General features: G+C 36.8%; 4 protein-coding genes across 5 annotated transcripts; 1 reads left to right on the top strand and 3 right to left on the bottom strand.

The window, feature by feature from the left end:
* Positions 1-5,623: 5,623 nt before the first annotated feature.
* On the bottom strand, positions 5,624-9,220 carry LOC110694412 (nudix hydrolase 25-like). The gene is made up of 6 exons (XM_021871584.1): positions 8,945-9,220; positions 7,926-7,976; positions 7,370-7,462; positions 7,126-7,220; positions 6,169-6,280; positions 5,624-6,082 (listed from the first exon to the last, which is right to left on the bottom strand). Exons 1-6 carry the CDS (start codon positions 9,008-9,010, stop codon positions 5,978-5,980), a joined length of 522 nt encoding a protein of 173 aa, XP_021727276.1. The 5' UTR covers positions 9,011-9,220; the 3' UTR covers positions 5,624-5,977.
* A 37,996-nt stretch (positions 9,221-47,216) lies between these two features.
* Positions 47,217-48,771, bottom strand: LOC110694339 (protein FAR1-RELATED SEQUENCE 6-like). The gene is made up of 2 exons (XM_021871513.1): positions 48,623-48,771; positions 47,217-48,168 (listed from the first exon to the last, which is right to left on the bottom strand). The coding sequence occupies exons 1-2, from the start codon at positions 48,769-48,771 to the stop codon at positions 47,217-47,219; spliced, it is 1,101 nt and encodes a 366-aa protein (XP_021727205.1).
* Positions 48,772-48,817: 46 nt separating this feature from the next.
* On the bottom strand, positions 48,818-49,507 carry LOC110694338 (protein FAR-RED ELONGATED HYPOCOTYL 3-like). The gene has a single exon (XM_021871512.1). The coding sequence runs from the start codon at positions 49,505-49,507 to the stop codon at positions 48,818-48,820; it is 690 nt and encodes a 229-aa protein (XP_021727204.1).
* Positions 49,508-51,227: 1,720 nt separating this feature from the next.
* Positions 51,228-67,029, top strand: LOC110694411. 2 transcript variants are annotated; one of them, XM_021871582.1, is made up of 9 exons: positions 51,228-51,716; positions 53,915-54,265; positions 54,355-54,570; positions 55,962-56,611; positions 57,528-57,624; positions 57,692-57,745; positions 57,832-57,920; positions 65,045-65,235; positions 66,097-67,029. In XM_021871582.1, exons 1-9 carry the CDS (start codon positions 51,480-51,482, stop codon positions 66,717-66,719), a joined length of 2,508 nt encoding a protein of 835 aa, XP_021727274.1. In that variant the 5' UTR covers positions 51,228-51,479; the 3' UTR covers positions 66,720-67,029. The 2 variants fall into 2 exon arrangements, with proteins under 2 accessions (XP_021727274.1, XP_021727275.1); XM_021871583.1 differs by having other exon boundaries at positions 51,627-51,716; positions 53,976-54,265.
* The last annotated feature ends 685 nt before the right edge of the window (positions 67,030-67,714 follow it).

The raw sequence follows: 67,714 nt of genomic DNA, 5'->3' as shown, positions 1-67,714 counted from the left end.
ACGTCCCTAGGAAAGTAGTAATGCCTTGCTTTGGCATGCCCATTACTATTCTCATTAGTTTGGTAAGTGTCATTTTGGAATGGCAAATTTTAACTCAATATTATAGGGACTTAGGGTTTCTATGTTGGTTGATTTAAGTGAACTAAACTATTCATTCAACATTCGAAATCCTAAACATGCATCTAATATCGCAATTATATATAAGCAAAATATATATAGGGCATAAATAGAGATGCATTTGGCAACTAGCATGACCCCTTGAATTTTCAAATCTTCAAGGGCCTTCGTTGCATCTTCTTGGCTTCATTTTCTTAGAAACACCGTTTTCGAGACATCACCACCAAATATGCAACTACGACTAGAAAAGCTAGGGCTAATCTAAATAATTTAAGTACAAAAATACTTAACGGCACGTAGTTCGTATTTAGATTTACAAAAATACAAAATGGAACACAGTCCGTATTTACTATCCTAGTCGAACCTCACTAGTTGCCATTTTGTAAAACCTACATTTAGAATATCTATTCCATTCATCCATTCACTAAAGTGAATGGCCCATGCAATTTACAAAATAAATCAAACAACAATTCAAAACAAGTGCAAACTAGTAATTAACTTAGGTGGTTACTCCAATTAACATGCCTAATTAAAACTAGTCAAAGTTGTTATCCGATTATGTGAATTAACGCAATAATAGCTCAAGCGATTAATGAAGCTCCCACTAAATTCCACATCCAACTTAATTAAAATTAATCCAATTAAAATTAATTAAGCCGGTTAACCCAAAATTTTGCTAAATAATTTTGCAAGTGCCGGAAAAACCGAGGCCTAACATCGTTTTAATTAAAACAAAACCGCAAAATAGTATCCCCTCAATGGCCGAGTGCCTAGCATCCAAGCCATGAGGCTAGGCTTGCTAGGCACCCATGCCTTGCTACCATACGTGGGTGTTGCTCGCACAACCACAGCAGCGTGCTAGCACAGGCAACGTCGCAGCAGGCTCAGCATGCTTGCGTCTCGCTAGCGCTAGCAGCGTGCTTGCATGCATGCTTGCATTGTGCTGGCCCCGCAGGCGCTGCTATGCGAGCTAGGCACTGCCTAGCAGTCCTACTCCACACACCACACGCACGCTCCCTCGCACACACTCGCACATGCTTTGGCTCTGTAACAACTTGTGGGCTGCCGCAAGGAGCCCTGCTGGCCGAGCCTAGGAACTCGAAGCTTCAGCTTCGATTTTGTGCTTGTTGTGCCTCTGGATTTTATTCTGAATTTTTCTTTTTTTTGTGTGACATAAAAAAAAATTAATTCTAAATTTATTTTAGAACTAATATTGAGCAATATTGAAAATAAAATAAGTCCAACTTAATTAAATTCAATTTAAGTGCAAAAACCAAAATTAATTCAAGAACCATTTTTTAAATTATTTTTCGCTCAACTTGATGCAACAAAACTGAGGGCTATTCTCACAATTAATTTAAATAACATAAATTAACAATGAGATTTGACAAAAAAAGGTTGGAAAAATAAATAATCATCGAATGAAAAATTTATCCAACACTTACTTATGCACATTTGAATATTGTAATCTTCCAATATGAAGAACAATAATATTTCAAGCACAAGTATGAACATTTAAGATTTTAATCAACTTAAAAATAATTAAAACCAAAAATTAGTTCATTATGGATTTTAGCAAGTTAAGATCCAACCAATAAACAATTAAAGATTGAATCTTTAACATTTTAGGGGCTTAAAAAATACATATTCACTATAAACATTCACACTCCAAGCAATTATTTGCAAAAATGTGAAATTGCAAGTTTATGTGAAATTAAAATCACCAAATTAAGAACCAATAAGACTTCATAAACATGCTTGATAAGGGTTAAAAATGCAGAAGATTAATAGTATAATCAAACACATAATCCAACAATTGCTGCCATAATTAATCAAGGTTTAAAGATTTAAAATTTTTTGTCAAAAACGAAAAATCCTTCGAAAAACCACTTTTTGGGTGGATTTTGTCTTCTGAAAGGCCATTTTTAAATACTATGTGAGTAAAGAATGATTTAGAATATCGATTCCACCCAAAATTCACTAATATTGAGTCAAAATCAGAGTTCGTAATCCAAAATTAGCATAAATACGATTTTAATCTAATTAAAAATAGCTCCTAATCTAATTAGGATGCTAAATCTGAAATTTAAATCCATTTTAAATCACCTTAATTAATTTTTAGTTGTAAAATTTAATGCAAGAGGCTCTTATACCGCTATGGGTTTTGCGACGTCCAACACCGCGCGGAAACAAAACCCGATAACCGGATCACGTGCATAATAATTACAACATAAACAAAAGCATGCAAATAAACAAAACACAAGAGAAGAGAGAGAAAGAATACTCACCCTAGAAGCATGCTTCGCTCAACTGATGAGCTCGAACTTGAAAGCTTCAAGCTCCGCAAGTGCAAAACCTCCGACGGTTCACACCCTCACTTGTCGAATCGGAACCGGTCCCTACCCTGTAGCTTAGACGGGGCTAGCCCAAAAATAACTTAGAGTTTACGAATTAAGGTTTTCTCGCTTTTGGAGAGCCCTTAGAGTTCACCAACTCAAGTGAATTTCTCAATACCCAATGATTGCTATTTATAAGGAATTGTTCCCAAGAATTCCCATCATCTTTCAATGTGGGATAGTTGGTAAAATGCCAAAAGAAAGAATTAATTTAATTCCAAATTAAATTAAAATGGCAAGATAATCATCAAACAACAAGTGGCATAAGGTGAGCAAGGGAGTAGATGAGGACCACAAGGGAGGACCACAATCCCTTGCTCCCCAAGCCACCCCTTCACAAAACCGGGTGCAATGGGATGGCGCCAAATGGGAGCCCGCCTTAGGGACCAAGGCAGTCATGCAGGTGCCCGGTCCCTCAGCTGGGCTTGGCAACTGGGCCTTTCTGCACCAGCCCGCAACAGCAAGCCTCACAAATGTGGGCTGCTTTGATGTTGGGCACTGCTGCTACGCACCAAGCTCGGTGCTAGTAGCTTGTGCCTAGCGCGCCTTGCTGCTAGCTCTCGCATGCTGGCCGGCTACTGCTTGCTTGCGGCACGACCTGCAAGCCCAGCCACGCATGGTTTGCTCGGCCATGCTGGTGAGCCTTGCCCGCATGGCTGCTCGACCAGCTCGCCTAGCCAGTGCATGCGATGCATGCTGGGCTTGTGGCCAAGCCTTGCCTTGCGGCAAGGAGCCCGGCTAGCCATGCTAGCCTACCTAGCCCTCGATTGGCTAGGCTATATCGAAGCTAGGATTTTCACGCGCGTTGACTTGTTGTTTGATTGATTTTTCCGTCTCGTCGATTCCTAAATTTGACTCGAATTTCGACGCTCTAAGTTCGGAATCCGACGTCTTAGTTCATAAAATCTCTATCGACTCATTGAACCCTTCGGATTAATTCGTCGCTTTGGTTCGCTTACACGATTGGGTGTGACCTGAAGGATTTAGTCAAGAGCAAGCTGTAATATTAATTATACATTAACATTACTGATCGGAAGTGGCCTCCAACTAGGCATTCCGATCACTTGACCTCACTAAATAATTAGCTTTCCTAATTAATTCCGAACCCTCTATTGGAATAATACACTTGTTCAAAAGACACCATTCCTTTCAAAAGAGTGAGCTACAGCTGGGTGGTCGCCGGCGGTCTGACAGCGACGGCGGGAGGTGGGTGGGCCGGAGGTGGCTGGCGGCAAAAGTGGTTAGCAGTGAGCTTGGGGAAACTCACGTAGGAAAGGAAAAAAAAAGAAAGAAAAAAAAACAAGAAAAAGGAAAAAGACAAGAAAAGAAAAATTAAGGAAAAAAGGAAAAGAAAATAAAATAAAGAGAAAAGAAATCAACTAACCTTTTGTGAGGGGAAAATTTTGGGGATTCATGGGGTATTTATAGGAGAGAGTTGTAGGATAAAATTGGCCTCATGAAAATAGTGGGCCAATTAAATAAATAACAACGGACTAGGCTTTGTTTTTATGAGCATAAATTATAGTATGAAGGTTCATAAAATAATTTGTGCTAAAATAACTTTTGACCCAAATTAATAATTTAAAACTTTTGAAATTAAATTCCGGAAAAATACAAATAAATATTATAAATAAGATAAAATTTCATTTATAAAATATTTAAAAATACGGGGGATTACAGATTTGACCCGACTTGAACTCAACGAGAACCCGATATGACTCGACTTGAACTCAAACTGAACCGATTTGAGCTGACTTGAACTCAACTCGATCCGAAGATGACCCGATAAATAACCAATTTAATCCAATCTGTTTTAGCCCAAACTGATATTAACCCGAACCTATTTTAACTCGATCTGATATTAACCCGACCATAATTTTAAACCTAACCTATTATTGACCTTTTTTTTTCAAGTTCGTATACTACTATATATTTACAAATTTATTAATTATTAATAAGTTAAAAAGTCTAAAACTCTAACAAATATCTTATACAAATTGAATTAGTAATAAAGCAAACTAATAGTACTCGTAGCCTCATGAGATTAAACAATTGAAGAGTAGTACCTTAAAAAGAGGACATTCTTTTTTGTATATCACCATATGTAACTATCAATCTATCATTCTATGACTAGTTCATTACTAATGGTCTCACTCATGTATGTAGGTATGAAAACTCGTCGATAATTATTCAATTTAAATTTGGCTCCAAGATAGATATTACACAAGAATTGATTGAATGAGAAAACTAATTCTTCGTATTTCATAATAATTAACCACGCAATATGAGAAATGACACATAAATGACTTGATTTCAACCCAATAATAAGGTAAAAATTCAATAATTACTCTAGTTTAAAAATGACCTTATTTGGATATTGAATTTGGTCAACTCGACCAAAATCTAGACAAATATGGAAAGGATTTGAATCGGAATTGACCAAATACTGAATCAACCTTATCTTAATCAAACCGAACTTGATGAAACCGAAATCATCCGAACCGAAATCAACCCGACCCAAATTCATCCGACCCGAAATTAACCCGGTCAAACCCGTTTTGAACCTGGTTTAAATTTAACCGAACCGAACATGAACCGATCTGGAGTTGACCCGACCCATATCCGTCCCGGACTCGATAGAACATAATCCGAATATGACCCTACCCGACACGAGTTAAAAGAATAATTTTGACCCAAACAGATACGATTCAAACTCTATCCGGTTATCCGAATTGACACCTCTAGTCATATTACATTATTATTACATGATTAATAAGGACGAACAAAGCTTCATCTTTCTATATATTTGTATGGTATATCCCTTGAATATTTAAGGGTATTTTGGTAAATTCATTAAAAGAGCTTTCAGGATAAATGATGCAATGATGTATGTTCTAATCCAAATGTTGTCTATCCAACCATAAATATTGCATATAAAATCATATTTGTGTTGTATCAAAAATAACTAGATAACTAGATAAACGTCGCGATTATTTACAAGTTCTGTCATTGATATATGCAACGACGTATATGTCCGCGACAAATGACAAGTGATAGATAGCTGAATAGGATTAGGAATCAATCAAACTAAAATTTTCAACAATTGCGACTCAATCAAATGCCTAATTGAATACTTGTTTGGTGTTCTCTCTTACATTATTGAAAGCTAGTAGATCAAATTTTTGTTAAATTCTTACTCCTTTCATTTCTGGTAATATTACTAGCAGAATCAAATGACTGAAAACTGAGAACAGATCCTCAATTACCCTTTCGAGCTGCGCTAACATTAGCAGTCTAGGAATCCCTCAAACATTAAGTTTTACACAATGTCAATTCTCAAATGAAAAAAATAAAAAAAAGAGCTTCTATATTAATTTACAGAAGACTGACATAAGATTTACATAAAGATTTAGTAAGGTAAATTAAGAAGGCTTGGTGAATTACAGCCTTTTAGGCTGTATAGTTTACCACTTAGCTGACTTGCATTTAGCCGATTTCGGGTTGGTGTCGATATATGACCTGAAGTTGTTCATAATTTCCTCATATACTGGCCTCTTATAGTCTACTGCCTGTTGAAATGTAAAGTCAATATCCTATTAGAAGTTCAACAAATACGGCTAAATTGAAGCAACGAAGATCATTGTTTTTACAGTACCTGATCAATGACCTCATCAAGGGTCGCCCATTTCCACTCTGAAAATTCTGTTTCTGCTTCTCCAGTTGCTAAATTGATCTCATATTCATCTGCTGTAAACTTCATAAGGAACCTGTCCATGTTGAAATTCGCGTGTCATCAATTCTGATCAATACTAACCAATTCACATAAGCCTAAACTAACTACTAGAAAGATGTGCAGAAGTACATCCAACAGTGACAGCATGTTCTAAAACCGACAGAAGTGATGCTAGACAAACTATGCTATAGAATTACTTTACTAGTTAGTACGAAATATAATTAGTAGTCCAAGTATGAGACCTCTTAGAAAAGTATGCGGCTATAGAAACATAAGAATGAAGAATATTATACTATAATATCAGTCTGTTGTTATTCATCTGTTCCATTAAACAGTAGGTAATTTAATCACGAATACAGTTATACAGATTTACTTTTGAGCAAATTCTTCGAGGATCATTCTTTCGTTTCCCCTTTTATAACAACATTCATTCACAGACAGCTTATTAATGTAACTAAGAATCTTACTTTTCATGTATACGTGCATGTTCCTCCTCTTTCTCTAAAATAAATGATAATAAAAAAAAAAAAAAAAAAAAACGTGTTTCACCAACATAAAGTTCCATAGACTGTGAGCGACCACAGAATATATTTTCTCTTGCAAAAGCCTCAAGAGTAATAAAGACAGGGCACAGGAAAATATTCTTTTATCTAAAAGTGATATGAAAGATGTGTTTTCATAGTCTTAAAAACATTTTAGTACAATAATGTAACCAAAATAGCGTATCTATAAGCTCGCAGTCTAAAGATGTAGTCACGAAGTCGTTGGGTAGAACTCAATAAATTCTGTGATAATATGTTTCCTTGAGACTCGTCATATTACAACTAATAAAAGAGAGGTAAGACTAAGACAAATAACAATGAACAAGATAAAGTTTACCACTTCTGTGCCTGGCCATGCCATTCTCCACCCCACAAGCGATTCACTTTGGCCTTTACAGGAGGAGGGAAGTCATAAGTCAGCCAAGTTGGGGCCTGCAAATTGATAAGCAACAGTTAAGAAATATATACTTCGTAATTTCATGTAGAATAAGAACAGAGTGAAAAAAGAGCAAGCCTATCTGCACTATACTTAATAAGATGATTCCAACATGATAGATTTTAAAAATATTCATGAAACTAACCTCAGCAATAATATCAACAGATGTGATCCCAGTTTCCTCGCGTAATTCTCTGATGGCTGCAGACTTAGGATCTTCACCATCTTCAATACCTCCCTACAGTAAAACAAGAAGTTATTAAAAGATCAATACAAAACTTTCTAGATATATTTCAGTATAGCAAGCTACTTATGCCAAAAGGAAGAGCAAGAAACAAAAGTAAATAAATTATTGTGGTTACTGTTCTGGTGTCTGTGAAGAGGTGTGCTAAATAGCGGTTTGAATATTCATTCGATGGAACATAAGTCACTGACTCGATTCATAAGGTATAACAACACTTACAATCACACGAAAATCATTTGTCAGCCAGAAGCTAAAGCATATTACATCATCTGGCCAAAGTTAGAATTGAAACTGGTTGCAGCCTCACAGACATGATATTAAAACTGTCTAAAAGGAGCTTCTAGGATAGCTTGTGACAAAACAGATATGCAGTGCCAATAGAACATTGATGTGCCGTATTCAATACAATTAACGATCTACCAAAAAACTTACAAGAAATGTGTTAAAGTATATTTACCTGAGGCATCTGCCATGCTCCAGGGACATTTAACCTTGATGCCACAAAAATCTGCATCACATATTAACCATGATGTTAAACTCAAACAGAGCTAAACTAAAGAGCAGCAATTGAGCAAGGCAAAAACACTTAGAAACAACTTTGATAAATATATATATTCTCCAATCTCCAATAATATGTTTGATTGCCACAAACTTCGAATCTTCTCTTTTCCCTCTTTTCTTTGTCCTTGTCACTCATCATTAGTACAAAAATTAAATCTACATATGAAAGTTAAACATGGAATAGCGGTAGCACAAATGCAGTTATGATTTTCTCTAAGAGACTGATCAAATCACCACTATATCCATTACTAATTCTTGGGTCACATCATCACAAAGTAATGCTTAAGGTACTAATCTTTTTAACCCTGTGGAGAGTGCAGTACAGTACTGCAGTGTATAATAAGCGCAGACTGTTAGGTGTTGTGGATGACACTTGATCAACATGATGTGACATATATATGACATATATCATATGATTTTAAAAAACAAAAAAAACCAAAAAAAAACAGAAAACCACAGCGGATGTTAAACGAAGATTTCGGTTTTAGAAGCTACAAAAAAATTGAAACATGATTAATCATTCTATTTAGGATTTTATGATCCAAGAAAATATATAGGTGCCGAATAAAAAGCCACAAATAATACAGACAGGATTTGATCCCGTGTCTTGGTAACACCGCCTAAGACTTTGACAAACTACCGTAGCGGTTATTCACAATATAATCCAAAATTTTATACATAGACAAACTGATCTTTCACGGGAACAGTTTTAGCAAAACCATAAAAAATAACATTGAACAACCAACATCAAAAGAATAGATATAACAATCTTAGCTAATTACTTATAAAATTGCAGATGAATCTCGTAAAAATATGTAAACAGCATATATAAATTTTACCAAAAATAGATTGCATAAATTTTGCAATTTACATTAAGGTTGATGCAAAATAAATCCTAGTTTATTGGAAAAGTACCTGATTATCGTCGTTTATAAGACATATTCCGACGTTAGGACGGTAGCCTGAGGGAAGACCATCCATTTTTGAAAACGAAGAAAAAAAGAGAGGAGAGAGAGTCAGAGAGAAGTGAGAAATATGATGATGGGATGATAAAAGCAGCTCTTACTTGAAAAAAAAAGTCTTAACAGTACTGGAAGTATTATAGAATTCAGAGAGACAAATGCCAGGACAAACAACCTTTCAGTACTCACTGATGTGTCCTTTTTTCGGAATTTATAGTCACATATATTTTAAAAAGAGTTTGTGGATTGTATTGTATTGTATGAGTGGGTATGAGAGGTTTAGACAATGCGATTAATGATCTCAAGAATAAGTTTTACTATTAGGTGGAGTAATAAAATGAAAAGTAGATGCAGGAAAAAAGGAGTAAATAAAAATATAAATTTAGAAAGAAGGTCCTTATCCTGCGCATGTGTACATGATATGGACGTTTTGGTATCTGAAGACTGATAAAATTTTGCTGAAATTCAGAGAAAAGTAATGCTGAGAAAAAAAAAGGGATAAAATAATGGGTAGTGGTGGTGGGCTTTTAGTGAAAAAGAGTTGACTTTGAGGAAGCCTTTTGGAAGTGTCTTCTTTTATGTCAAATGATGTAATTATGACTTTGCCAGAGTAGACCCCATCCACACAGGTTGACGGGTTTGCTACTTGCCTGCTTATGCCCGCAATTTTAGGACTGTATACACAATACACGCGTTCTTAAAGATTGTTTCAGTTGAATTTTTTGCGGTTGGTTTCATAAGGCTTTAACTAAAATTCTCTATAAAATCGATTTGGTATTCGATATGAGAAGTAGAGTGCCTGATCGGCTGATCCGGTAACTCGTTATTTGATATAATAAACGGTTAAATGTCTTCGTTTTCCTACGTGTAAATGTTAATGGTAAAAAATACATTTGTTTTTATTTAAGTGTCTTACTCTATATGATTGGGCATGTATGTCAATATAGATTTTTGACTAATAACATCTTTAATTATCAATAATTATAAATAATAGAAAATTGATATTCAAAAACTATACATTATAACGAATCCAATAAGTACTTACATGACTATAATTCTCTTATATAAACATTGATCAAAGAGGATTATGTGAATAGTACAAAAAGTCAACATGGGACACTTGAATAAAAACGAAGGATTACATCTACACTAATTCATTAAGATTGACATCAGACCAACAAATTGCTGACTCACTTCATTCGTAAGGTTTCTTACTTCAAATTATAGAGGTTTGGGGTTCAAATCCTGTCAAGTAAGGGTGTTTATATGTAGGAATTATTTTTTTATTTCTTCCCTCTACACTCAAAACTTGGCCCGTAAAAAAGTAAACCAAAAAGATCCGTGACAATTAAGGTCTGGTCAAGACTCCAATATGATCACAAGTGATTAGGGGATTTTTATCCACCAAGCGCCGTTTGACAAGTGGACCAACCAGGTTCCGCCACGCGTCCTCCACGGACCACTTAAGACACGCCACGTGTCCACCCATGCCAAATGGGACAACCGGCCATCAAGGCCCATTTCAGTCTAGAAGCCCGATCGGCCCTAGGTTTACCTTAAACCTAGAGAGTTGCACGCTTCCCAAGGCTATAAATACTCGATTAATCCTCATTAATCAAGGGACCGAATAATTAACGGAACGGAGGAGAAACATTACGGAACACACTAATAACCGGCTGATCTCGCTAGCAAAGCAGATTACCTACATTAAATACTCTCACCTAGAGAGACCTTATTACTTTAATTTCTGTATTAATTACTCCTTAATCAGGTACTAACTTGACCGTTGGAGGCGGAGCTCTCAGGAGTCTCCGTTATTTTGCAGGTACAGGCGTCCGGTTCCAGTCTCGGAATTGTAGCTCTCCCGCAGGACATCAGAAAACCCCAAAACATTTGGCGCCGTCTGTGGGGAGAGTACTTCAGAGATGGCATCCAAGTCTGTACCGACCCCAGAAGAGAGGCGTCCCCTAGACGACCCTCAAGTTCAGTCGGACCATGATACCGAAAGTGAATTTGAAGTTGAAACTCATACAGCTCCAGACGGGACCCTAAGGGCCCGCCGTACCCGTCATACTGAAATAAGGGAACGGGAGTATCTTCAAACAGGAAGCGAGCCAGCAGGCGCACCGCTTGCTCGGCAACAGCCGACTGATGGGTCTGCTCCCATCACAAGGAACGAACTCATGACCTTCATGAGGGGATTCAAGGGAGAGATCCAAGAGTTGATCGACAAAAAACCGCCTGCTTCAGTCAAAGAGCAGGCGGCCAAAAAACCTTCCACTTCACTGAAGAGGAAGCCAGTTCAAGGGCGAGAGGCGACTCCCCATCCTAAATCTAAGAAGCGGGAGCCGTCTGCTCTTGATTTCACAAAACTCCGTTATCCTACGGGAAATAGGAAACCGGTTCGTCATATTCAGGCGGACGGGTCAAAGCAAACGTTCACAGATGCTCGGCACCTGCTAGAGCAGAAGAAGAGTGACCGATTATCAGAGTCGGCTTCTACTTCAAATTTTCAGGACAGTTTGCGAAATGCCTCGATGAGGCCAACTCAGTCGTACCATGAGAGTCAGTCAGGCGGCACCTCCCGTCAGTCTGGCTTTCATAGTGCGCAGGCGGTACCAAATATGCCATTTGTGCCGCAACAACAATATTTTATGCAGCCACCTCCATTTGGTGGACCTGCAGCAAAAAACGTCCAACCTATGGACTGGCAGCTACGGCTGCTTAGACTTGGTGAACAGCCGTCGGCCTTCTCCAAGGAAATTACTGAAGCCGCTCAGCCGGCCAAAGTAAAAAATGTTTTAGTAGGCGCCTATGATGGCACTACTAACCCGGAAGACCATCTGATGGCATTCACCAACCTGATGTACCTTCAAGGGTTGGATGATCCCACTTGGTGCAAGTGTTTCCCAGCAACTCTCAAGGGAATTGCACAGCAATGGTTCGGCAACCTGCCGACTGGTTGTGTAAACAGTTTCAGGACGCTTGCTTACTTATTTGCCTCCAACTTTGCAATGAACATCCCTGCGAAGAAAACGACCCTTGATTTGGGAACAATTCAGCAGGGTGAAAAGGAGGGGCTTCGTTCCTACATCAGGCGGTTCAACCTGATGAGAATACAGATTCAAGGGTTACCGGATGAGGTAGCTTATACTGACTTTTTTAGAGGTCTCAAAGACGGGTCTACCTTCAAATTTGATTTAGTTCGAAAAAGGGTGGCGACTCTTCAAGAGGCCTTGATTGAAGCAGAAGCCTATATACAGGCGACTGATCTGTGTACAATGAAACAGTCGGACGGGAAGAGGTTCGACAATAGAGAAGGACGACAGAAACAGTCGTCCAACAAAGATGAAAAAAGAAAAGGGGTCTGGGCGGCTGATTCCTCTAAACAGCCGGCCAAGAAGAAAAAGGAATTCAAACCATACTCCCCAAAGTATGTGTTTAACAAGGATAACCAGTTTATCCTAAAAGAAATAAAGGGACGGCTCTCAATTGAGAAACCGCTCCCCATGAAGGGTTCTGCGAGCAACCGGAACCAAGACAAAATCTGTGCTTATCATGATGACATTGGTCATCACACCAACGACTGCATTAGTCTCATGCGGTACCTAGACCGCTTGGCTGATCAAGGTGATCTTGACACTTATGTCAAGAAATCTACGGGGAATACTTCCTCAAAAAAGCAGTCGGCCAAAAAGAATCAACAGGCCGACAGTTCCGATACAGATGATGCAGTCGTCTACACCATTGCAGGCGGCTTCTCAGGAGGCGGCCCCACTATTAGGGGCAACAAAGATAATATAAGGCGGTTAGATGTAAATTCCGTTCACCAAGAACGACCGTCCAAATATACATTTCCTGAGATTGTCATCACTGAAGAGGATCTAGGAGGAATAAGGGGGCCGCATGACGACCCTCTCGTTATTGAATGTAAAGTGGCCAACCAGAGAGTTGGTCGAATCCTCATAGATACTGGGAGCTCTTCAGATCTCATCAGCAGCAAATGTCTGTCAAAACTGAAATATCAGACGGACTGCATACATCCGGCCTCCCACCCTTTAATAGGGTTTGGAGGAGGAGTCGTCCACCCACTGGGACGAGTTGATCTACCCGTCCGCCTGGGCGAAAAAGGGGAAGGACGACACATGGTAGTCCGATTCCTAGTTGTAGAGGAACTCTCTGCCTACAACATGATTCTGGGTCGCCCAACCCTGAATAGTGCCAAGGCTGTTATAATCCCGTCACTTATGCTGCTTAAGTTTGAAAGGGACAATGGAACAGTCGGCTCCCTAAGGGGAGATCAGAGGATGGCCCGAGAGTGCTATCTCTCGGATGTCAAACCCACTGCTAAGGCCACTGGGTCAAGTGGAGAAAAAACAGACCTTGACAATGTCAAGGAAAGTGCGCCTGTTCAAGAAACAGGCGACAGAAAAAGAAAGGCGTCCCAGACAGAGTCCGCCAGAAAGGCAAGAAAATAGCAATCATTGGCAGAGGACCGGCCGGATGAGTTCCGCCCTCAGCCGGCTGGTGAGCATACGGACCTGATATTAGACGACTCCCGCCCTGACCGAACAGTCAAAGTTGGGACGACTGCTCTGAGAAACCTTGGTGATGACTTTCACAACCTGTTGAAAGAATACAAGGACATCTTTGCATTTGAAGTCCATGAAATGCCAGGCATTAGTCCTGATCTGGCAGTACACAAACTCGCTGTGGATCCGAAAAAGAAGCCGGTACGGCAAAAGAAGCGGAACCATGGTGAAGAAAGAGGTCAGGCGGCCGCCGCTGAAGTCAAAAAATTACTTGATGCAGGGTTCATTCGGCAATGTTACTTCCCAGATTGGGTTGCAAATGTGGTACTTGTTAAAAAGCCGAATGGCACCTGGCGAATGTGTGTAGACTACACAGACTTGAACAAGGCGTGCCCCAAAGACAGTTACCCTCTGCCCAAAATTGATAACCTGGTCGACTCAACAGCCGGCCATGCCTTGATGAGTTTTATGGACGCCTATTCTGGTTTTCATCAAATTCCTTTGTGGAAGAAAGATCAGGAGAAGACGGCCTTCGTCACTGATCAGGGATTATACTGTTATACGGTCATGCCGTTTGGTCTTAAGAATGCCCCGGCTACATTCCAACGAATGATAAACACAGTGTTCTTTGATCAGATTGGGAGAAACGTCGAGGCATACATTGATGATATGATTGTTAAGACTAAACTTCAGAAAGATCATCTGACGGACCTCCGAGAAACTTTCGCCACACTCAGGCGGCACCATGTCATGCTCAATCCCAAGAAATGTGTATTTGGAGTTGAGTCTGGGAAATTTCTCGGATTCCTTATCAACCAGAGAGGAATAGAGGCGAACCCTGAGAAGGTACAGGCGGTCATTGACATGCAGTCGCCTCGTACCGTCCGAGAGGTTCAGAAGTTAACAGGTTGTCTGGCGGCCTTGGGAAGATTTCTAAGCCGATCAGGCGACAAATGCCTATACTTTTTCCAGGCAATTAAGAAAAAGGCAAGGTTTGAATGGGGGCCGGATGCTGAGGCCGCCTTCCAGAAATTAAAGGTTCACTTGCATTCCTTGCCAAGGCTGGTCAGCCCTTTGCCCAAAGAAAATCTCTACATGTACCTGGCCGTCTCTGATCATGCGTTAAGCGCGGTGCTCCTTGCTGAAAGGGACGGCTGTCAACTTCCGGTCTACTTTGTCAGTCACGTACTGAAAAATGCCGAGTTGAGGTATCCCCTAGTGGAGAAATTTGGTCTTGCACTCTTCATGGCTGTTAAAAAATTGAAGCCCTACTTTCTGGCACATGCAGTCGTCGTGTATACCGACCAACCGATCAAACGGCCCCTTACCACCATGGAGTCCTCCGGACGAATGATCAAATGGGCCATAGAAATGCAGAGTCTCGAAGTTACTTTCGAGCCTAGAAAAGCAGTGAAGGGGCAAGCCTTTGCTGACTTTATTGTAGAGATGACTCGTCCTCCTGACTCTCAAGTTCCAGACCAAGTCTGGAAGGTATATGTGGACGGAAGCTCTACTTCAAACGGTTGTGGAGCAGGCGTCGTATGTCAATCTCCAGAGGGCGACAGGTTCGAGTATGCTCTACGCTTCAGTTTCCAGGCTTCAAACAATGAGGCAGAATATGAAGCTTTACTAGCCGGGATCCGCATGTGTAAGGCGGCCGGGGCAAGGAAAATAGACGCCTGTTCTGATTCACAACTGATAGTGAGTCAGTACAATGGCGAATACGAAGCAACACATCCGGCCATGATCAAATATTTACAGGCGGTCCGACAAGCAGTCGGCTCCCTTGAGGATTTCCATCTGATCCAAGTACCGAGATCAGAAAACAACCAGGCAGATGCACTCTCGAAATTAGCATCATCCGCCTCCTCCGATACTCCTCGAACTGTGTTTTGGGAAGTAATGGAGAAGAGAAGCATCGAGGAAAATCCTATTGGAATTCTAGACAGAAGCTCAACCTGGATGGATTCAATCAGGGCATATCTGACAAACGGTACACTGCCGGATGATCCTCAACAGGCGGCATCACTGAAAAAACGAGCCTCCTGTTTTGAAATGATACAGGGGGAACTGCACAAGAGGGGCACCTTCAACCCTTCTTAAAGTGTGTTACTCCTGAAAAGGGACGAGAGATACTAGATGATCTTCACTCTGGTTTCTGTGCTTCCCATATAGGTGGTAGGATGCTTGCTCAAAGGGCAAGGCGGCAGGGCTACTTTTGGCCTACTTTGGAAGCAGATGCAATGGAGATGGTGAAAAAATGTGACAAGTGCCAAAGGTTTGGCAAATTAATTCACCGTCCGGCTACTGACCTCACTACCATTCACAGCCCACTACCGTTTGCTAAGTGGGGCATGGACATTCTGGGTCCATATACGCCTGCTACAGGCGGCAGAAGGTATATACTTGTTGCCGTTGACTACTTCACTAAATGGGTAGAGGCGGAGGCTGTAAAGGGAATCAAGACGAAAGATGTAATTTCATTCATTTGGAAAAACGTCATCACTCGGTTCGGGGTTCCCATGTCTATGGTTTTTGATAATGGTCCCCAATTTGAGACGCCTGTTCTCAAAAGCTGGTTGGGAGACCAAGGAATTGGACATTACTTTGCATCTGTCGGCCGTCCACAAGCAAACGGCCAGGTAGAAGCCTTTAATAAAATCATCTCAGACGGTCTCAAGAAAAAAATTGAACGAGCAGGCGGCCTATGGGCAGATGAACTACCACATGTTCTTTGGGCCATTAGGACGACTGAAAAAGGGGCGACTGGAGAAACTCCATTCCTCCTAACTTATGGTGCAGAAGCTGTTCTTCCAATAGAACACTACGAGCCGACTCTTCGAGTAATGCTATATGACGAAGAGGCAAACTGGGAAGCTATGCGCCTGGCATTAGACTCACTTCCTGAAAAGAGGGGCAATGCTGTTTTGCGCCATGAAATCTACCGCCTGAGAATGACTAGATCATACAACAAAAAAGTGCACAGGCGTCCACTCAAAGTAGGGGACTTTGTACTTAGAAAAATGGAAGCAGTTGGTAGGGCTAACGAGTCTGGCAAACTAACTCCCAACTGGGAAGGACCCTACCGAATCTATGCGGAAGTCAGGGACGGTACCTACCGTCTGGAAACACCAGACGGACAACCGTTGCCTCGAACTTGGAATGTAGATAACCTTAAGAAATATTTCTTTTGAATGATGTAAAGTAAAGAGCTACTTAATAAAGTTGGCACTTACTATTCAATTTTGTATTACGAGGGGCATGCCGTCTGTACCTTTACAGTCGGCTACTCTCCATTGAGTTTCACTCTTTATCTTTACAGGGGCATGCCGTCTGTTCCATTACAGTCGGCTACTCTCCCTCGAGTATTTTACTCACAATACTTAGCTAAAAAGTTTAGGGCCTGGCCGATCCTGTAACTAACAGGCGGCTACCCTTTCTTTTACTTAGCACATACGTTCACCAAAAACATACCAAGGCCACTGGCCGAATGATCAGACCAGGCGCCTAGTCAACTGATCTAACTTTTAAAAACTAATCCGACCTGTCCCAACATTATAGCAGGCGTCCGGCGGCATCCATTCGGATGAAATTCGTCGCAGAGAGCAGCTCCCTTTTGGGTGGAACATTGTTCTATAAACTAATTACACGGCACCTATACGACTGTCCCAAAGGGCAACCACGTAGCCGTTTTTGAGACAAGGATAACTCTATCACTAACCAAACCAGTGGTAGCAGTTGACATCTGAGTCAGATGACCGCCTGTATTACTTGGGATAAATGCAGGGGGTACCTATTGAGTTAATAGCCAACAAACATTGGCGAATCAAGGGGTCTAGCCGGCCTACGCCGCCTGGTACCTCTACTTCTCAAACAAAAGTGACGGCGACTGAGTAACTCCAAAGTTAACTCATAGTCACTCCTTCAAATTTGGTATGGAACCTAAAAAGTTTGAGTCGTCCGCCTGTTTTATACAAACAAGGGCACTCGAACCCCTATTCCTACTGGATAACCTATTGAGTAAATAGCCAACAAACATTGGTGAATCAAGGGGTCTAGCCGGCCTACGCCGCCTGATACCTTTACTACTCAATCAAGATTGTGACGAAGACTAAGTAACTCCTATGTTAACTTAATAGTCACTCAAACTTAGCACTGAGCCTAAAAGGTACGAGTCGTCCACTTGTTTTTAATAAACAAAGGCTCTCAACCAATACTCTTGCTAGGTTAACAAATAACAAATTAGAGGCCAACATTGGCAATAAAGGGAAACAACCGGTACCCGCCGCTTGTTTTCCTACTTAAATTCCTTGGCTACTTGGTAATTCTATTTACTTGGTCAAATTGAATAAAGAGTTCGAATACCGATTGATTAAATGGCCGACTGATCATCTATCCTGGAAACAGACAACCAGTCGTCCAGGGGCATAGGCGGCATACTTACTATTTGTACCTGTCTTAACGTTCGGCCATACACAACAGTCTGTCTAGTGAGCAAATTTCAAATACTTAGACAAATTTGAACAAAAACAAAAAATTTGATTAAAATGAGCCGGCCATAAAAGACCAGCAGAATATTCAAAACCCCGGCCCCCTGGCCGGGTAATTACAAAGCAAACGGCACGCAGGCCGTGAAAAGAAAAAATATACTTAAAGCTTAAGAAGGGGGCAGTTCAGTATCAGCAGCAGCCGCCTGGTCAGCACTCTTCTTGCTGGACTCGGCCTTCGCTGCATCATCTTTTGATGCCTTTCCCCCAAGTGGCACAAGCGCCACAACAGGCTCTTCCTCCTCCAACGCAACGTCCATCGCCTCTTCTTCAGCAGCCGCCAGGATCTGTTGATTATATATTTCCGAACACTGGCGGTACGTTCTTTCCCATGAGGCAAAGTCGGCACTGGGGAACAGTCGTTCCCAGGTCATGCGTTGGATTTGGGCGGAGTCTTCCACCATCTCCCGGACGAGCTCTTGTTTTTCTTGCTCGGCCTTGTCCGAGAGCTCTTGGGTAAGACTCTTCTCCTGGTTCACCAGGCGTTCTTTTACGTTAGCCAAAGATTTCTCCATGGCTTCGTAAGAGTGCATTTTCTGGCGAAGGGGTTTCAGCTCGGCTTTAAATTTGGTGACGGTCCCCTCCAGCTCGTCAACCTTCTTTTGGGCCGCCTCTAGCTGAGCCCGAACAGCGGCGGTCGCCTGCGCCTGATAATAAAGAAGATCAATGGTCAGTACTTCATTTTGGGCAATTTGAAACATTGCTTTATCACAGCTGGAGGCGGCCATAGCCTTTGCGGCCTTTACCTCTTTGTTTTTCCGATCAATCGGCTTGCGAAGGCTGTTGACTCGGAGCAGGGCCTAAGTACAAAGAAAAACAGGCGTCAGTTTCCAATCATAAGGGTTAACAGGCGTCCTGGAACTTCAAAAGGGTATACCTCAGCTAGGATCCCCGAAATTCCATCGAGGTCAAGGGTGCCGGCACCCTTGACCGCCTCCCTGTCAGAGGGAGGAACTACTTTAACCATTGACTTGGCTACCTCAACCAAGTCAAGTCCCTGGGGGCCGGCTGCATTAAGCAGAAGGAAAAACAAGTTAGACCTAATCAAGAAGGAAGCAAGAGTGAGTTTTTACAAGCAAGTTTCCATACATCTAGGCGGCCCCGCCTGGGTTTTTGAAGAAGTGGCCGGCTGCTTCTCAGCCGCCACTGTTTTCCTGGAAGACCCAGGAGAGCTTGCAACAGTCGTTCTCCGGGCCTTGGGGTCTGGCTGTTGCGAGGAAGAAGCCCTTGGAGTGCCAGACTGAAAACAAAAAGAGTTAGTATATGCATAATACAACTTAAAGGGGAAGAGTTTTCAAAGCTTACCAAGGGTGCCTCCTTGCTGGGGGAGTCGGCGTACGACTGCTTCATTAGCGAAACCCGCAGCATGGCCGCCGCAGTCTTAGATGCTGTTATTTTACTCATGGCGTCGGCTGAAAGAAATAAACAGCAAAGTTAGTAAAAATCCCAAGTAAACAAGGCGTGAAAAAACAGAGTATTCGTCAGGCCGGCTACCTCTAGAGCACCGACTGCCGAGGCCACAGGCGGCCAAGAAGTACTCATCATAGAGCCACTTGAAGCTCGGGACGCAGTGTAGGGGTACTTGCTCTCGTACCCCTGAAGTAGAGTTCACCCTAGTCTCTACTTTGAAGAGTCCTTTGTCTAGGATCTCTCTTTTAGCCTTTGGGGGAACAGGCGGCATGCTGCGGCCGCCTGCAAGAAGAGGCGGATCCCTGTTCCACTTGTTAAAACGTTTGTTCAGCTCCGTGTCTGAACTCTCGATAATAAGGAAGGTGTTCCGCCAATCCTTCCATTTGTTTGCCTTACCTCTCGTCATGAGGTAACCCCTGTGGCTTGTTAGTTGATACCAGCCGGTACCTCCCGACTTAGGGGTCCGGCTGAGATAGTTCATGTGGGCGAAAGCCTCAAAACTTGGCTCCACCCCGTTCAGTTCGCACCCGGCCACATAGCCGAGTACGTTTACCCAAGAGTTGGGGGCTAACTGCCATAACCCCAGATCATACCCATCTAAAATCCGCTGAACAGCCGGATGTAATGGGAAGCGCAGACCAGCTTTGATGGCCGCCACATAGCAGCCAAAACAGCCGTCACCATAGCTGGTACCAGCCGGCCAGACGACAGTATCTTCTGGATCCGGCACAAACAGTAAATACTCCGGGCCCATTTTGTGGTTAGCAATAAAGCTCGCCACGTTGTCTCGCATGGTTGCGATCCGGCCCCGGGGCACCCTGCAGTAGTAGGGGGTGTTTTCCTCTCTGTAAGAGGCGGACGGCTCTGCCCAATTATCCCCCTTCTCCACTGCATGGGAACTTCTCGCCTCTTGTAGGCGGTTATGTTTTTCTTCTGAGTCAGAAGAACTATGGTCAGAAGAACTATGGTCAGAAGAGCTGGAATCGGACTCGTCCCCTGACGAGTCCGAAGAGGACGACGCCTCCCCTCTCCTAGAGGGGCCCGCCTCCTCTCCCTTAGAAGGAGCAGAAGGTAAATTAGACATGTCCACGGTTAGATGAGAAGGGAACACCTTGGTCCCTCTCTCAGAACTGTCAGCTTGACAGTCGCCTCGTTCCACATCTGGCGCCTGGTCAGATGTTTCGCTAAGGAGTACCCTTTGGGAGGAGCCGTCTGAGTTTGATATTCTAGCAGTCTTTTTTGTTCTGGCCATCACGTTCTGCATAGACACAGATTCAGTCGGACTTTGTATAAAGGGCAAAGATGGGTCCAGAAAAGGGCAGGCGGCACTCCTAGTCCTAGATTCAGCCGTCCCCGGTGACCGGCTGATCACTAACTTAGGGCGTGTCGTGTGCTTCCATGGTGCCATTTCAAAAAATAAAAAGAAAATTAAGAGTAAGAGAACTGAGTTACCTGAACGGATGACAGTTGATGAAGTCCTGAAAGTTCGGGTCAGTCGGCTTGTCAGAACAGGCGGTAGGCAGAAAAAGTCCGAAAATGTCAGAGCAAGTTCAGGGGTCCGAATGTTCTCGCAAAAATTCTCAAATGTGAAAATGACCGAAGTCAGCACTTCCTTTTATAGGCAAAATGAGAAGGCGAAGGGTCGCTTCCGAATTCAAATTTGGGCGGGAGAATCTCCCGGCCGTCTGCAAGGTGACACCTGTAACGGGCCGTCGCCTGTCACCGTGCGACACCTGTCACAGGCGACACGTGACCAGTCGCGTGCCACCTGTGAGGGGCAAATGATTAGGGGATTTTTATCCACCAAGCGCCGTTTGACAAGTGGACCAACCAGGTTCCGCCACGCGTCCTCCACGGACCACTTAAGACACGCCACGTGTCCACCCATGCCAAATGGGACAACCGGCCATCAAGGCCCATTTCAGTCTAGAAGCCCGATCGGCCCTAGGTTTACCTTAAACCTAGAGAGTTGCACGCTTCCCAAGGCTATAAATACTCGATTAATCCTCATTAATCAAGGGACCGAATAATTAACGGAACGGAGGAGAAACATTACGGAACACACTAATAACCGGCTGATCTCGCTAGCAAAGCAGATTACCTACATTAAATACTCTCACCTAGAGAGACCTTATTACTTTAATTTCTGTATTAATTACTCCTTAATCAGGTACTAACTTGACCGTTGGAGGCGGAGCTCTCAGGAGTCTCCGTTATTTTGCAGGTACAGGCGTCCGGTTCCAGTCTCGGAATTGTAGCTCTCCCGCAGGACATCAGAAAACCCCAAAACAACAAGTGATTATAATTCTTTTAATATACTCCCTCCGTGTTTTAATAAATGTTACACTTACCAAATGTGGTTGTGTTTTAATAAGTGTCGTACTCTAGATGATTGGGCACGTATGTCAATATAGATTTTTTTTTTCCTCTCACATTCATTACTTTTCAATAAACTATTAATCCCACTATTTTTCTTTTACAATTTTTGATACCCCAACTACCCCACTTACCTCTTATTTTATTATAGTCAATTAAATTGCCTAAAACTATGTGTCGGTCAAAAAGTAACACTTATTAAAATACGGAGGAAGTTAATCAGTGGAAAATTTAAAGGGAACATAGAGGTGTACATCTATACCCTATTCCCACAAAAAAAAAAAAAAAAAAAAAAAAAAAAAAAAAAAAAGGAGACCTTAACCCCTCTCCTAGGGTTTGATATGGATTTTAATGGATATAACCTTCAATCGCAGTTGAAAGATTTGGAATCTTGAGTCTTGGTCAAGAAACGCTAAGTAACACGAGTTTAAAACCTAAAATAGGCCAAGAATACACAAGCACAAGTTTACGTAAAACTTTATAAACTTCAAATCAATTAATCATACTTTACATTAAACATCATCACGTATTTATAAGCTAAATAATTAGCCTAAAAATTGTGTGTAACAAAACCTAATACAATTAGGAAACCTAATTTAACTTGTAAAGATAAAGTTTTGCAAATATGATATTTAATATTGATCTATCTTCTAATAACTAAACTATCCTAACAATTATATCCTAATTAATTATAAAAATAAACAACTAAATCTTTTAACCATGCATATCCGCATCGGGGTTCTTGTTCTAGTCCAACATGAATCAACTGTCCTTTACATTTAGACAAAGTAATATTAGCACAATGAAAGTCCTTTAGCAAGCTAAAGGTGATTAACAGTTCATTTTTGCAGGTGCAGTGCGCCTTTATATTCTCCCATGTTAACCATCATATCATCTCCTTGTTAGTCTCCTGGATCTTGATGTCCGTGAGGGTTAAGGTCCAGTCAAGAACCTAATACGATCACAAGTGATTATAATTCTTTTAATTCATGTAGTGATTAGTGGCGGATTCATGGGGTACATAAACCTGATCGCCTTTAGAGCGCAGTTAAGATTTTTCATATTGATTTGTTGCTTGCTACTACTTCTGATTGTTCTATTATCCCCTCTTCCATCCTTATAGCCCCTATCATTCCTACAATACCAGTTTATTTCTCCAATCATTCCTCCTTTCTAGCTTCCTACGAAACATATATCGCATTTTTTGCAGGAGATCCCAGTTCCAAATTGGTGTTGTTCGCCCTCGATCTCCCCCCTTCGTACCTCCTCTTTGATCCTTTTTTTCTAATTTAGGAGGCGCCTCTGGGTCCTCAACATTTCCTTGGCTCCTCTAGATCTGCTTGTAATCTGCCATTATTTTTTTTCCTTAAAATTCTCTCAATTTCTCTTATTTCTCTTATTGTATTGGTTGGGTTCAGCTCCTACTTTTGGAAAATCTCTTGTCTAACCAAATACCTTATAAAATATTTTTAGTGAATTAATCCTGGCCACAAGATTTGAATCATCCTTCGTGTCTTCATTTTTCAGGTAAATGATCCAATTATTAATCCATTTGTAACACCGTAGAAATTCCTTCCTTTTGAAATCCTTATTTTACGACCCTTGAATAATTTAAATAAGCAAAATTTAAATTATTTCTACCAACGTGATAACGGCTAAGAGTTTTAGCAAAGAACACATTGGTAGACTTAAAACCATTTCAAAACCAAATTAAACCTTCAAATCAACTCAAAACCAAAATAAGGTCAACCCAAATCAAACTCTATTACAATGTGGAACTGTAAAGCCCAAAATCAAACCAATTAATCCATCAAATAGGTTAGTAGCATGAAAACCAATAAATATATAAAAGAACAGTTCTAAATGCAATAAATAAATGCAAGTAACTCTCCATGCAAAACCTCTTCACATGCTTCATGCTTCACTACTTGTAAATGCCTTAGACTATCTCAATCTACTCGCCAAAATGGGTCATCACAGGGCCAAGACAAAACAAGGCCAACAAACACAATGCAAACAAAGCATCCATCAGCAAAGCTAAGTACATACAACGAATATAAACACACTAACATGCTTTATCCTAACTCCTAACATTCCACACTTACTAACATGTAGTCACACAAGCCAACAATTAATACAAGACTCATTGAATCATAACTCATTTTTTTTAATTATTTTGGAATACGCATCGAACGGGTTATTAACCACATCTTTGCCCCAAGAAATTGGCGTAAACTACTCGGTAGTTAATCGAGTAGGCACCTATTTTACTAAAAGTAACGGACATTCCCGCGCATAATTATATAGAAGGAAAGTACAACGTCCTATATCCCCTGTAGAAGTTTTGATCAAATATAGAGTCACATAATCCCCACCATATGTTCATACTCAAGGTATATACGTTCCAAAAGTTTTGGTGTGTATCCTCTTTCATATTACGTGATTCACATTTTAAACATGGTAATGACTCACATACTCCAAGAGTTAATCTAGAAGTTTATGTGATTCACATTTTAAACATGGTAATGACTCACACACGAAAAATTCAATCGACCAAGCATTTAATATTTCTAGATTAATTCTTGAATAACTAATGATCACAATTAACCTAGTGTTGAACACTTTTTAAACTACACCTTCAGTGTGCATAAAATACCTCAAAATCCTTAATCTCGTGTCCTAAGACACTTAAATAAAACTAACTCAGTATTTGTACATAAGCACTATTTTTAATTTAGCTCAATTTCCAGTGCATAAAGCATTAAGAAAAGTTATATGAACCATGCCAATTCCAATCCAAATTAGATATATAGTTTAATTAAACATGCTTATTTTCATGCTATAAAATGAAAGCATGGTTCAAATTCAACTTGTATCAAGTCTGATAAAATATTCAAACTCAACCAATCATGCTTGGAATAATATTAATACATCATCACTAGGGATGGCAACAGGTCGGATCTGGACAGGGTCCAAATGGATTCGTAGATAGATCTGTTTTTATACCTTGGATCCAGATTCAACCCGGATCCATCGGGTTTGGAAAATAGAGACCTAGATCCAGATTTGATGGGTCCACCAGATTCGGGTCCGGGTACAAAACAGGTCCTGTACTTGCCTAATTTTTTGCAGCAAATGTAATGTTCGGGTCAACAAATGCATGTCAAACTTTTGTCAGGGGATTATCAATTTCAATACCTAAATTAAAGTTATATAACTAATCCAAAAATACAAAGCAACCAACTTATAGACTTGTCTTTTGAACAAAAAAAAAAAAAAAAAAAAAAGCATTACAAACAATGAAAAAAGTACGATGTTACAAATGAGCAAGCCAAAAAATAAGATGATGTATCTGACATGAGCATCCAAAATCCATCTCCCAAAAGGCTAATCTTCATCACTACTAACATAATCAACATTCTAGGACAAAGAAACAAAATATTTTAGTTTTTTTTAGGAAAATTATAAAACGGGTAAACGAATCCGAGTTCGAGTTTGGGGGTTAGACCTAGACCTGGATCTTTGGGGTCTGACAAGCGCACATTAGGGCGCGCTTTAAGGCATATAAATGGGTGATTTTGGATGTATTTAGGCTCGTTTTAGTCATTTATTGCCTTGTTACAGTCGTTTCCTTCATATTACGTGCTTCACGGGTTTCGGTCTGTTTTTGGTGTGTTAACAGGTATAGTTGACCAAGTTATGTCGAGTCCCAAACCATTGGTGCGTAATCAGGATATTATCGATCCTAGTCCACCAAGCTAAGGCTTTGCTGCGGTTCTCAAGGCCTTGAAAGGCAAGTTAAGTAGCAGGCAAGGCAGAACAACTCACAAATATGACACCTGTTCACTATTTTGCTCATAACTTTTGATATACAAATGATAATGGAGTGATTACAATTGAATTGGAAATTAGACTTGAAGAGCTTTCCAACGATATATTTCACGCCTCAAACGAAGCTCTGGATAAGAAATTATGACTGTTTCAAGAAGACCAAAGTGCCTGCAACCTTCCTGCCTATGCTTACAAGGCCGTGCCAGATTCAGCACGGCCGTGCCAGGAATTAGCACGGTCGTGCCAAATTCAGCACGGCCGTGCCATTTTCCATGCATCAGCACGGCCGTGCCAGATTCAGCACGGTCGTGCCAGGCATTAGCACGGCCGTGCCAGGCATTAGCACGGTCGTGCCAAATTCAGCACGGCCGTGCCAAAATTGAAGATACTGCGGATCAGCTGCTGCCATGCTTGCACGGCCGTGCCACTTCTAGCACGGCCGTGCTGATTTATGAAGGGCAGCCTGCGCAATTGCTTTCTAAATTAAAACATATATATATAATCCTATTGTGAGGGTTAAGAACAAACAGATTTGGAGATAGATTAGAGACATATTTTTCAGAGAGACTTTGTAGAGAGATAGAGAGCACTTCCGTAGTTGAGATTCCATAGATTTGATCTAGTTAATCGTAGTTTTCCGGATTGATTCGAAGCAAGATTCGTTGGGATTCTTTGTATTATTTATTGACATCGGATATCAAAGTTCCAAACTTTGTCATTGATTCGCATCAATACAATTGGTATTATTCATTCTTGTTTATTAATCAAGCTTTATTATTCCTTAATCAGAATTCATGTTTAGATCTATTATGCTTTTGGAATTCATTATTGCTTTGATTATGAACATGTGTGAGTAGTCTCCTAGCTAGGGTTTCGGGATGAAACCCGGCCTAGGTAATCTATGTAATTGAGGGTTGATTTTGATAAACGGATTGTGATTAAATTGATTATATGCGATTGCATGTTAATTCATTATAATAGGAGTAGCTAACCTAGAATCTTGAATTTGATTGCATGATATTCTTGATTTGAACAAGAGATTGTGAATTGAGTATTTCATTGTTGAATGTGGTTTGATTATGTATCGAGTGATGTTGAGTGCATGAGAATTCCAAGCTTAGTATCGCCCGTTGTCTTCCTACCACATGATATTGATCAGACATATAGTCTTTTCATATCCCGTTTGTCTCTGTGATTCCTTGTTTCTTAGTTACCAATGGTTAGGTGGATTCCCGTTCTCCCTAGTGTCTTAGTTTATTGATTATTTCATCTTATTAGTAGTATTTTAGAACACCATCTTCCATTGATTTCGAACTAGCTTAGGTTTAAGATTGATTTGCAATTACTCTCGTTCCTCGTGGACCGAACCTTTATTTGTCATTGTACTTGGTTATAGGGTGTTCGTATAAGTATTGTTTGATTGAAAGTTAGATTGTAGCGACCGATTTAACCCTTGTCAGGGTCCAAAATTTGAAGACCTATATTGGTGAAATACAGATCTAGATCCACGGATCTGGGTCGAGTCCACATCCGCTGCCATCCCTAATCATCACACCACAATTCCAAAATTTAACCCAACCCTAGAATGATACTATTTAATTCCTTCTTAACATGATACTATAATTCTAGACACCAACCCTAATCTGCATGTGCATTAACTATAAAATATTTTTTAATTTTTCTTCTCATAATCAATTATTTTATTTATGAATTTTTTAATTAAAACATGTTAGTAATTTATAATAATAAACATAATAATAATTTTAGTATCAAAATGAATTTACAATAATTAGAAGAGAGGATTTTTTTTTAATTTTTTTTACAAAGAAACTTGCGGCAAAACAAGACAAGGATGAGGAGGCGGTGACAGTGTTGGCTAGTGTCGGCGGTGGGATGCAATGGCAGGGGTGGCACACAGTGGCTTGGTCGTCAAGTACAAAGAGAGAGAAGAATGAGAGAAAATTTGTGAAAGGAGAGACATAAAGTAAATGTGTTTTTGTGAGGGATTAAGAGGTCATTTGTAGGAAGGATGAAATATGGTAAGCTCATGCAAGAGAGAGTATGGAAAAAATATGGGTTTAAACTAATTAAATAAATGCAAAATATGAAGTAAGGCAAGTATTTAATTACTTGGGAAGAAAGTATGGCAATAATGAGTGTTAATATTCCTTCTTCCTTCATCCTCTTTTTTCCTTTGTCAGCAACATTGATGGAATGATGAATCCTCCACCACCAAATCCAAGGCTGTTTTTGGGCATGTGCAAGCAAACCTACTGCACAAGGCTCCAAAACCAAAGGGCCCATTGTTGTTTTTAGTATAAAACCGAAACTATCCTTCCCCTCCCCCTTTAATGATAATCAACATCTACCAAGTCAACAATACTACTGTAGGCGTCATTCGATGCGTGCCTACTTTAAGCATGTGGTGAATATGCTTGGCACTCATAGGAAGTGGGAATTGACATATATACGATTAGGGACTAAGCAAAGTAGGGAGCCGCCAACAAGTTTTTAAGGAACTTGTAAATCGTTCACGGATCATAAAAGGCAACCACAATTAAGGGACAACGAAAGGCAACCATGATTGACCCGTGAAGGTTACACCCTATTTATAATCCATGAGATTACTAACTCCATATGGTTCGGAACCATGAAAGGAGGATCAGGGATGATGGTACGAAGTGAGTCATGGAGTCACATTCGCCCGTATTGGCCTCTACTCGATTCTTATGGCGAAAAGTATTTCCTGTGATCTCAAAGGCATGCAAAAAAAGATTCAATTTGCTCCAAACTAATATTAAGCTAAATTGGTTTAATGTTAATGCAACATATAATTCTAAAACATCGTGATCACTTCGATTAAACAACAAGATTAAAAAGGAACCTAAACCAGTCGTCCAAATTATCTTAGTAGGCGTGATATTCAATTAAATATTCCCTTTAAACATGCAATACGGTGATCAATAAATATAATAAAATCAACATCAACATTGGAAGCAATTTAACCATAATATCGTCAGCCAATTCAAATAATGATAAATCTAATCATGATATTAGGAACAAGAATAATAAAAAGAGTAATTAAGTGAATTAACTACTCACGTTCCGCGTTTCCTTGAATTGCTACATCATGAATAAACTGTTATTAACTTCAATAAATAATAAATCAAATTGAACTAAGTTAAATGAAAAGTAGTTGATTTGGTCCAAACCCTCAGTTAATTCTATCTTTCACGCCTTAGTTTAAGTATAGAACTTCAGGTCAAGTATGGACTCCTTGGAGTGCTTAGGGGAAGTATTATGAGATAATAGTGTGGCCAGTGTTTAGGCTAAAGAGAGAAGAGAATGATTGTTGGTGCAAGGAGAAAGAGAATGATTTTTGGTGCCTCGAAACTAGAAAAATTAGGTTCGTATTTATAGAGAAAATGTGAGGGGTGAAGCACGGAACCCTAGAAGTGAAAAGGCGTCGCGGAGAAACCCTTGAAAAATGCCGCATCATGGCATGTGTGTCGCGACACGGCGCAAAATACCGTGACACGGTGCCATATACCGCGACACAGCGCGGAATACCGTGACGCGATGTGTCTGCCGTGACGCGGTGTGTCTGCCGTGACACGGTGCACATATTTTCCTGAAAACAGTCCAGATTCATTTTATTCATTGCTTAATGACTAAGAACGTGATATTTTATGCGCCGTTTCAGCTATTCCGAAATAATTTCAGGCCTAGGGTTTTTATTATTTATTAATCGGGCTTAATTAATAAATAACACGAAATGAATTAAGAAGGGTTTAGGCTGGGATATGAGTTGGACTGAGTTTGAATAAATGGTTTGACTCTTTTTGTTGACTGAATATGTTTGATTGAACATGGGTTTTAAGCACTCCCGAGATTGAATACTCGACCCGCCCAATAATGGCGGTGAAAGGTTGTTCATCATCGAGTTTGATTTTAGGGAGACACTTTTAGGTGTCTACAGAAGCCCCCATTTTGACTGAGTTTGTAGAAACATAAGTTTCGAAAACGATAGTCAAAGTAGTCGATTGGACGGAAAATGATTTAAGATGTTCTGCGATCCTAAATCACTCTGTGTACGCCTATACCTGCAGAAAAGTGTTAGTTCCACAGATAAAAGTGTGAAGAGATAGAATGCGTATCTGACACCAGTACATGGAAACAAACACGTTTAGTAGTTTTCTACGTAGACTCCTACGCCTCGAGCAGCCTACTAAATGATAGATGATCACTTAGTATTTGAATAATGATGATGGTTCGAGTATCCCCGAACGTGGGCCGTAGACAATTCGCTTATCCCCGAACGTGGGTTGTAGATGGTTCCCTTGTCCCCGAACGTGGGCTATAGATGATTCATTTATCCCCGTACGTTGGCTATTGATTGTTCGCTTACCCCCAAACGTGGGATGTAGATGGTTCGCTTATCCCCGAACGTGGGCTGTAAATGGTTCGCTTATCCCGGAACGTGGGCTATAGATGGTTCGCTTATCTTCGAACGTGGGCTATTGATGGTTTGCTTATCCCCGAACGTGGGCTGTACTTGAGACCTGCAAAATGGGATTTGCCAAAGGACTCGCATAAATTGTGATTGACTTGACCAAGCTTGACTTGACACGATATGACATGTGTATTACTTGTGATTATGTATGTATGTGTATGATTTGAGTGTGTGTGCAGACACAAGCAAATGAAAATGCAAAAGCAAAAATTTCCGTCACTTTTTGTCATGGGTGGAGGGTACCAACTTTCTCCCGAAAAAGAAAGACGTGAAAAATGAAGTGAGAGTTTTCGAATTTCCTCGATAAAAATTTTGAAAAAGTTTTTGAACTTCCCCAAAAGAAGAAAGATGAAAAATGGAAAGGAGTTTTGAACTTCCTCGTTGAGAAAATTTTGAAAAAGTTTTTGAACTTCCCCAAAAGAAAAGACATGAAAAAGGGAAAAAGCTTTGAACTTCCTCGTTGAGCAAAGCGAAATGAATCGCATGGATTTTCTTCTTGTCAAATTGAATTGCTCGTCTTGAAAATAATGCATGCATGATGAATGTTCGTAGGCCAGGAGGCTAAGGGCAGTTACACGAACGCACTTAGGTCATGAAGCTAAGCACAGTAATATATATGTTACTTAGGTCAGGAAGCTAGGAATCATATATAGTGTAAAATCTTGGACATTGCTTAGGTCTGGAAGCTAAGCAAGTATTACAACAAATCTTGATAAATGTACCTAGGTCAGGAAGCTAGGAATCATATATAGTGTACAATCTTGGACATTGCTTAGGTCTGGAAGATAAGCAAGTATTATAACAAATCTTGATAAATGTACCTAGGTCAGGAAGCTAAGCAAGTGTAACAACGAATCTTGGTGAATGTTGCTTAGGTCAGGGAGCTAAGCACATCTTATATGAATCTTAATAAATGTACCTAGGTCAGGAAGCTAAGCACATTTGTGATAGTTCAAGCCCCCCAAGTCTAGATCTAGATGGATAGGGATGAGCATTAGACATGTTGTGACTCGATCATATATGAATAAATGTGAATGTGGCCGCACCTCGATGTGAGGTTGCCTACGTATCTGTTAAGAATCAGGCCGAACGTAGCTCTAGCCGAATTTTGCACAAGTGTATGTACACTTCAAAGAGGTCTTTCAAGGGTTGTAATGTCATTAAGCAGATGGTTTAAAGAAGAAAAGGGTAAAAGGCTAAAGACCTGAGAGAATCCCCCCAAGATGTGTAATTGTGTATTTGAAATTCAAACTTGCAAGTTTTATTTTTCACACATTTTTTTTTGTTTTGAATTTTTGTTCTTTTTCATTTTTTTGAATCAATGTGGGCAATCTCGGATCATGCGGTTCATCACTCACTTAACATTCATGTTTCTCAGGCACGGTACCAAGCACTCGATGAGAGACGCAATTTGAGACGTGTTCATATCAAAGACATTGGAACACTTGCCCTTAGAAATTGTTTTTTTTGTCATTCTTCTTCTTCTTTTTTTTTTTTTTTTGAACTTGCTTTTGAATATTACACAAATTGCATACCTTCCAATCCCAGGGTTAGGTGAATATGGGTTGAAGAAATGAAGGCCAAACGTTAGACGAGGCTTAACATGGTTAGTGAAGAAATGGAATATGTGTTTGAATGGTTAATGGGAATAATGGGTTGCAAAGGTGCCTCTAATCATTGGTGTACCTTGTGTTTGGTTCGGCAATTGATATATATTTTTTTTTTACCTGATCGAGATGTAAAGGAACAATGCTCATTTTATTGATGGAAATGGTGAATAAACTAACAAAATGATCAAATTATAGAAATGGAAATCTATGCTAGACTTGAAGTGGGGAAAGGGAAGAAAACATTATGAAATAAAGGGCTCGTCGTGCGCCTTGTCTTCACTGCTGCTTATCACTTCTTGCCGCCTGGAGCGACACGAAGTTTGTTGGCATCCACTAGATCTTGAATAGCGTCTTTTAAGTTCCAACACTGCTCGGTGGAGTGACCCCTTCCTTGATGGTACTTAAAGTGAGCATTGGGGTCCCACCTGGCACTCCTTTGTTCAAGTTTTGGCTCTGGAAATGGCCCAATTGGTGTAATCAAACCTTGACCGTAAAGACGATCAAAGGCGGTGTCAGATATCATTCCTAAGGAGTGTAAGTTCTCCTTTTCTTTTAAAGGGAAGCATCAAGAGCTATAACTTCATTGAGATCCACTTGGCTAATATTGTTGGTAGTATTTTCGGGCTTAGAAGACGAAGAAAAAGGAAGGTCGTTCTTCTTGTTTTTCCAAGTGTTATTATTGTTACTACCCGCAGTCTTTATTAGCTCGTCCTCGATAGTGATGCCGATATCATATACAGCTACAAAAGTGTTCAAAGACAAGAACCTAAGATGTGTCTTGTACTTGTAAGTTAGGTTCTGGATGAAGAGGCGAACCGTCTCTCTTTCCTTGGGGGGATCCACCAAAAGTGCAGTTTTTTCCCTCCACCTATTCAGGTAAGCAGTGAAGCCTTCATTCTCTTTCTGTTTGAGAATGGAAAGTTCACGTTCAGAAATTCTGGCTTGAATGTTACACTTGTAACGAATCATGAAACTTTCGGTGACATCTTGCCAAGTTGTAGTGTGCTTGGTGTTTCGGGGTTTTCTGATGTCCTGCGGGAGAGTTACAATTCCGAGACTGGAACCGGACGCCTGTACCTGCAAAACAAACGGATGATCCGGATGATTGGAGATCCGCCTCCGACGGTCAAGTTAGTACTTGATTAAGGAGTAATTAATGCGAAAATTAAAGTGATTGGGTCTCTCTAGGTGAGAGAGTTTAATGTGTGTAATCTGCGTAATCTCCCTTAATGAGGGTTAAGGGAGGTATTTATAACCTCGGGAAACGTGCCAATCTAGGTTTAGGTTAACCTTGGGCTGATTGGGCTTCCCTCGGAAGTTGGGCCTGGGTGGCCGACTTCTCCATTAGGCATGGAGTATGCCACGTGTCATGACATAATAGGTCCAAGGCGGACGAATAAGCGTGTGCCACGTGGAAAGCCCTGAGAGGTCCAACTGGGGAACACTTGGCAGGACCTGATTGGCCCACGTGGCGCATTCCGATTGGTGGGAGCAAAATCCCCTAATCACTTGGCATCTAGAGAATAAAACCATTTTTAGCCGGCATGCTCTAAGGAGAGAAGAGTGTTACATCCAATCCCTTGAGAACCATGGTTGCAGAAAAGGCCTTCAAGTGGAATATTGGATTGTTAGTGGGTTTGAACTTGGGTATGTCAGAAGTGGAGAACTTCTTAGGGAGCCTGTCCTTCATATCCAAAGGAGTGGAAGGTTGTTCCACATAGGTCAAGTCCTCAGAAATCTTGCTCACTTGTTCTTTCAGTTTGTCAACTGTGGCAATGGTGACCTTGGTTTGCTCTATGGTATTGACTCGGGTAGTGAGCTTTTGCATCATGGCAGTAAGAGCCTCAATGGACTTGTGGATTCCCTCAATATCTTCCTTAGTGGCCATGAGTTGAAAATAAACTAGAGATGGAGATGAGCTTTGTGGAGACGCTTGTGGTGGTTTCCTTATACGCCTCTTAGGTATAAGAGGTTGAACCGCGCCAATCTACCCCTGCTCCTTTACCAAGTACTGTAAAATAAAATAAATTCACTTAATGATTTGACTCACTATTCAAAATGGGGAAGGGCAAGGGAAAGATAGACATTTGAAAACAGGTAAGAAAAAATCCACTCATTTTGTGACGGAAAAAGGAGATACATGCATGAACCTAGTGTCGATCATAAACGACATGGTGCACAACTCGAGTAAAAAAAATAAAAAAAATGTGTGGATTATACTTGACTCGTGAGTGATTAGGTGATGTTATAAGACTCGTGGTATGATCGCATGGCTAGACATGTAAACAGTATCAAAACAACTGACGCGTGGACTAAAATCACACGGAAGACTAAAATAGGGACTGACTGGACTTAAACCTGGGCACCGTGGCACGGCACTTTTGTCGTGACACGGAAAACTGTACTGTGGTGCGATACAAGTTGCCGTGACATGGCACTGATTGCCGTGACGCGACATTTCTGTCGGTAATCAGTTCCAGGTTGTTTTTGTGCGTTTTTCCCAGTTTTTTTTGTCAATTTTAGAGTTTGCACTAATTACTAAGTGAGTACGGTCCATTGGAATTAGTTAGTCATAAAATAAACCACCATAGGAAAAGAAAGATCGTTAAGGTTAGGATCAAAACGATCAAATATACACATAGGGCACGATCGAAACGTTTGAAGTGCGCCTACGTTAAGCATGTGGTGAATATGCTTAACATTTATAGGAAGTGGGAATTGACATATATACGATTAGGGACACGATTAGGGACAAAGAAAAGTAGGGATCCGCCAACAAGTTTTTAAGGAACTTGTAAACCGTTCACGGATCATAAAAGGCAACCACGATTAAGGGACAACGAAAGGCAACCACGATTGACCCGTGAAGGTTACACCCCATTCATAATTCATGAGATTACTAACTCCATATGGTTCGGAACCACGAAAGGAGGATCGGGGATGATAGTACGAAGTGAGTCATGGAGTCACATTCGCCCGTATTGGCCTCTACTCGATTCTTATTGCGAAAAGTATTTCCTGTGATCTCAAAGGCATGCAAACAAAGATTCAATTTGCTCCAAACTAATATTAAGCTAAATTGGTTTAATGTTAATGCAACATATAATTCTAAAATATCGTAATCACTTCGATTAAACAACAAGATTAAAAATGAACCTAAACCGGTTGTCCAAATTATCTTATTCGGCAACATATTCGATTACATATTCCCTTTAAACATGCAATACGGTGACCAATAAATATAATAGAATCAACATCAATATTGGAAGCAATTTAACCATAATATCGTGAGCCAAATCAAATAATGATAAACCTAATCATGATAATCGCAACAAAAATAATAAAAAGAGTAATTAAGTGAATTAACTTCTCACGTTCCGCGTATCCTTGAATTGCTACATCATGAATAAATTGTTAGTAACTTCAATAAATAATAAATCAAAGTGAACTAAATTAAATGAAAAGTAGAGTTGATTTGGTCCAAACCCTCAGTTAATTCTATCTTTCACGCCTTGGTTTAAGTATAGAACTTCGGGTCAAATATGGACTCCTTGGAGTGCTTAGGTGAAGTATTATGAGAGAATAGGGTGGCTAGTGTTTAGGCTAAAGAGAGAAGAAAATGATTGTTGGTGCAGGGAGAAAGAGAATGATTTTTGGTGCCCCGAAACTGGAAGAATTAGGTTCGTATTTATAGAGAAAATATGAGGGGTGAAGCACAGAATACTAGAAGTGAAAAGGCGCCACAGAGAAACCCTAGAAAAATGTCGTGTCACGGCATGTGCGCCGCGACACGACACGGAATACCGTGACACGGTGCAATATATCGCGACACGGCGCGAAATCCCGTGACGCGGTGTGTCTGCCGTGACACAGTGCACATATTTTCCTGACAACAGTCCAGATTCATATTATTCATTGCTTAATGACTAAGAACGTGATTTTTTTTTGCGTCGTTTCAGCTATTCCGGATAATTTCAGGCCTAGGGTTTTTATTATTTATTAATCGGGCTTAATTAATAAATAACACGAAATGAATTAAAAAGGGTTTGGGCTGGGATATGAGTTGGACTGAGTTTGAATAAATGGTTTGACTCTTTTTGTTGACTGAATATGTTTGACTGAACATGGGTTTTAAGGGCTCCCGAGATTAAATACCCGATCCGCCCAATAATGGCGGTGAAAGGTTGTTCATCATCGGTTTTGATTTTGGGGAGACATTTTTAGGTGTCTACAACTACATTAATAAACTTCTTAGCTTTTAAAGGGCCCAGTTTTTTATTAGTATAAAACCCAAACTATCCTTCTCCTCCCCCTTTAATGATAGTCAACATCTACAAAATCAACAATACTACATTAATAAACTTCCTAGTTTTTGAAGGAAGATTCAATTTTCCATAATCGAAATCTTTAAATTCCTTTGATTACTCTCTTTAGAAATAAAATAATATAAAAATCCTCTAAGGCTTTAATTACTCTCTTATTCTTTTAATTCCCATAAAAACCCTCAAACCTTCCATTCTCCATCTTGTAATTTTTGCAATAGTCCTATATCGTAATTGTCAATGGAAGAATTAAATCCATTTTTTATCATTAATTTCATTTTTAACGCCTAAAAATTTACATCCAATATATACTTCTACTATATCTTTATCTATTCATAAAAAAAATTATGCATCGAAATTGTTTTTAAGAGAAAAAAATAAGATTGATTTGGCCTACAAATTATTGGAGAAGGTTGTTATTTACAAGTCAAATAAAGTAGTTTGATTTATAATATACTTGGTTTTGTTTTTGTGTTATGGTGATATTTTTAAAAATTATAATTATTAAAAGAAAAATTATATACATAATTTTAAAAGCTATGTATAAAAAACTAAAAGAGGAATTATTAATGAAATATATATAACTTAATACTAAAATAGACACCGAGAATGACACATGTCACTTTATGATGCTATTTTCCCCTCCAAATTCACTTTTTCTTTTTCTTCGTCTGCTTCTTTTTTTGTTTAATTTATTAATGCCAATTACTATATAAAGATTGTTACGCACATAAAAATCACATTGTACTTAGAGTATTTACCAAATCATGATATTATTTGGACAGTTTTTGTTTACGAAATTATGGAAAGAATATTGAGCAATTTTTTTTTTGAATGAATATTGAATAAATTTCATTTTACAATATATAACAACTTTATCATTTACTCGTATAAAAAAAAGTTGTGATTTAAAAATTGTAATGACTACAAAAATTGTGTAGTTATTGCAAAACTGGTCTATAAATATATTTTTTACAAGTTATAATATTATAAGAGATAAACATTTGATGCTTAAAATTGCTTAGAATAATCACATGCTATGCAAAATAGTGTTATTTGTTCTGTAAAACTCTACAATAGTTTTATACTTTAAGAACCAAATAAGTGGGTATCATTATATTACTACCATTATATTACTACCATTAAAGAGCATATAAGTATGAAAAGTGAGTTTATGATCCCACAAAATACCACTAATATAATAGGAAAAATTGGCCGCAACAGCACCAACTATGACAAAGGTGCGTACAGCAGCACAACTTTTCGATGGTGCACTCCAAATCACAAACTATGCACTTGGGTGCAAATAACAGCATAAATGTCACCAACTAAACTCATATTTCATCAAAAAGTGAAATTTTCGTTCAATATATTTAATGCTTACATAATTTAATATATTTTTATTTAATTCCATCCTACTTGATTTTCCATCTCACTTGACTATGTAGTCTTCTCTTCCATTACTGATTGTTTTCCTTTAAACATCACTTTTCAAGCTCCATCATTAAAGGGATTATTTAAAAAGTTTTCGCCATTATTTTCCTTCGTTTGCTTCTTCGGTTACTTTTTTTAACATCTCACGTGATTGTCTTATTTTTCCTCTTCCTGTATTTAATTTTCTCCCTTTAAATTATTATCTCTCTCAACCTCCACCATTAAAGTGTTGTACATTGAAAACCAAAAAAATCAATTTGACCAATCCTAAAATCTAATTCTGAAATTGTTTTTTAAAAAATTAAGTATTTTGAAACATTTTGTGGGCTTGCATGGTATTAGAAATAGACTTTTTATCCTAAAATTTAGAGGAATGAATGGTTTTGGATGATTTTCTTTTATTTATGAACTTAGTATTTGACTAATAGAAGGAGAGGTAACTAAATCAATCACATGGTATATTAAAAAACAAAAAAAAAAGTAATTGATGAAGCGAACAAAGGAAAATAATAGTGAAAACTTTTTGAAGGAATTTGCTTTAATGGTGGAGGTTAAGAAGTGTTTAAATGAAAATATTTAATAGAAGTAAAGGCTAACTTAGTTATGTGTAATGGGAAATCATGTAGGTTTAAAAAATATTTAAACAATAATAAAATAATGAAGATTCCACTTTTCCCATGGATTCTTAGTTCATTGGTGTCATTCATATTGTTATGTGCACCCAAGTACATAGTTTGTGATGTAAACCGCACCCTTGAAAGGTTGTGCTGCTACACGCGCCTTTGTAATAGTTGGTGTTGTTGCGGCCAATTTTTCCAATATAATATAACCATTAATAGAAAAAATCTTTTATAAAGAAAAGAAATGAATATTTTATTTAAGTATAATATTTTTACATAATCCTTATAATTAATAACTATACAAAATATATTTTATTAGGCAACTAACTTAGGTAATTTCAAAATATAATATTTAGTTAAAAGATATAATTATAGTCCCAATAAAATCTCAAAATTATATGTTAAATTGTTAGATGACCAATACATATATTTTCTGAAGAAAAAAAAAATTACTAAAGGATTATAAAGTTGATTGACTTTCATTGATTTTTGTTAAATTAACAACTATAACATAATATAGTATGATTTATACAGATTATTTTAATACTAATTTTTTATTTGATAGGATGGCAAAATGGTAGATAAAAATGTTATTTAATATTCCAAAATCTATTGAATGAGGGTGAGATAGATTAGAAAGTAGTATCCAATCTCTTAAATTTTTAATGATAGGTGGACCACATATAACTTCTATATTTTAACTATTCTAATATTGTAGTTTTTTAATTGTATTATTTTCACTATTCTAATATTTATTTTATTCGTATTATTCAAATATTCCAAAATTATTAGATGAGGATGATATAAATATAAGAAAAGTAGTACCTAATCTTTCAGTTTTAATCCATTAGTTTATACCTTTCAAAAAAAAGAAAAAAAAAAGAAATTTAGTTTCTAACCTAAAAAGTGAGAGATTTTGGTGCTGATTGTGATATTAGCTAGTTAGCTTATGTGTTTAGAAATCAAATCGAAACAAATTGTATTTCCTAATTAAAATCAACATTTTACAACCGTAAAGGAGGTTATAAATTTCTTACTTTGAATAATTCTGTGATTATATATGTCCCAATGTATAATTATAATAAGATCACTCGATTGTTTGAGTATGCTGCCAATAAATTAATCCCCCTTATTATAGCCTAATATATAATTTCCAACAAAAAAATTACAGTTATAGTCATATTAATTACATTATCAATAATTTTTATATCAAATAAATTAGGCTATGGTTTATTTTTTGTTTTTTTAACGATACTTTGGCTATGTTTAGTAGTTCACTTTAATTTTGCTAATCTGATTTGATCCGAACTTATGTTTTCTAATATGACATGCACTTATTTTTTCTAATCTGATTTGATTGTTCGATTTGACTGAACTTTGACCTTATACATACATTAATCTATAAAGAAAAATTTCCTCAAAAAGAAATTATCAAGCAAGGCCTTGTTAGCTTCGTAATATTGTGTATCTTATTACTCCTTTTTTTTTAAATGCATCACTTATCATTTAAGGGTGTTTTTTTTAAATGCGCCACTTTTATATTTGTTAACTTTATAAATATTTTAACCTTCCCTAAAGCCCTACTTAGATTATTTTATCGTTTCTCTTTCTTTCATGGTCTCTACTTAAATAAGTTAAAAATACTACTTCTCTCATATATTATCTCTCTAATGGTCCCCATTGTACTTTTATTCAAATAAATTAATCATTCACTTTCCCACTTGCGTAATACGGAGTATAATATTAAAACAAATTAACTCTCATAAAGCTCCGTGTAAATGCAAATGATGTATTAAAAATAAAATTTAAAATTTAAAAAAAAACAGAGGGAATAATATATAATTTTCATACATATTTTATTATTGAAAGTTAAAGATATTTAGCGATTAGAAGTCCCACATAAAAAGTTAACTATTAAGTATATATGATCTAAAATTAATATTTCTGATCTGAACTTATTTTTTTAATTAGGTTTAAAATAAGTAAAATTGTAAAAATAAGGTGAACTAAACATAGCCTTACTTATAGAAACTAGCTTTTGACTTTCTCGAAGCTTGTATTGTAGTTGACGACTATGGCCGGCTACGGACGACTATCTTTGACTACGCTAATAGATTAAATATGAACTGTTTATATTATGTTTTTTGCTTAATTTTATCCTTTGAATAATATTACATTTTAAAAAAATTAGAAAAATCTAATTTACACATCATTTAAGTCATGACCATTCATCAAAGTGTTGTTTGTTTTCTTATTTTAGAGGGTAATTTTATTTTCTAAATTATAATATTATAAAAAACCATCCAAATAAAATATAAAATTGATAAAAGCCGTCCAAAATAAAATAAAAAAAAAACATTTGTACAACTTTATCTTGTAATACCCCATATGTTTGAGAAAAATTTTCTAATTAATAATTATTTTCTAAAAAGCGTATTTTGGTATTTTAATTATTTATTTGACTTTTAGAGCCAAAATGATATTTGGTGCTAAAACTATATTCAAAATTAGTTATTATTTTGGATTTTGGATAGATTTAATTATCCACTTATTTATTTTATTAAAATCGAAAATATGTATTTATAGTACATAATTTTTTAATATTTTAGTATTTATTAAAACTATTTATTATTCAATTAATTAGTCCAAATTTTATACAAGATTTTCCTAAACTCATTAACTTAGGATTTTTAGATTTTCTTGTTAAATAAAATCTATTTTTATTAAGTTAATTAGGCTAAATTAACAAAGAATTTCCTAATTATTTATTTTTACAAAAATTGAATTATCTACCTAGTAATTTTTGGATTTCTTAAGTAAATAAAATGTAATTTTATTATCTTAATTAGTCCGAAATCTTGAGTAGATAATTATCTTGGAATTTTCGGCCAATTAGAATAATTAATTGGATTTTGTTTATATTTTATAAAATAATTATTTTACCTTAAATGCTATAATTTTCTGTTAAAATCTAAATTATATTCGATCATATATATTTTGATACCAAATGTGTTATACTTATTTTCCAAGCAAGATTCTATTTCCGTAAACTATTTTCATGACCATCTTACTATTTAACACTTTTCATAGTCTATTTTCTACTTGTTCTTCAAGCAAAGCACTTGCCTTAACTTTATTTGCCATCCATTTAATTACCTTAAATCTACATCTTCCATATTTCTTCCTTCATGAGCTTACTATAATTCTTGTAATCCTACAATTACAAATACCCCTCCATACCTCTCATGTTCTTCACACCATAACCCAATTCTTTTCTTCCCTCTTATTTTTCTTTTACCTAAACCTTTTACTACTTTTCTTCTCCTCTTTTTCATACAAATATTATCCCGTAAACCTTTGAATTCAAGATTAGGGCATTTTTAATCACTTTTGGGGGTTTTGATGTTTCACGGAAAATTGTTCCTTTTGAAAATTTCTTAAGGCTAGGCTGAAGAATCACCCAATGTATTAACTATAACTAAAACAAAAAATTGTTGAAATCATCATCTCCCTAAACTGTATACGTGTCGCTATCTCATAAAAAAAATTTCCCGCCTAATACACTTATGATGTAGTATATATTTTTGGTTATTTTTTTTATTTGTAATCATTTTCATTTCAATCTTTTGATGTGTCAATAAATAAATAAATTATTATTATTTTTTGTTAACTAAGAATTTTTTTTTATTATTATTTTTATCTTTTTAAGGTTATAATGCTATTTTGTGTATTTGTGTGTGTGTGTGTTTTTACTAAGGATTGTGCAAGCAACCTAACTATAAAGTCATGTACTAATAATATGGATGTTTGTTATACAAAAATAAACTAATGTTGTCGGTAAATGTTTCCATTGTTTAGTATTTCCAAGGTGCTTCTATATATGTAAATTACAAGTATTTTTAATTTGTATTTCGAACTCTTAGATGACATATAAATTCGTATGCATATGGTTTGATTAGATCAGATTGGTCAGCTTTCATTTTATATTTTGTTACTTATGTAATTTATGATGATAGATATGTTTTTATGATCTAATTTATAAGTATGTCCGGAGAAATAAATAACAGAAATAAGTAATTTCATTCCAATAATTTTTTTAATTCGTGCATCGCACGGGCCTAATCTAGTTAGGAAATATATTGAAGGATTTATGGCTCTGCAAGTTTAGCCTATTCTTTCCAACGCGAATTCAATACTCTTTAACTCTATTCCTTTATTTTTTTCATGGTTAGTTTTCTTAATATATATTTCCTCCGTTGTTTTAATATTGCACCACTTGCCTTCTAATGAAATATCACAAATATTGCACCAGTTCTATTTTAGGAAAATAATTATTTGTGTTCACACCACAAATACCAAATATACCCTTACTTTTCAACACTTGATTTTTTTAGTTTAGGTCCCATAGGCAACCTTGTATTTTTACTTTTCGCTCTCATCCTTTTTTCCACTACCAAAAAGTTTGTGCCTAACCCTTATGGTCCAATAAAAAAAAGAACGGAGGAATTTTATTTGTTCAAAGTTATAATTTTATATTAAAATATTATTTTTAAAGAGTTCTATAGTCCATGCACATTAGATTTGGGTTTATGTCTAAAGATGTTGTGATAACCTTATGGTTATATTAATTACAAGATGTATTCATATTGAACTTTCAAAGTGCAAAGTGTTGATTGAGATTTGGAATCAAGGTACGTTTAGGTGGCTAGATACCTTTCAAAGTGATTAATTTTATTAACATGTTTTATGTGATTTTAATGATGTTTGAATTAAATTATTATTTATGAAACAAGTTTGAGAAATTAATGTTTTAAATATGTTTGAGAAATTGGTTTTAAAATCATGTTTTTAATGGTTCAAATTATTTATCATGTTTTAAAGGTTTCCCTACCTTTTCAAAAGTATCATTCAACTCTTATGAATAGTGTTGAGACTAATATATCCCTTAAAAAGTTTATTTACATATTTACCCTTATATTTTTGCTTTTACATTTTTTACCCTTATATTTTTGCTTTTACATTTTTAATAAGCATAGACTTGGTTTAATTGCTTGATAAAATTAGAATTTAAGTCGCTTGTGTTAATTTGTTTGCTTTTTTAAAAAAATTGTAATTGTAATGCTTGATTATGTAGGCTAGGGTGACCAACCCTTATGTATACCAAGAGGTAATTTAGGCGTTTTTGTATATACTACATATGCACCTTTAAATTTTTATAATTTCTTGCAAAAAGTTTTTGTATATCCTTCCTTTTGATTCACATGATTGTATTCTATAATTAAATATTTAACCATAACTTTTTTTTAAACTAGACTAAATCCAATTAATTTGTATAGTAAGATCTCTCAATCAACCTTGACGATATGATAAATTTAATTATATTAGTAAAAGTAATTATATAAATTTTTTTTTGTATTAGTAAAAGTAAGAGAAAATGTTGTCATGGTGAAGAATTTTTTATTTTTTTTTAATCATTGGTGGGATTAAAATATGATCATCAAAATGCTAATGAGAAAGAGGAGTGAGAAAGTGAGAAGAGAGAGAATATAGAAGTGTTTTTTTTTTTTTTACTTTTTTTTTTATCATTGTTGGAAATGCTCTTTAGTATGTGTTTAAAAGCTTACCTAACATACTTCCAAAAATAGGGCAAGCTTTTACAATTCGACCATAACAACTAAACATTTGCGCGCATAGACCCCCCTAGTGATTATAAAAGTATGTTGAATTAAATAAAAAGGTGTTTTGAATTATTTTATTATAAAGGTTGATTTTATTCAAAGGAGGAATTTCATGAGAATTATCGAATTATTTGTTGAACCTTTACAAGCATGATTAAATTAATCTCACTATGCGGATTTGATTGATAAGACTTTGGAATTTGTATGACCGAATCTTTCCTCAAGGATAGCCTTTCTACATAAATATATACTAAATTAGGGGGTGTGAACACTTAGAAGAGGAAATTGGGTTTTAATGAGGAATTGATTTTTATCAATTGAAATATTATTTGAATAATTGAATCATTGGAATTATTTAAGAATCTTGAGAATTGGTTTGAAATTATGAGCTTTGAATTATTGAATTAAATATTGGAATTTCCATGATTGGTTTTAAAAGCATGTTTGCTAATAAATTGAGTTTACTTATATTGCACTTAAATGTACTTGGCATATTTTGCTAATTCGTATTTCCTATTTGTTTTGGTTCACCTTGTTTACTATAATGGTAAGCAGTGATGAATTTTTCAGGTGGAGTCCATGAATTGAGCATATGGGAGTCCTGGAATTTGCTTCACCTAGATTAGGGAATGTTGGTTTTTGTTTTCTTTACAAGTACTCGTGACAATGATTATAATTAGTATAAATAAATGAAAAAAGTTGAGTTTTCCGCTACAAGTTTGTTATTGAGTTAAGTTTTAAAGTAGTCTTGCGTAATCACGTGGCGGTTTTACACTTAAGTCTATCCCTACGGTATAATTATACTTATTATACTAGTATTTCCGTAGAGGAAGATTTGGGGGGTGTTACACATCCCCATTTTACTTGATTCATCCCCATTTTGATAGCTTCATCCATCTTCAATGGCACACTTCATCTTTGACCTATTTCAATGGGGCACTTCATCTTCAACATCCAAACTTCATTATTCTTCCAAAACACATCTTTAATGTCATGATATGTCATCAATGTGCTTTTTGGTTTTTTTTTTTTTTTTTTTTTTTTTTTTTTTTTTTTTAAGTTTAATTTTTATATATATACTTATATTTAGTATGTATCTTAATTTTAACAATCAATTGAATAATTCTCATATGATTTTTTTTCAAAATCATTTTGATAGCTTCATACTTTGATTGATAGTTTCAACCTTCTTTAATAGCGCACTCCATCTTCAACCTTCAACCTGTATTTTTTGTCCAAAACTCATCCTTAAATTACCAAAGAATATATGAAATCAATTATATTAATGTATAATAATCATATTTATGTGTCAATTTAAATTAATTAATGAGATTGAAATCAATTTAATTATATGTATATATAATTTGGTTAAAAATATCACGTATTATCTTATGATTTCGTATTTAGTTTTTATTAGTCATATTATTTCGTGTTTAATATTTATAAGTCATATGATTTTTGAGTAATACGCCATTGTTGAATGTTAAAGTTACAATACCATTGATGAACTTGGGAGTTAGTTTATGTTGAAAAAAAGAAGAAAAAAAAAACTAAAAGACTTACGTAATTTTAGCCTTTTTGTTTGATTTAGATGGCGTTCTTTGGGGAGGGAATATATGACAAAATCTTTTTCTATATTTGATTGTTTCAATTATGTTGATAAACAATGATATAATCTAATGTAAGTATGTACAAAAATCAAATAAATGATTTTGTATGAATAAAAAATGAAACAAGACAAAAATAAATAACCAAAACTCAATTTTCGTTAATGGTGTCATTCTTTAAATCATCATTACCTTAAGGATAGTTATAAATGGCCACAATAAAATTGTGGTCATTGTATTAAATCAAATCACAACCATTCATTTTTTTTTACTAATATAAACCGGGCCAACTCTTAATTATTTGTAAAAAAAATTTAACCCAAAAAAATTAGGCACTTTCTATCAGTTTCTCTTTCGAAAAATTGGTTTTGTTAATCCCAACTTTGGGCCATTTACTATTATTAATCCTAACATTTTTTTTATTAATCCCAACTTTAGGGAGTGTTTTCTTATAATAGGCCAAATAACCTATGACCGGTTGAAAGGGTTTTTTTTATTTTAAATTCCATGTGTCTTAATGTAATTGGTTAAAAAAATTAAAAGAGAAAAACAAAAAACAAATTAGAAAAGAGAAAAAGCAATCAGCCACCCTACGCCGTTACACTCCACGACCACTCCACCTAACTCGCCTCCTATCCACTCTCCCTAAACTCACCGACCCGACCCAAGTCACGTCTGAGTCTGACTCACTCCTCTAAGAAGAACTCTCTGATCAGATCTTCTTCCTCCTTGACATCCGTGAGCCCGCGACGATATTTCTTTCCGTGACACTCCTAGCCACCTCGATGTCCTCTAAAACAACGTCATTTCCACTCAGCTCCTTGCCTCTGTCGGTGCTGGCGTATCGCTGCAAAAATCCTGTGGGTGGAACCCACATCAGGAAGCCGTGTGTCACCGGAAATTGGAAATTGCTAGGATTCTTGTTCAGCACCACCATCTTGCTGTTCTTAGAAGAATGAGGGATTTTGGGTGGGAGTTGGAGCATGGCTGACTTTGTGGTTGCAGGGAAGGGGTTGATTTGGGGGTCGGGGAAGAGGGAAGGGGAATATGGGGTGGTCGGTCAACGGTGGCAGGGGGTATCGGTATGGCGAAAGCGAGGAAGGGGTGGTTGTGGTGGATGTTCAGTGGCGTGGCTGGTGTTGGGATTATTTTTTATTTCATTTTTTGTCAATTTTTCAATTTTGTTTTTATTTTTTTTGGACTAATAAGAGCTTGACACGTGCCAAGTAACCTGTTATAATAGGTCATTGACTTTTGTTAATAAAACCAATTTTTCCTTTTTTCTGCTTTTCTACTCCATCTTGCATTGTTTGAGTTTTTTTGAAGGAAATGATGAGTAGGAATTCCCGCAAAAAGCGTTATGCGTATTCATATCTTATTAGTTTGTATACAAATTTTGGCAAGAAAAATGGTGTCTATAATACACAGAAGAAGATCAAGTTAGTATTCCATGTAAAGATAAGATCACATAAGATTTGTTTGTTAGAAGATTTATTAGAATATTGTTTTTCCCTTTGGCTGCATTGTATCCTAATTCAGACAATGTCTTGTTCCTTGATCCCTTTGGCCGACCTCTAGGCTTCTTTTGAGTGATTGGGTTTTGGATTACATTTCCTGAACCTTTTCCTCCATTGATTTCAGAAGTATTGGGCATACCTTTATTACCCCATGCAGCGACATTACAAGTCTTGGGTACAAACTTAGGAGTGCTTTCCCGTCGAGGTGGATTTGATGACCCTATTTTTTTATCCAGGCCCATTTTTAGCCATGAGTTTTGCACGAAGCTCATTAACTTCAACTTGGATCTTGATCACTGCTTGTCTGATTGCCTCAACTGTTTCGTCATCAATGGCAGATGCTTCATCACACAATGCCTCAAGGTCTGGAATTAACTTGTTGTATCGCACACATTCCTCTGTTTGATTAGGGTCATGGTATGCAACTTTGATAAGAGTGCGCTTCCTCAACACATCCTTTCGCCACCGATTTAGAACAAATTCCGATGGAATTTCTGTCACCAAGTTTTCATTCCACACTCTAATGACATGCTTACAAAGGATCCCATCCTTTTCAAACTTCCTACAGTCGCAACTAATATGTTTAGTGACAAGGTTATAAATCAGTGAGTAAAACCTCTTGGAATTAGTGATGGTTTCCTTATTTGAACCTTCTCGAACAACCCAAATGCGATCTAAAACCAAGTAATGAATTTCAACTTCACTGATAATTTTCTCCTCCTTGATCTGAACATATAGCCTCGTTGCACATTCTTTTTGAAGTTCTTGAAACTTCGCATCAGTATATATTTTTTGAAAATACCGTTTCACTTTGAATCCACTCACAAGTTGTCTAATGTACTTGGAATCCCTTGCATCAGCATCTTTCTCATTCGTAACCCTCTTCTTCATCGCTTTGTTATATTTTTCAAGAAACTCGAAGAGTTTCGTTTTATGGGTGACAAAGCCATCGAAAAAACGGTTAATTCTCTCTACCCTCTGTGTAGTTTTCATACCCGCCCCAAAGTACTCTTTCATGTAGGCCGGCACCCACATGTGCCTCTCAATAAATAGATCTTGCAGCCATTCATTGTCCTCCAACCCATACAGCTTCATTGCTTCACACCATTGAGTTTGAAATTCTTCTACAATGAATTTGTCATATATTATATTCTTCAAAGGGTTCTTGAAATCATCGTACCTGTCATTGCATTCAAACAAAACTACTAGTTCACTATTTCACAAAGCCAACAACAGAACTCAAATTCTGGACAACAGTAAAAGGTTAACTTGTATGCTAAATTAAATTAGAACAACACAAGGGTTGTTCAACAAGCCTTGCAAGATAATGAACAACAGTACTTGTAACAGCTTGTACAATGACATAAAAACCAATGACAACCACATTGTAGAATAGTAAAATTAACTTAGGCAACTGCAACAATGCCAGAAACCAATTCCTACTCTAGTTTCTCAATAAAGGTCACTTCACTGACATTACATAAATAAGCAAGCCAATTACCAATACATTTTAACTATAAATGAGCATTTAAAGTAACAAGTAAAACCAACAAATAAAACTCATAAATTACAATAAACAGGTATAACCAATAACAAACACTGAATGAAAATGTACCAAGGTACGCAATACTTACAAGGCACACTTGCCAAGTTTCTCGGGAAATTTCCGCATAATATGCCATATACACCATAAATGGCGTGTATTAGGCATCACTTCAGCTAAGGGCTTCCGCATAGAAGCTGCTTGATCGGTGAGGATGGCAATTGGAGCTTTATTACCCATACAAGATACCCATTGTTCAAAGATCCATCTATAGGTATCACAATCTTCATGAGAAATGAGGGCACACCCTAACAGAATGGACTGGCCATGGGTGATTAACCCCGACAAAATTTGCAAAGGGTAGCTCGTACTCATTTGTTAGGTATGTGGCATCGAAGCAAACTACGTCTCCAAAGTCTTCATAAGCTACCCGGCTCCTTGCATCCACCCACATGACATCTTTTAACCGACCATCATCATCCAACCTATTTGCATGGTAAAAATTCTGAATATCTGCTTGCATGTAATCAAAGTAGTCCATCATGGCTCGTGCATCTCCACCGACCATCTTGAGCCGCCTTTGCTTGTACACTTCATGCTGAAGATCCTTCACACTTGGCAAGTTTCCATTCCCAGTGCCTAAACAACCGCGAATTTGGGACACGGAGAGACCCTCCTCAAAAAAATTAATCAACCTCTTTCGTATCATTGATGTCAACTTCTTCATACGATACTCTTTAACCAAATTTTCCATACTAGGAGATAGAGTATGAGTATGCTCCAACACAAAGGTTTTCAAAATCCAGAGCCCATCAACGTTTAAACTCCCATAAACCCTAGCATTGCACTCACATTTCTTCGATTTACGTTTTCCATGTGCAAGCTCGACCTCCCCTATAACACCATTCACATTTCCAAGACTTTCCCCAACTTCCAAGTACTTTGCCCTTTTCTTTGCCTCACGCTTCACCCTCATGTTGGATGCACCCCAACATTAGCACCTCTAAGTTATTCCCCTTCTCACTTTTGTACTTGTGTATGATCCTTGCACTCTAGTAACGCCAAATCCACAATGCTCAGCATATGTTTTGTAGAACAACTCAATTTCCTCCCAAGATTTAAAAAGCATTCCAACTTTTGGAGGCGGAGCACATATAACCCCACTCCCCTTATTGGTAGAAACTGTAGTCTCTAACGTTTGGATTGTCTCCACTGGGGAGGGCATTGAGTTGGATTGCAAGTTTTGTCATTCATACACAATGTAGTTGTATTAGTTTCAACTATCTGAGCCAAGGTTATGTTCTCTAACTCAACTGCATTCACATCCTCATATTCTTCCTGCTCATTTTCATCTATACCAATCTCCATCAAGGAACCAACCTCTTTCACAGTCCCCTGAAAAGGGACTTAGGCTATCTTCTCCCAAATTAGACATCTTATCCAACACCTACTACCACAGATTTCATGCAAAGGTCACACATGCTAAACTAGTATACAACACAATGCACTACAACACACAACAATCATAATTACAACTGAATGATTTCAGAACCCACTACAGAATTTATACAAAATCAAAACAACAAATGTAAGACACGATTGAAAGGTATAGCCTCGGGGAGATAGTCATAACCAAAATCAAACACTACATATTCATGCGATTTCCCAAGTTACTATAATTATTCAAACAACAAAATATATCAAATTAACCAACAGAAGGGTGCAATTCCAAAGTAACGCACTACCAATTACTAAAAATTGGGGCCATAATTAATTAACTATGGTGAAAATAAACTAACCTTTACCGAATTCAGACAACGAAATATATCAAATTAACCAACTAAGGGTGCAATTCCACAGTTACGCACAACCAATTACAGAAAATTGGGGCCATAATTAAACAAAATCAAATCAACTATGGTGAAAATAAACTAACCTTCAGCGAAGGTCATAACCTAACAAACAGCGCAAACTGAACACACACGTACACCACTGAAGACGAAAACAACAGATTTCAACCACCATGAATGGGACGACGGGAAAACCACAGATCTACATACTAAGCGAAGTTCTTCGTTACTAGGTGAAATGCGATTATGAGCGAGAGTGAGGTAAATTGCCTAAATTTCGCAAAGTTTGCAAATTAACGCTTCTTACCTCCGTCAAATTATAGTCTAACGCCGTCTCTTAACGATAAAATGGGCCAACAATTACAACGAATATTTTAATTTAAATACGGTTACGTGGCAGCAAAAAGTTGAAGAGATAAACAAGAAGCGTTGATCCCAGAGATTAATGGGGGCTCACCCTTATCATTTTTTGGGTCATAGTGGAGTATAATATTCTCTTTTTAGATCTTAAGCTGGTATGCAGGTAAACGAGTAAACGGATTGAACTGAACAAGACCCACTTATTAAGCGGGTTGGCTTGTGTTACTTCCGGGTTACAATTTTCAACACTAACTCGACTCACTAAACTAGTTGTGTCATGTTGCGTCGACGTGTTTAACTAAACGGGTCGAAAACCTTCAACACTAACCGCCTTTTTTGGTGTTCGATTTGTGTCATATTATTGGGTCGTGTCGACCCGGTTAGTTAAATGGGTTGAAATTCCTTAACACTAACTCGCTCTTTTCATGTTCGGCTGGTGTCGTATTAGCTTTTATGGACTCAATTCAACCCCATACGGCCATACCCGAAGCCCCTATGATACCATCTTCCAAGTTATCCAAAGCACTCTCCAGAAGACTCAACTTCATTATTCGTTCATACTCCGTACTACACAGTTTATGGGAGTTTGCTCTCAAACTTTCATTGATTCATTCTTCCCTATTATCATACATTCAAATATACAGGCTAATCACTAAAATAATCTAATGCAATATTAATCACTTTCCTTTATTCTGCGCTTAATTCGGTTTGGTTTATACAGCTTCAGTTGGGGCTCAAATGATGGCAACAATCTCTGCTAACAATTTCAATTTCAGCTTCAAAATTCAGCCCCAACCCAGAAATTCCCACTTAGAAAAATCTGTAATTTTGAATCATAGAAGAAGAATCTTAAAACCACCCTTGAAAATTAATCTTTATTGTCATTTCTTCAACCCCAGAAAATGCTCTTGTCTTTCTGTTGTTTCTAAGGCCACTAGTGATGCTGATTCTGCCTCTCAACATTCAACAGTTTCTGTGAGTTTTATTCTTTATCCCTTTTAATTTTTTTCTGTTTAATTCTTTATTTATTCATGTATTCTTATTTTTTCTTACAAAATTTTGGTATTTGTGCTATAATTCTGGATAATTAGTTTTATTCATCTGTGAAATTGGAAGTTTGTGTTACATGGGGTTGGATAATAAAGCTACATATTCTTTCTGTTCTGTTTTTGAGGGTTAGTGGGTAATTTGATTAGAGAGTGATGTGCTGGGACCTATTTCTAGTGTTTTGTTCAGCTGGAGGTGGTTGGTGGTGGCTTGAAATGCTGGCGCCGTGGCGGTAGGAGAGGTATGGTGGGTTATGCTTATTGATTGTTTATTGGGGTATACCCATGCCCGTAGTTGTGGCATTGTTTTGTGTCAGGGACTAAATAGACGAGGTTGTAGGGCATTTGAGTGCCACTGTCATCAAACCGAAAATTTATATAGTTCCCAATCTTTAAGTGTCAAAGATTGTGGGGATAATAATTCACTATGGCTGTGAATGGACTTCTACCTGCTTCTTTCTTTGACGCTCAGTTTTTCCATGACCGTGGATGGATATGAGTCATATGACACCACGGCTTTTGGCTGAGATGCCGCAACCAATCACTTTCTTTGAGTTATGCTCTTCCTTATGTCTTGTACCACCTTGCTGGTCAACCTAATTGCGTCCAAGGCTTTAATTCTATGCATTAAAGTAACCAAAGAGGTTTGACCACCCACATGGCATATGAACATCATTAGTTTATTACTTAGAAACCTTCATACATATCCACTTAGCATCACTTGGGATTCCTCATTATTAGTCAAGCTGAGGCCTCTGCATTAGAAGCAGAGCTGGTTTGAAAGTGAAACGAACTTATTTGAAGCAATTGGTCTTTAGAATAAAAATATGTTTTGTCAAAGGGAACCAAGTCTTGGTAGAATGTCTCCATTTATTTCTTCTTGTTCTTAGGATGATCTGCAAATTATCTTAGGATTGGCATCCTAATAGTCAAGATCTTATACCAACCTTCAAAAGAGGTTACCATTCTTTTCACAAGCTTTCTTTTATGAGGAACAACAAGAAAATTTACAGAAAATACATTAACCTCGAGAGCTTATCTCTTCTACCAAGTAAAACATAGTATTATTCCCAACCCATTCTTTACAAATCCAACATTGTCTTTGTCATATTATCATTTTAGCTGTTCTGTAAAGAAATCTAAAGAAGGAATAATAATATTATGGAGCTGAATAAAGATTTGGCTGACATTAGCAATATGTCCCACCAAAGAGGGAGATAAATGTCACCTCGCCACTTGTTGAGCGTAATACATGTTTGGATTCATAAGTAATCGTCCAGAATTAAAAGGACCTGTTGTTGGTGAGTTTAGGTTGATAATTCTACGCTCAAAACCAAAGGTGTTAAATTGCTTCCATATTGGGTCAATTTTTTCCAGATATAATTTAATCCTTTATCGCAACATGAATGAAAATTTTAAAAAAGGCTTTGTATCATACCAGCTCTTGATTTTTTTTAATAGCGAAAATTTGAAGCTTGGGTATCAACTGGTGCCCTAAGGCTTGTTTTCTTTGCTTTATTTTTCTTATGATGTGCTACAACCATTCACTTTTGGACTTATGGTCTTATTCATGCATGTCTTGTTTAAATTAGTGATTAGTTTGCCTTAATGATGCATCCTGGAAACTGCATTTATCATACTGTGCTTTTTCACCTATAAACAAGTCTTTTACCGCTTATGTTGAATTATGTAATTGTGAAGAATTGAAGCTTGCTGAACCAACCTGGTGCACTAAGGCTTGCTTTCTTTGCTATGGTTTGCTTCTGCTGTGCTAAACAACCGTTCACTTTTGGACCCATGATCTTTTGTATGCATGTCTGGTATAAAATTTGTGATTAGTTTATTCTATAATCTGCATTTTACTGTGAGACATTTTTCAATTCCATGTGTGTTTATGTTGGAAGTTATTATATGCAGCTTGTGTAGCTAAATAAGCTGCGAGGGATGTACTGATACTGCTTCTAGAACCTTTTTTTTTTTGGTTGGGCAGTACCACTCCTGGTCCTGATATTTGGACTCTTCCCTTTATGCATATAGTTATGAGGTCATTATGTTTCATTTCATAGAAGAAGCTTCTTAATGTACCTGTTGTTGAAAGTTGACCACCTATGTTGAATGGTTTTATAGGATGTGGATGCGACATTTAGTAGCTTATCAAGTACTGATGAAAATTATGTGCCCTTGTTAGTAAGAATGCTTGGACTGGACAATGACCCCCTGGACAGAGAACAGGCAGTAATTGCACTTTGGAAATACTCTCTGGGAGGAAAGCATTGTGTTGATAAAGTAATGCAGTTTCGTGGGTGTGTAAACCTCACTGTTCATAATCTAAGATCCAAATCTACCCAAGCCTGTGAAGCAGCTGCAGGTCTTTTAAGAATGATATCTTCAGTCAATGCATACAGAGATATTGTAGCTGAAAGTGGGGCCATAGAAGAGACAACTGCTTTATTAAGAAGGCCTTCCTTGACGGCTGAGGTACACATCAACACATGCTCTTTCTCACTGTTATCATTGATGTTAAATGCTCTGCAGGGCCAATGTGTCATCATGATTCTTGTCTACAGGTTAAAGAACAAAGTATATGTATGGTGTGGAACTTGACAGCAGATGAGAAGTATAGGCTGAAGATTGCAAACTCTGCTCTTTTGCCTGTACTTGTAAAGTGTCTGGATGACCAGGACATGAAGGTAGTTGAGGCAGCTGGTGGAGTTTTAGCAAATTTGGCATTGAGCTCTCCTAATCACGGTATCATGGTCGAAGTTGATGTGATTCCTAGGCTGGTGAGACTTGTTTTCTGATCATAAGGGGTTATTTGCTTTTTTATGCTACCAACTCTATTCCCTGATTTACTGGACAGAGTTCTGACATTTATTAATTATATAGTAATGGAAGGAGATGGATTCCATGCATATTCCAGTAGTTTGAGCCATGTATGTAGTTGCTCACTTTGGTTGGATGGTTTTGGAAATGCTAGTCTCTTAGTAGATACTTTTTTTTTTTTTTTTTTTTTTTTTTTTTAATACTAATTATTTGCAGTTAGAAAAATGGGATATTCATGTATAACTTAATTCAAACTAGACCTTGATCTTACACAATATCGTTTGGAAAAAATTCTCATAACCTGCTTGGATACTGTAACAAAGTTACTTGGACAATGTAGAATGCTTTTCTTTATGCTATATCAATTTTAGTCAACAATTGTCCTGAATTTACTTAATAGTATCTTTGGATAGGAAGAGTTGGCGGGAAGGTGAAGGAAGGGAAAAAAATTATAGGTATCCATTTTCCCATTCCCTTTTTAATAAATCAAATCCCTCCACTATTGGAAAGTTTTTTAAGGAAAATGAAAGCTCACTCTTTCCCTCTCCTCAGCTCTCTTTCCTTTTTACTCTTTCTCTTCCCTTCCTTCACCTCCACAAATGCTAACCAAACTCACTCTAAATTACAATGACAACATATGCCACTATGTTGCAAAGGATATGATATTATAATAACGAGTATATTATCCTTTCTTAAAATATATTCGTCACTTAGGAAATATATTCTCAAAAAGAAGTTAGCAGCAATTCTATTATGATTACCCTATGTGAGATAAAACATACTCTTGTAAGAGTTTAAAACCATGATTTGCACTCTCTTAGTGAGTAAAATGAGCTTTAAATCCATTTATTTTCTCAAACATCTCTCTATCTTTATAAATAGATATGTAGGTTCACAACTATGAGAGGTTGACGCACCTATGGATTTAACAATGACCATCTAGGTAAAAACCCATGGATGTGTCAAGGAAGAGATTGAGGCTAAGGGACCTGACAATGTTATGCCTTATTGAGCGGTTGTGATTTTTCTACCTTGCCCATCAATGCTATCTCCTCGAAGTGGAGCTAAGCTTTGATGGAACTATGGGTGTACTATGGCGGTGACATCACTGCCATGGGTGCAACCATGTCCTAGCCCGGGACATGCCCATGAACAAGGGCTCAGATAGAGTTGTACTCCATGACTGTTGAGTATTTTATAATATATACTCTCAACTGTTCACCTTACAGCTCGAGATGTAGCTGGAGATTCATGTTTCTAAGATCCCTGTTGTTATTTGGTTAACTCTGTTCCCTTTGCCATCCCTAGATAAGGGGGTTTTTTTAACAGTGCTGTTATCGACTTATGCCAGGCCAAATTTCTAACAAATGAAATTGAAGGATCAAAAGTCATTCGAAAAGAAGCAAAAAATGCTTTGCTTGAGCTTGTTAAAGATGATTACTATAAGATTCTTGTCATGGAAGAAGGATTGGTTCCTGTTCCTTTGGTTGGTGCTGCGGCTTATTCTTCTTTCAAGCCAGCCTTGCATTCATGGCCCTCATTACCTGATGGTACTGAGTTTAGACGAAGTTCCAAAGGCCCTTCAAGATATGGCGCTTCTGAATTACTACTTGGGTTAAATGTTGAGGACAATACTGATAAAGTAGATAAGTCCAAGATGGATGCAATAGTTGGGCGAACACATCAGCAATTTTTAGCCCGTATTGGGGCTATAGAAACTGAAGATGAGAGTAACCTGGAAAAGGGAATTTCTAGTAGCTTCCACCAGACGTTGCTTCCATGGAAGGATGGAGTTGCACGTATGGTACTGATTCTTGAGCTGGAAGATGAAACAGCCATCGCAAAAGCGGCAGATGCTATTGCTGCTTCAGCAATAAATGAGCACATGCGGATCTCATTTAGGGAAGCTGGAGCTGTCCAGCGTCTAATTCACCTATTAAGTCACAGCAGTCATGCAGTGAGGTCATCTGTTCTGAGTGCATTGGATAAGCTGTCTATCAGGTACAATGTGGTTTCTATTATTTTAGTTGCATTCTTTACAAACATCTTCTTCAGATAAAGGAAAACATCAGTTGCAGCGATCTTTTAAATACAAATGTTGGATATTTTAGGTGTACCAGCAACATCAACTTGATTGCTAGAATTTAGTTTTATTCTTGTACCTGAAAACAGGCTTCACCTCTTGCATAAGCAAAGCTTACTATTTCACTGCTTGTCTAATAATTACTCCACTTGTATTTATTTGTTTGTTAATATTTACGTTTCTTTTTCTCTTTCCTCTTATAATCACTTGTTCTCCTCCCTCTCCTGTTTCTTCTTTCAAAACATCTCTTATCTTGGAATTTCTCATTGTTTTCTGTTTAATGACATAAAGTGAGTGCTTCAGTTCTACTTATACCTTACTAAATAACGTATCTCCTTCTGCAGAAGCTTCATTAAAAAGCCTGAGAAGTTGCTGAAAGCAAATTGTTAAACTTGTTTAAATGCATCAATTGAAGAAAAATAATAATTATTATTATTTATCATTTTTATTGTCATGTGTCAAAAAATTATTAATTTATAAATGTTTTTTTTAATCTAACGGAATGTTGTCTTATAGAGATGTAAATTTCTTACAAAAGTATGTTCTTGCCACATAAAGACGTATTGAGAAATTATCTGAACTTTTGCTTCATTTCCTCTGGCATTATAATCCCCCCTCCCCCAAGTCATCTCCCTCCCTTTTCTCCACCAAAAAGTTCTTATTGTAACTTTTGTTTGTTTTCGATGCTTTTATATTTTTCTTTCTTTCTTTTCTGAAATTGGTTGTTAATGATTAAGAAAAAGCATTCATTGTTACTCTTTTCTATCATTAAGATCACTTTTCTACCTAATATAGTCGACTATTGATTGTGGACCATATAACTGTCAAATGCAGCAATTCTGTTTGTGGAACAATGGAAGCAGAGGGTGTTATGCACCCTTTGATCAATGTACTTAATGAGTTGAAGACAACTGAAAGCCTAATTGAAAAGGTTGGTTTGTCTGTATATTTCTTCACTCTTTGCCCTATACAATCTGTTGACCGATGCCATAATGTAGACAGTGAGCATTCTTGCAAGGATTTGGGATCCAAATAAACAAATGAAGTTAAAGGTTAGTGGTCAAAATTCTCATAAGTCAAAAATATTGTTTTTCCCTCTTGCAATTGTATTACTTACATATTGTTCGACTGTCTCCAGTTTTATGGTGGACCTATTAATGGCTCAACAAAAATAATTGATTCAAGCAGTCAAAGTGTTACAGAATTCAGAGGAAGTGAGGTAGAAATGTAAGAATAAGTATTCTATTGACTGGTTTGATATTGCCCTATTCTTTAATTTACTATATGATTACAAAAAAATTCTTCATCATTTAGAAAAACGTTTCCTTCATCTTTTTAATCATTGATAATATCTACAATGATTAAGTATAGTGGATCTCTGTCTAGTTTATGGCATACATGGGAAATAAATAAAAGCTTTATTCTAGGATTTAAGTGCGATTGACAGAATTTCAAGAACGATATTCTTAACACCTATAAGGATCCCGTACATATAAATAACATGAATTATACAATAAGTTAGAAATACAACCTTTGATGCGTCCAAAGCTACGTTTGCTTAAAAATTAGTGCCTCAAGTGTTGCTCCTCTAGTGTTAGTCCACCCAAACACGGATCGAATCTCCATGATTGCTAGTTCGGAAGGAAGAATGAATCTTCCTTGCTTTTGGGGAGGAGGGGGCTCCGGTTTAGGGTAGAGTGAGAGAGAGATTACGTTCTTTTGTTGCTTGTTAATTATACTGTATCTCTTATTGGAAAAACTAATTCCCTAATAACTCCCAACCGGCCACTAAGCCCAATCATTTGCTGGTGTGTTTATTTCGACCTGACACTTATTGTGTGACCTAATAGGATCCAATTAGTTAGCAGTGGGCCTAATCCCATTAGTTCACAGATCATAATTGGTCTCTAGCAAGACATTATGAATTTATGACCACTGAAATAACCCAAACTTATTATCTCCGTAATGATTCTTGTTTATATTTAGTAATTGCACTAACAATCGAGGACACATTTTCTTCAATTATGCCATGAATTTGGGACCAAAATGCTTACACATTGTCATCATAACAGAAGGCATAACAGTCAAGAGACAGCAAAAGGTATAGTTTATCAAGGGAAAAGTTGAATAATCTTTGGATTTTTACGCCATTGTGAGTGTCTTAACTCTTGAGCTGAAAAGCTTTGCTTGACTCATAGTAATCCCTGGTTTCCGCATGTCCTTCCTAAAGACCCCTTTGCTAATAAAGAAAGCAGAAACAAATGGAAGCTTAACATTTAGAAGAAGAAACCTACTAGCTTCTCTATCATTATTCTTCATCATTTTGATTTTAATTTTGACATAGCCTGAGTAATCAGGAGCTTCTTTATATAAGGTATGTTGGGGCAAATTGTTAACCTTTACTCAGGATCTTTTATTATATGTGAGGCTTATAATTGTTGCCTCCTTGATGTTCATGACCTCTATCATCTTAAACTATAAAGTAAAGAATAGTGATTTTAGAATCAATCAATCAATCAAAACCTTAATCCCATAAATGAGGAGTGATTTTAGAATGCTAGATAGATATTCCGTAAATGTCATTTGAACCATTCAATATGCTCATTTGCTGTCTGTATTGTTTTTTGATCGTGAGAATGTAATAGAGTACCTTAGGGGGGAGGACATTTAGGTATTGCAATATTAATGTGATAGAAGTTGCTTGGGGAAGAGGTTAGAGAGTTAGAGGTGAGAAAGGCATAGTAGTCAGAAAATGCTATAAATTAGAACATTGCGCAGACGTGCAGTGTTTTCATTTGCTTTAGCTATTTAATTGGGAATGAAGCAAGCCACTGAAAAGCTTGAGTTTCCTAATTTTTTGTAGTTCTAGTTTATTAATACAATGTTCACCTTCTATACTCTTTAAATCTGTCCCCATATTCCAGGCTATAACAGAGGACTGATCTTTTCAATCCAAGATACAATGTATATAGAATTCATATGCTTGCAATCTGCAGATGCAAGTACGGTATCAAATTTATCTTAAGTTCCTACTTCCTAGTCATCATCTCTTAGTAAGATACTATGAATGAAACATACATACATACCTTAGGTCCCATTAATAGTCGGTTATAAGAGAAGAAGGAGGTAAATATTGATAAATTGGAATCACTTAAATAAAGGATATTTAATTTCCAACTCTTTTTAAGAAACATTAGCAGAAGCATAAAATAGTTGATTAGGGGTATTACCGCCTCACTTAGACTAGTACTTAAGTGATAAGGTTAATTTATATGACCCGTAACCAAATTTATTTCAAGACTAATTAATTATCATAATTAAGTCACAACCTAAAAAAAAAATATAATATTGTTTCAAACTAAACTTTTAATAGATATTTCAATCCCACTGCATTTTCTCTATTAAGACTTAGACGGCCTCAATGGATCGTTCTCTCACGTTGAATCACATAAACCTTAAATACAAGAAAACATATACAAGAAAGAAATAACAAATTCAGTGAAAACTGAGTAAATACTTCACATTGTAAAGAAAATTTGAAAACTTTTTCTTACCTTAGGAAATACTCCCTCCGTTTTGTAATAATCGTAACATTTTCTTTTTACGTCCGTTTCATAATAATTGCAAAATTTCCTTATTTAGTAAGGAGCCTCTACTTTTTTTTTTAATTATTTCTCTCTCCTACGAGTCCTACTAACCTCACTTACACCATTTTTTAATTATTTCTCTCTCCTACTAACAATTAAATATATTACTTTCAACTATACTTTATATTGTTAAACTCCTACTTTGGCCCCTACCCTATAATTTTCCTTAAACTATGTGTCATGCTTACTATAGCAAGTATTATGAAAGAAAGGGAGTACATTTTATTTTAGTAAAATATCTTGTACAAAGGTAACATACGCACACACATCATTTAATAGTTACGAACATTAATTTTTTTGGAGTTAAGAGAATAACATATTATAATACCATCACCAAAATGTAGATTCAAGTCTTACCACTGAGAATGGGTGTAACCACCAAAATAAGTCTTAATTCCTTAAGTGTGCACATTCTCCTATGAATGTTTTAACTCAAAGGAGTAGATTAAGCCTAGGGTTGTGCTACATAACTTAAACTTAAATTACTTCGTAGTACCATTGGTAAAATACGAAGTCAGGTGCAGTTTTTATTTTTTATTTTTTTACCTGCTATAATTTAAGACGAATGTTTCTTAAATAGGGATAGATTGTAATACCCTATATTTTAGTATTAAAAAATAAGTATTTATTAATTATTTAATGATTTGAATACTCTGTTTTATTACTATTTTGGGATATTATCTTATAAATTTTATATTTTCATATTAAAAATAAAATAAAATAAATATTAAATGAATGATATTTTTATAAGTAAATGACAAGCAATGGTAATCATAATCATTATTATCACTTAACAACTCAATCTAGGCTCACCATCTTTGTATAACAAACTAGTTACAAACTTACAACCATCAGCTTATCATCCTTAACTTCATTCCGAAAAAACTCATGAAATAGAAGCAAAAATACTCTCCCTACTACCATGAATTAGACTAAATACACTACTAAATTCATCCCTATATCATCTTCTATCTCTAAGTCAAGTTCAAATTATTCCAAACCGATCAAGATAATGCTTATCCTTCCATTTTCAAATCCAAACTTACCTTTCTTGGCATAACTTTGTGCAATTTTATCTAGAATTACCCTTATTGCTGCTCATTTCCAAGACTTTACAAACCATTCATACTTTCCACAAAGCATCGAAATACCCTACTCAAGAAACCAAATATTGCAAGTCGATTGTCGAAACAATTTCAACTCACTTTCAGCAAAGCAAAAACACTCTCAAATAGCACCAAAAATTATTGTAGCCCTTACCGCCGTTTTTACACTCGGCTTTAAAAATCTTTAAACTAACCAAAATCGAAGGTATACGGCTAACCCAAAGTCACTAATTCTCTTGCACACGCACGCATACAGTGTTTACGAAGGAAAGCAAACTTTGGTTAAGTCATATACCTTCGATTCTAATTAGTTTAAAGATATTGAAAACCAGTGTAAAAGAATGGCAAGGGCTACGAGGTGGTGTGTTTTGCAATAGTTTATGATGCTATTTGAGGGTGTTTTTGCTGTGCTAAAAATGGGTTGAAATTGTTTCGATGATCGACTTTCAACATTTGGTTTCTTGCGTGGGGTATTCCAGTGCTTTGTGGGAAGTATGAATGGTTTGTAAAGTCTTCGAAATGAGCAACAATGAGGGTATTTATTGATTGATTGCACAAGGGGTATGATAAGATAGAGAAGTTCGAATTTGAAAATGGAAAGATAAGCATTATCTTGACCGGTTGTTGGGAATACTTTGAGCTTGGATTAGAGATAGAAGATGATACATGAATGAATAGAGGAGTGTATTTAGTCTTATTCATGGTAGTAGAGAAATACTTTTGCTTTTATTTCATGAGTTCTTCCAGAATGATGTTTAGGATGATGAGCTGATGATTTTAACTAGTTTGTTATAAAAAGATGGTGAGCCTAGATTGAGTTGTTAAGTGATGATAATGATGATAAGCACCCATATCTTGTCAGTCAATTATAAAAATATCATTCGGTTAGTATTATATTTTATTTTTAATATAAAAAAATATTTTATAAGATAATAACCCAAAATAAAAATAAAATAAAGTATTCAGATCATAAAATAATTAATATATACTTATAGGGTATTACATTCATCAACTAACTGACTACCTTATTATTCAAGCCAATAATAACTGAATCATAATGTAACTACCTAAAGTGTCCCTCCCCTAATTTTGATTCTTAACATAAGACCTCATTGATCAAAGTTGACCTCAAATGGTACCCTAATATAATAATATGTGTGTCAGTGTTTGTTTGCCTATAAATGATCATGATTCCCTATTGGACTACTGAGTTAATTGCTATTGTTCTTGCTGTCAAATCCTTGCAAAGTTATATTGACACGCAGAACAATTCAGAAGCAGATTTTTTTCTTAAGTTTTTTCCAAGCTTAGGTACAGGCCATGCGTCTTTTATGGTCTTGGGGGGGGGGGGGGGGTTACACAATATTTGTTTCATTTTTTTACTAACTAAATGAGGCGCACTGATGCACGCCTAAGGTGCAGGGAAATCCCATCACTTTGGTATGCCTTGAGGCTTTTTTATGCATTGGTCAGAACTCTGAACTGATTGGCTGTGAAAGAAGTATTGTCTTGTGTAATTAACCTTCATCACTCTCTATCAAGGGAAATTCATAGTTGGTTTAATGGGTTTTCTATCTTTATCGTTTGCCTAATATTTTTTTTTAATTCAAATGTTCTCAACCAGTGGAAGTTAAACCAAATCTAGTTCCATGGAGAAGTTAAGGTGTTAGGTTTAATATTTGAATACGTTAATCTAGGAAAGGCGTAAAGTTATGTCTTAATAAAACTGAATGGTTTTGGTATGTATTTGGGATACAGAAGCATAGACTGGAAAAAGGTTCTATTGTATGTCAATATTTTATTGAGAAAGTCTTCAAATATGGAAATAACTAGAGAAACTTAGCTAGTTCATCAGTCCCATATTTATAAGTCTAAATACAAATATTCTTCTCTATATCCAAATTTCATTCTTATCAGCCATGGTACTTATTATGGATGACTATATAATAATCGATGAGGGAGTGTATGTCTGTAAGTGTGTCCTACTTTATTCATTAACGTTCTTGACTTCATGCATTTCAACATTCTAGTGGTTTAAATCTTTAGCTAGATGTTACAATTATTACAATCGTTAACATGATTTAAAAGTCTGCTAGGACAGTTACATTGGGTTGATGAGAGTATAGAGCTGCTTAATTCTGTCAAACTTTTTCTGCTGAAACAGCAATGCATGATATGGATTTGTCACTATTCAAAGACAAGATTGGGAAAATTGATTGTGATTCTTGCATCCATATGAATTGAGGATTGTCATATATTCTAGTGAGTTGGTTTGAAAGGACAATGAGACATAACTCATTCCTTGTAGAATAGGCTAGGTAGACAAGGAAACTAAGGATTTATTCAGGAGCATAGAACGGGCCTACTTAATCTACTAATTGAATAGGAATTACTTATGTACCACATTATTATGCCATCACAATTTTGATATAACTATACAAAGTGTTATGGAATGATAAAACAAGTGTATGGAGTTTAGGAATATATAAAACTGACTTTAGATTTTAAATAAACTGCCATAGTTCATTGTAATATGTATATTAAGTACATACTCCACCAAAACTATGAAAGTTTTATATTATTAAAGTATTCATTGAGATGAATTAAACAAGACCCCAAATGAGACATGACTTTTTTTTCCCCCAAATGTATTGATAAAATTTAAAGATTATCTTTCGAAATGAATAGTGACTAATTTCCTAATGGAAAGAAAAAAGAGGTGTCAAAGGGAGTAATAGATATAACTTTTGCTTCATTATTTGAATTTTGTAATATTTATATGTTTATACCTTGGAAATTATATATATGCTTGTAGGTAAGATTTGTTTAATTTATTCCTTTTTGATCAATAAAAATGTATTACTTCCGTTTATCTAAATTCCTTTAAGTATCAACAAAAATGAAGGAGAACTCAAAAGGGTAGCACAAGTTGGGGTAGGAGATAATAGGATTTACATACTTGCCATAAAAGGAATAAATTTACAGTGAGTAGAACTCATGAATTCGGAGGGAATGCCTGCTATTCTTCATAATTTACTGTGTGTATTTGCATGGGTTTGACCGTTTGAAAGCTAATTCCTATTTTTATCATGCAACACCAAAAGCCAGACTTCATAAATTTCCAAATTTAGAATTAAATCTAATAGCAAATTAGGAACTCTGGATGATTTAAATGGACAGAATCGAACTCTCCCTTGGAATCTTTATAACTTTCTAACATACATGTGTATATGCATGGTTGCCTGGTGGGTATAGGTCACAGTTGTGGTCATGGTGTCAGAGAAGCATGTCTTGAGTGTAACTTCACGCTTCACAGCCTTCATAAAGTGAATTTTACAATTTTACAAAATTCCACTTCTTTCTTGTTGAGAGTTTTGATATATGTTTATATCTCATACTATACTCATAAATTACAAGGTACTTCTTTCTTGTAGTGTTTTTTTTTGTTCCATGACCATTTCTGTAATTGCAAACATGTAATTTATGAGTTAGATTAGTATACTAAGGCTATGCAACACTAACCTTCCCTTTAGCTCGAATTTTGTGCAAATTGCGTCCTTATGTTGTTTATCCGTTAAAATTTGGAACTTTTTTACAGGGAAAGTATGCTAGACTCTACGCTAGCTGCTCGTCTTGTTGATATTTTGAAGATTGAATCCCCAAGTTTACAAACAAAAGTTGCATCTATCCTTGAATACTGGAGTATGATTGAACAATGCGTGGACGTCATCCTTGCAACAGAAATTGAGTCTGCTTTGATAAATTTCTTCACACAAAAAGTTCCAAGGGGTATGGGAAGCAACTTTTCTTTGTATTAGGAACCTACTCCCTCCATCACACAGAGTATGTCCACCTCATATTTATGGTTCATGGTATCATGAGATATGGGTGGACAGTCTCCCTGGAACAGAGGGAATACTACTTTTGCTTTATATTGTCTCTTATATAGGCCTTCTTTCAATTATCTGCTTGTTACCTGGTTCCTTGGCCTATGGCCTTCTTGAGAATGAACGGCTTCATAATTATCTATGCCTCTTAGTTCTGTGTGGAAATTCATTTTCCAACAGTTACCTCTTATGATCTCTCTCAATCTCTCTTGCTAAGATATCAAGAGGTAATGTGGATTACAATGGATTTTCGGAGGCATGGGAGCAGCCTCTTACCAAAATTCCATATCTTTTGTGCCTTTATACTTTTCATAACACTTCAATTTTGGACGAAATCAGTTTAGTCAGTGAAAAACAAATCAAGTGAAGATAACAGATGCTTAAGTCAGAAATATGATTGAATTTTTTAATGTTAATTATATATATCCTAGGATGGATGGTTTTGTTCATATTATGAGATACATTTTATCAGCCCTCGTATAAATAGATAAATGATTAAACAGTCAATTGATAGCTCCTCTGGCTCACTCTGCATGCTTTTAAAGCTGTAAAATTTGCTGTGTAATGCACAAACTTCAAATCCGTGTTAATAATCTCTGATAATTACAGAGGATGTCAGCTCTGTCATTTACTCTTCCTCAACCCTCGACTGAGAAAAGATAAAAGGAAAAAAAAAATTCCTTTGACCCCTACAAATAATGTTTCATCTTTAAGTTTGCTAAGTCTTTGTTTGACTCTGCCTCCTGTTTTTAATTTCTGCCAGATATGGAAACTTTCGCTGAGTATGAGGAGCCTGATGTGGCTTATGTTGAAGATGTTGGGCTTGCTGTCTCACAAGCTTCAAGATTGCTTACGAAGTTGCTTAATTATCAGCAATTCCGACAGACTGTCGACTTGAATCATTTCATAAAATTGCTTCGGCAGATTCTTAAGTCCGATATCCCTCTTGATTACAAAGAATGGGTTGCAGCCTGCCTAGTTAGGCTCAGCTTCTTTTCAAGTCCATTTGAGAATCCCATTACCACCGAAGTTACTCTTTATGAGACCATTCCACGGCTAGTCGAGCAAATAAAAACTGCCTTCTCAGCTGATGCTCAAGAGGCTGCTGCGGTAGAACTTAACAGGATAGTTTCTGAAGGTGTGGTAGATGCAACGCGAGCTGTTGCTGCTCATGGGGGTATATTCCATTTAGTGAAGTTGTTAGAGCAAGGCAGCGAGCGGGCTGTTGAAGCTGGATTGGCCGTTCTATACAATCTGAGTATGGACAGTGAGAATCATTCAGCAATATTAGCTGCTGGAGCAGTGCCAATACTAAGGAGAATTATCCTTTCACAAAATCCTCAGTGGACTCGAGCGCTTCATCTGTTAAGGAACTTGCCTGTGTGATTTAAACTATAATAAGTATCATGATTGAATATATAACTCAGTAAATTTTTGGAAAACAAGCTACTTATGCATGCACTTGTAAAGGTGACTCTGTTACCTCCTACATCTGCGTCGTTTTGGTAAGACTGTTTTGTCCTGCTTTGAAGCTTCCATGGGGGTAATTTTTTAGACTTAAAATGTTAATATCCTTCGCTGTAATGTACGAGAGTTAGATCGAAGGGCTATTCCAAGATATGTACTCAGGTTGACTGATTTTTCGTTAAAATTGCTGAGCTAATTTTAAGAGGAATTCTCGTTTAACCACTGTCTATATTATGGATTTTGATTTTTTCGGTTCATGGTGAAACTTTGATGTCCGTCTGTGGAGATCGTCTGAAAATTTTGGGTATCAACATAGAGGTTGGATGAGCCTTGCTATGCTTCAAAATGTTGGTTCCTTTGATGCCAATTATGTTTAATTATCAATGATACCCCCTAGGTTTTGACTTTTATCAATGATACACATCATTAAACTTTCATCATCACCGGTACACCTAAATTTTTCCCTAAATGCCTACAGTAACCTTACCGTTAACTAAACGTTAATGAAGCTCTGTTGTCAGCGTTTTAAAGGTTAGGAGGCTAACAATACTGCATTGCCCCTCTAATTTAATTTCCCTCCAAATTTCCCTTCCATTTTTCCCTCCTTTTTTGTGAAATATCCCCTACTTATACACCTTCCCTTCCTGTTTGCACTCCCCCTTTCCATTCACGCTCTTCTTTTCTTTTTGCTTTCATTTTTTTTTTCTCAGGAAAATCAATGGCTTCATCTGGCAGGGCTTCATCTTCAAGCAATAGAAATGGAAGAGGTGATTGGTTTAAAGTCATGAATTGCAACTGCCAACCTCCAAGATTTGCAGACATTAGGTTTTCTAACTCTACAGCCAATCCTGGAAGGCCTTATTATAAATGCAGGTTATGTGAATTCTTCATGTGGGTGACTGAAGATCAAATTG

Source organism: Chenopodium quinoa, unplaced genomic scaffold (genome assembly GCF_001683475.1).
Source record: "Chenopodium quinoa cultivar QQ74 unplaced genomic scaffold, ASM168347v1, whole genome shotgun sequence".
In the NCBI taxonomy this organism is placed as follows: domain Eukaryota; kingdom Viridiplantae; phylum Streptophyta; class Magnoliopsida; order Caryophyllales; family Amaranthaceae; genus Chenopodium; species Chenopodium quinoa.
This window is presented reverse-complemented; position numbering and strand designations above follow the sequence as displayed.

Bases quoted from the DNA above. Each gene is read 5' to 3' on its own strand.
- LOC110694412 (XM_021871584.1), bottom strand. From the start codon at position 9,010: ATGGATGGTCTTCCCTCAGGCTACCGTCCTAACGTCGGAATATGTCTT. The intron at 6,281-7,125 runs GTAAACTTTATC...CAACATGGACAG, and splicing joins CATGGCCAGGCACAGAAGTG to GTTCCTTATGAAGTTTACAG. The intron at 6,083-6,168 runs GTACTGTAAAAA...ACATTTCAACAG, and splicing joins TTGATGAGGTCATTGATCAG to GCAGTAGACTATAAGAGGCC.
- LOC110694339 (XM_021871513.1), bottom strand. From the start codon at position 48,771: ATGGGTAATAAAGCTCCAATTGCCATCCTCACCGATCAAGCAGCTTCT. The intron at 48,169-48,622 runs GTAAGTATTGCG...ATGCAATGACAG, and splicing joins AAACTTGGCAAGTGTGCCTT to GTACGATGATTTCAAGAACC.
- LOC110694338 (XM_021871512.1), bottom strand. From the start codon at position 49,507: ATGAGGGTGAAGCGTGAGGCAAAGAAAAGGGCAAAGTACTTGGAAGTT.
- LOC110694411 (XM_021871582.1), top strand. From the start codon at position 51,480: ATGATGGCAACAATCTCTGCTAACAATTTCAATTTCAGCTTCAAAATT. The intron at 54,266-54,354 runs GTACACATCAAC...TCTTGTCTACAG, and splicing joins GGCCTTCCTTGACGGCTGAG to GTTAAAGAACAAAGTATATG. The intron at 57,746-57,831 runs GTTAGTGGTCAA...GACTGTCTCCAG, and splicing joins ATAAACAAATGAAGTTAAAG to TTTTATGGTGGACCTATTAA.